We start from the raw sequence: 72,089 nt of genomic DNA, 5'->3' as shown, positions 1-72,089 counted from the left end.
CACATGATCATCTTTTAACTCATAATTTACTTTCCAATAAATAAATTGTTTCCAACTAAACTCGTCAAGAATAATGATGAACGTCGTTAAAGGAAAAAGCTTTCCAACACATATTTCGAGAAAGATATAAGCGAGTTAAACTCAGCTCGAAATATCAAATGTATAAAAGTATATATAGTTATGCGACTTAGTCTCAATAGGAGATAGAATAAAATAGACTTCTGAGTGATAGATGAGTTTAAGTCTCCACATACCTTTTGTTGATGAAGTTCCTCCAAGCTCTCCTCAGTAGATCTTCGTCTTCAATCGATGAACGTCGTGAAGTCTAAAGCTAACCTACACATTTTATCTTAATCTTAGACATAGCTGTAAGTATATTAGAAAACAAGACTTATAATTTCGATCACCTAAACTTGACAAACAAGCTTGAGATAGCAACGCTTGCAAGTTCGACCGAGCAGTGCTCTAACAATCTCCCCCTTTGTCAATTTTATTGACAAAACATACATATGGATTACAAAATAAATACACTTTGTAGCTTCTCATTCAACATGCTTGATTTCCTTGGTTCTTCAACATTCCTTGAATTTTTCGTCATTCCAAGTACTCCAGTGATTCTAAACGTGTTCAACTCAGCATCATAATTTTTAAAAATCCGTAGCCATAACAATAATAAAATAGTTGTTCTCAATTATTGTTATACAGTGTCATAGTATTATTACACAACATCAAAGTTCAATTGTATCACAACTTTGACAATAATACTACGGTGATATGTATCACTCCCCCTTAGTCAACACTTCATCTCACAATGAAAACCACTTCCTCTTACATAATGATCCGTAAACCATATGTATGTAGTGTGAACTACAAAATAATTCTCCCCTTTTTTGTCAATATAAATTGGCAAAGGTACGAAAACTAGCGGCATCATAATGAAATTCTCAAAGAGATTATTCATGACTAAAAGAGAACATATCAACTTTGTTTCGATGATTTCACATAGTCGAAACTTAGTGTATTCATCAAGGAGTTTATAAAGATACAAGATAACTCCTACAATATTCCACAGCCGCACTCCCCACAAAGATTTGGCAATTAAGCACAAGTTCAATTAAGAACTCTCCCCCATAAAATGTGATTCCCGAAAGAACAACAAGAGCGACCTTACTTTTACAAGAAAAGAAGGATTTCTTTGGACATTAACAAATCACATAAAACATGAATTTATATCAAGTAAACTTGAATAAATTAACCACAAGAGAACCTTGATGATGAATTTAGGAAATGCTCAACATAAGAAAACTTACAGAGCCATACAATACTTTCACATAGAAGTGGATCAGGAAAAGTGTTAGAGCATAGCTCGGTTGAACCCACCAAGCGTTGGTATGTCAAGTTTGGTTGTCATATTTTAGTGAATCCAAACTCATTGTAAGAGTCGCTTGATTATGTACTAGAGTCAACTTCGTATAGGTTAGCTTGAAAGTATTAGGATATGAGACATTACAAGTATTGCGAAGACTTGAAGAAGTGAAGAAGTAAGAAGCTACAACGACAACGTCATCCTTCCACTTGAGGTTAGTGATGATATTTGACTTGAAATGTTTCATTCCCTAGCGTATCTTTCAAGTCGTGCATATTGAAAACAGAACTGCGAAGCATGAACACTCTAGATAGACATAGTATTAAGGAATACAATACGAGGTTTATTGCTTAACCATTAAACTTTGTAGATAAGACATCGACATAATAATTTAAATGCTATTGTGATTATGTATGGGTATGAGGTGAGGATTTCATCCTAGGAAACAATGTTTTACATGTGTTTTAAGGAAGTAAGTTCATAAACTTGTTTATGAATCGAAAAGGAAATCGCCAGGCATTATTGGTATTGTTATTCATTGCATATCTTGTGAACAACCAATATGTGTGATTTAGTATAGTCGCTCATGACTTGTTTGTGTTCTTGGTAAAATTATTCACAAAGGTCTGACTTATGTATTGGTATGACTTTTATTAGTGAAACCGATCTTAAGTAATCACCTGAGATGGTATGATCGAGTTTGTGATTTGTGTATGACCGAATCTGGGTAAAAGGGAACCGATCCTAGTAAGAGGTTCAACACATCACAAAGGGGAATCGATCCTTGTATGAGGTGCAACAAGTTTGTAGCATAAAGAGGAACCGATCCTATGGACATGTGCAACACGTTTTTAGGCAAAGGGGAACCGATCCTATGGACATGTACAACACATATAAGCTATATACCATATATATGGGGAACCAATCCTAGTAACTAGTTAGCTAGTGTGATTATGCACAATATTCACATGGAGGTAGAACCGAAACTTGTTTTGGTAGAACCGTTAATACCATGATTCGTGATTGAGTATTCTTGATCAATTACATAGTTCTTGAAAGTCAGATGAACCAATTCTAAACTTGTTTGGAAGTGTGGAAAATCGGTTTCAAGGTTGTAAGTATGTAAGAGGAGTTACCAAGTAAGAATGTCGACACACTTTGAACATAGGCAGTAATGTTTGTCTTTAATTGTTCAAAGTTATTCCTTAATAACTAAAGGAAGAAAATCCCAGGATCGAAACATAAATAAGTTAAGAATCTTTTAATTAAGGTCTTAATTTTATTTTAGGAAAATAAGAATTAGTAATGTGCATTTACTAGTTAAAGATTTTCCAATGAGATTTTCGGTCAATATTTTGGACAGAGCATTTCCAGGAATTATGGAAACCGAATTTAACCTTTAATGAATATCTTGAGAATATTTTCGGTTTTGGAAATTCTTTGGTGTCCAAACTTCCTTGTCCATAAATAATTGAAGTTTACATTTCTAGCAAACTAATCCTTCGTGACAACAAACTTCCTCAGTTGTGTTGTTACTGGTGAAGCAACCTATTCAGAGAGGAGAGTAACCTAATTAGGAGAAATCGCTTACGACCGCTCAGTTTAAAGTCTTCTTTGGGATTGAGAAGCTCTATTAGTACCGTTGGTGGGAAACTAGATAATTGCAGTTTATCTTGTGTTTTCGATTGATTTGATTGAATAACGGTGGTTGAACTTTGATTGCACCTAGTTTGTTTATGCTTGAGAATCTTCTCTTCTGATATAAGATTCACTCAAACTAGATCGAAGTTTCGACAGGGATATTTAGACTGTTGTTAGTGCTAAAGACGACCTTGTGATAATCCATTGTTAACAGACTCCGTTCTGTGCGTGATTGATCACAAGAGATTCAAGTTGTTGTGTGCAGGTGTTTATTGAAGATCTAAGAAGATTTGAAGACAAAGAAGATATTGAAGATTTCTGATTTGGGGTTCATAATCTTTAGTGTGCACAATACTTGTTTCGGTATAAGAGGATCCAACTATAATAGGTTTATCCTTGTGGTAGATTGGATTGATTAGTTGTGTAGATCGGCATCAATATAATTCTTTGTGATTAAAATTATTGATTGCAAAATCTTAACAATTACTTCGGTAGTTGAGAATAAGATAAATCTAAGAACCTGACGAAGGAGTTTATTGAGATAAACAGAAGAGCCTTTGTCGAACTCACATCACTTGGTTGAAGAGAGTTGATACCAAACAGATTTTTTGTTCCTTTACTATTTGGAATACGAACCAAAGGAATTGTTCCATGTACGTGACTTATTCATAGGTCGGAGGCGTGGGAATACAGACAGAACTAGGTGAACTGTAGGTTTAGTTGCTTGGTCTCAACTCTACGGAGTTGGTGTAGTTTTGTGTAGCGGCTTAATCCTGAGAGTATTCAATTCTGGACAAGGTACCGGGGATTTTCTGCTCTGCGGTTTCCTCGTTAACAAAATCTTGCTGTGTCATTTACTTTTATTTTCTGCATTATAATTATTTTATTATAATTAAAGTAAATCACACAAACGCTAATTTCCTATTTACTTGATAAGCATTCCTATTGTGTTTGGTTAAGTCCGAACCCTTTTATCAAGTAAACATACTTTGTTATTGTAATGTCTCGATCTCGTATCCATAGACGATCACACGAAGTGTGAACTGATTTGTTGCATTGTCTCGAATCAGTTCATAGACAATCACTTTCGGAGAAAGGACTTATAGGTAGGGAAAGTTTTAGCTTGAGGTATATTTGGGTACCCTCGCCTTTTCAATTGGTGTCAGAGCAGGCAAACACGAAAAGATCTAACAATCTGTGTTTGGTGCGATCCAACCTATAAGAAATTGAATCAGATGAACGATTCAATTAACGTTTTAAAGATTTTAGATGGTCTGAAAAAAGACTCTGATGAATATCCCCCTGCTCTTGTTAAAATGTTAGATAAAAGGATTGAACAGAACCAGTCATATACTGATGAGATTGGTAATATCATGATTGATAGAAAACTGGTAAAAAACTCCGAAGAGTCTAAATCAAGAGATTCTCAAGAATGCTCAATTCTTTCATCCAGACATCTTAAACAGTCTAAAAAGAGTCAGATCAGGAACTGTTTCCAAAAAGGATGAAATTGTTTAATTCAGAAGATTTGTTTTACAAAATGTCTGATTAACCGTGTTAAGAAACTTTTTAGTAACTTAACAAACCATCGTAAATCTGGTGAACAATGTGTTGGAGCTTTTGCACTTAAATCAACCTCACCATTTCAATGGTTTCTAGATAGTGGATGTAGTAGACATATGACAGGTGATCTTTCTTGGTTCACAAAAACTGAAGACTACAAAGAAGGATCTCCGACCTTTGGAGATGGAAGCAGCTGTCTTATTAGCAAAAAGGGTACTATCAAACTTCCAGGTGTTCCCGAAATCCATGATGTTGTTTATGTTAAAGGAATGAAAGCCAATCTTCTTTCTGTCAGTCAAATTTGTGATAAAGGTCACAAAGTTATCTTCAATATGAAAGGATGTGATATTGAAGATAAGTCCAGAAAAGTAATTTTTCGAGGACGAAAAAGTATGAATAATTGTTATCTCCTTGATATACAATCCAATTTATACTGTAACTTGACTAAGGTTGAGTCAACTTATTTGTGGCATGAACGCTTTGGTCACATCAACTACCGAATGCTTGGTAAGCTCGTTAACAGTGAACTTGTCAAAGGCGTTCCAAAAATTAACACTAAAGTAGAAGGTGTTTGTGGTGCATTCCGAAAAGGTAAGCAAGGAAAAATTCCACACAAACTTTCTCGAGATATAGCCACTCGTGCTCCTCTCGATCTTATACATATGGATCTATTCGGTTCAATCCAACAAGCATCTATTGGAGAGAATAAGTATGCTTTAGTGATGGTAGATGATTATACTCGGTTCACATGGGTTGCTTTTCTGAAACACAAAAATGACACTCTTGAGGAGTTCAAAATCATTGTGAATAAAATTCAAAATGAACAAGGACGCAAGCTTAAGAAGATAAGAAGCGGTCGTGGTACAAAATTCAAGGATACGAAAGTATATGAATATTGTAATAGTCTTGGAATAAGTCATAAATTCTATGCTCCTACTACACCTCAGGCAAATGGAGTAGCTGAGAGAAATAATAGAAATATTCAGGAAATGGCAAGAGTAATGCTTCATAATAAAAACCTACCATTAACCTTCTGGGGGGAAGTTGTATTTACAGCCTGTTATCTTATAAACAGAGTCTATTTAAGATCAAAAACTCTAAATACCCCATATGAATTATGGTATGGAAGAAAACCCAATCTAAGCTATTTAAGGGTTTTCGGAAGCAAATGTTATATTATCAAAAACAGAGAACATAGAGGAAAATTTGATTCCAAAAGTGATGAAGGAATTTTTCTTGGGTATGCTTCTGACAGTCGTGCCTTCAGGGTATACAATCTTAGAACCAAAGTCATGATGGAATCAATTAATGTAGTCATTTATGACATTAACGATTTTTTCCAAGACAATCACACTACAACAGAGCTTCCTCCCTCTGAAACCGTTATCAAATAAAAACAGACTGAAGTCGAACCATCTGTTGTTCCTTTAATTAGTGACACCGATGATAAAGATGATAATGAAAGTATTGTTGAACAACCCAATGCTACCGAAAATATTGTCCAAAAACCCGTTAAATGGGTACATCAAAGACACTCGTCTGAATAAATTATTGGAGATGCCAATGCTAGAGTTATGACTCGAAGAGAACTTCAGAATGTCTGTCACTATCCATGTTTTCTTTTTTCAATAGAGCCAAAAAATGTTGAGGAAGCACTCAGTGAACCTGCTTGGGTAAACTCAATGCACGAGGAACTCAATCAGTTTAAAAGACAAGAAGTATGGGAACTTGTTCCTAAGCCACCAGGAGTAAACATCGTTGGAACAAAGTGGATCTACAAGAACAAATCAGACGAAATTGGGACGATTGTTAGAAATAAAGCTAGGCTCGTTGCTCAAGGATATTCTCAAATATAAGGTATAGATTTTGACGAAACTTTTGCTCTTGTTGCTCATTTAGAATCAATAAGACTATTACTTGCCTATGCTTGTTATCTTAAGATAAAACTTTTTCAAATAGATATTAAATCTGCATTTCTGAATGGGGATTTAAAAGAAGAAGTTTTTGTTGCTCAACCTAAAGGATTTGAAGATCCATTATTCCCAGATTATGTCTTTAAACTTAAGAAGGCCTTGTATGGTCTAAAACAATCTCCAAGAGCTTGGTATGATAAACTGACTTCCTTCTTACTCCAAAAGGGATTCTCTAGAGGTGGTGCTGATAAGACACTTTTCACCAAGTGGAGTGAAAAAAATATACTTGTAGCACAAATATATGTAGATGACATCATCTATGGATCCACCTCAAAGACTCTAACAGATGAATTTCTGAACCTTATGAGTGGAGAATTCGAAATGAGTAATGTTGGAGAATTATCATATTTTCTTGGTTTGCAAATACAACAACAAAAGGACAGTATTCTTCTTTCTCAAGAAAAATATGCAAGGAATTTATTTGAAAAATTCGAACTAAGAGATGCACAACCTATGGCAACTCCAATGCCAACTACTGAATAACTTCAATCAAATCCAGGAGAAAAATCAGTTGATCAGAAACTATACAGATCTATGATAGGGAGCTTGCTATATCTAACTGCAACAAGACCAGACATTGCTTTTAGTGTGGGATGTTGTGCTAGATTTCAAGAAGATCCTAGAGAATCACATCTCAAAGATGTAAAACGGATCATTAGATATGTTAATGGTACAATAGATTATGGTCTTTCATACTCTATGGATACAAACAACAATCTTGTTGCCTATCCAGACGCTGATTGGGTAGGATGTGTAGATGATTGTAAAAGCACCTCTGGTGGTTGTTTCTATGTTGGTCAAAATCTTGTAGCTTGGCATAGCAAGAAACAGAATTCACAGTTCTTATCAACCTGTGAAGCAGAATATATTGTTGTTGGTACATGTTGTACCCAACTATTGTGGATGAAACAAATGCTCATTGACCATGGAATAAATATTTCAACCATGAACATATTATGTGATAACTCAAGTGCTATTCGATTGACTGAAAACCCAGTTGAACATTCTCGTACTAAACACATAGATATCAGATATCACTTTATTAGAGAGTTATATGAGAATAGTGTTATCAAATTAGAGTATGTTCCATCCGAGCGTCAGCTGGCTGATATTCTGACCAAACCCTTAGATAGGGAAACTTTCGAGAATCTAAGGAAATCCATAGGGACTGTCAAGGTACATTAGTACCTTGTACATCCGGTTTTTCAACTTTTGCTTGCAATAGTTAAAAACCGGTTTTCAACCTTTCTCTGGTAAAGGTTGGTTGTTGTTATTCTTTTGTTTTGCACAAGGATGACAACATAATGATATTTCGATATCAATTCTCCCTGGAAGAAGATGCAAACATATTGGAGAAGCGGATGCGAAATTTGAGGTAATAATGTTGTTAGTTAATTGTTTTCCTGTTTAAGAAAAGCCTGATTTTATTTCATATATATATTTTGCTTTTGCTTAACAAAATTTCGGTACAATTGATGATTTATTCCATTATGTGTGTATGGATGTGTGTGTGATTCAATTGATTCTGGTTAAGAAAAACTATTGTTATCTTGCTTTATTGTGTGGTATCAATTGTTTAGGCTTACAAAATTTCGGTGCAATTGGCGGTGCTATAATGTCTATGTTGTTTCAATTGATTCCGGTTGAGGTGAATAATTATGCAAGTTGATTTATTTTGGTTTGTATGAATTATTTATGTCTTAACGAAAGAAAAAAATCTACTGGATGGATTGTTTAGTCCAATTCGATTCCGGATAAGAGAAGCTAAGTTTATCTTAGTTAGACATATCAAAGTGGAGGTTTCGGTTATTCAAGTCTAATTGAATGCCTTAACAAGAAATGCTAGTTAACTAACCTAATACTTGTCTTGTTTAAAATTTAAAGGTCTAAGTTATATGGATAATTAGAACCTGATAAGAAAAATAGAGTTTCTTTATTTTGGTCTTATCGAATGAAGCGATTGTATTTGTACAATCGGTTTAGTAAAGGAACTAAGGTGCTTAGTTGATTTTTTGTTTGCTAAACTAAATTGGAAAAATTGCTTCGGGCAATTATTTCCTTGATAACATTTCAAAACAAATTACTTTGTAGTTTCGGTTTTGATATTGATTATCAAAAATGGTATGTGGAACCCTCGTGCTTAACTCTATAGGTTTGCAAGTCTATTTTGAGATTTGTAAGATTCTTTTCGGTTTGCCTTTTATTTTTTCGTTTCTTTGTCATTTTGTGACAAAAAGGGGGAGAAATATATGGAGTAAACAAGTGATACTGGCATTGATTTTATATTGATTGGTATCACTAAGGAAAAGGACAATTGTGCTTAAACGTATATCTAACGAAAGAGTAAAAGCATAGACTAAGGGGGAGTAACATAACATATTAATTGGTATAACAAAGACGTGCAGATTGATAAAATCTACCTATCTCACCTTTAGGGGGAGTATTAGCTTTGTTATTATAATGTCAACAATGACATTTAAGGATTGAATGTATACATGTTATTGTGTTGTTGAATTCGTGAATCAAGCGTATGTGTAATGAATTCTTGTAATTTGTTTATCCATATGATTGTAAGAGTTTTGTCACTAAAATTAACAAAGGGGGAGATTGTTAGAGCATAGCTCGGTTGAACCCACCAAGCGTTGGTATGTCAAGTTTGGTTGTCATATTTTAGTGAATCAAAACTCATTTTGAGAGTCGCTTGATTATGTACTAGAGTCAACTTCGTATAGGTTAGCTTGAAAGTATTAGGATATGAGACATTACAAGTATTGCGAAGACGTGAAGAAGTAAGAAGCTACAACGACAACATCTTCCTTCCACTTGAGGTTAGTGATATTTGACTTGAACTGTTTCATTCCCTAACATATCTTTCAAGTGTGCATATTGAAAACAGAACTGCGAAGCATGAACACTCTAGATAGACATAGTATTAAGGAATACAATACGAGGTTTATTGCTTAACTATTAAACTTTGTAGATAAGACATCGACATAATCATTTACATTCTATTGTGATTATGTATGGGTATGAGGTGAGGATTTCATCCTAGGAAACAATGTTTTACATGTGTTTTAAGGAAGTAAGTTCATAAACTTTTTTATGGATCGAAAAGGAAATCGCCAGGCATTATTGGTATTGTTATTCATTGCATATCTTGTGAACAACCAATATGTGTGATTTAGTATAACCGCTCATGACTTGTTTGTGTTCTTGTTAAAACTATTCACAAAGGCCTGACTTATGTATTGGTATGACTTTTATTAGTGAAACCGTTCTTAAGTAATCACATGAGATGGTATGATCGAGTTTGTGATTTGTGTATGACCGAATCTGGGTAAAGGGGAACCGATCATAGCAAGAGGTGCAACACATATCAAAGGGGAATTGATCCTTGTATGAGGTGCAACAAGTTTGTAGCAGAAAGGGGAACCGATCCTATGTACATGTGCAACACGTTTTTAGGCAAAGGGGAACCGATCCTATGGACATGTGCAACACATATAAGTTAGATACCATATATATGCGGGGAACCGATCCTAGTACCTAGTCATCTAGTGTGACTATGCACAGTACTGGTGGCTCTCTAAAAGAGTCACAAACTGATACCTGCAAGTGCACAGGGTCTGTTGTAGTGAGTGTGCAAGGCAGGGTCGAACCACAGAGACTTGGGTGTGAATTGAAGTTTCCTAAACTGTTTTCTAAGCTTAACAGAGAACAAAGGCAGTGATAAAGAAACAAAGGCAGGTCCTCCAGCTATGTTCTTGTCCCTTGTTAGTTATCAGTCAGCTTCTAGGCTTTCTGAATAACTAGATGACAGTTGCGGTTCAAAGCCGGATGTTCATCTAAGGGTTGGTCTAGAAAGGAGGCTAAAGGAACTAAGATAATTCTAAACCTTGTAGTAATTGGGGCTCTCACACTGCAACTACTCGCAGAGAAGCTTGCTTAGTGTTTTAACAACCTAAAAGGATGTTCAATCCTAGACAATTCAAGCACAACAAGATCAAAGCATGGATAGGATAAAAACAATTGAAATGTACAACATCATTTAAAGTAAAAACTAACCCTTGAGGCACTGGCTATTCCAGTCCTCTTGGGTGAAGCACTGGCTAGTCCAGGCATAACTTCTAACACACACCCACACATCATATTTATAGTTACAAGATTCAATTAGGGTTCTACACAAGTTTTCCCCAAATCCCCAAAAACAGCAGAAATTAGGGTTATTGATTTACCTAATTTGATGGGATGATTCGTTCCCATGTCTTCGACCCATCCTTCCTCTGCTCTTCCTTCTCCATCTCCTGTTCCAACTGCTCCTCTAGCTCGAGCTATTTTATCAATTTCTCTTCTTTCCTGTCTCTGAAACCCTAGGAGAGAAATTGGTATGATAGCTGGCTAGAAAGAAGGGGGAAATAGGTAGGCATTAGTAGGTGATAACCATGATGGCTTTTGGTGGTGGTTGGCGACGAAGAGATGGTGGTTGTGGTGGTGGTTGAGAAGAGGCAGTGGAGTTGCAGACGGAGAAGAAGATGGGTTCGATGGAGAATATGAGAAGGGGTTGTTTGGTACGGGGTATAGGTGTTTGGTACTCGGGTGTTGAGAGGGTGTAGCAAATGTTGATGCGCAGCAAGGATGAGACGTTGGATGCGAAGATGATGGATCGATCTAACGGCGAGACGGAGGCAGATCTTGAGCGACCGTTGGATTCTAGATACAACAATTCTGACGTTCCAGATGAGAGTTAGGTGCTATGATGTTTGACAGGAGCTTCAGAGTTTGATGCACTGTGATGAAGCGACCGTTGGATGCATCTGTGGATCCAATCTGACGGCTACGAGCTTAGGCAGGCTTTGGGCTTGGTCTTGGACTTAGGTTAGAATTTGGGCTTAGACAATTCTGAGCCCGCTTCTTCTTTAAGAACAAATTCTTCCTTCCAATCCCACTTCTAGTTGGTCCGGCTCTTGCAAACATCATTCTTCGCTGCCTTTCTGCGGGAGTCTTTGTCGTTTCTTTGCTCTTTTCACTCCGTGAGTTAACCAGGCTTTATTTAGTACCTAAAAATGCAAAATTAGTTAAGAAAAGTATTTATTCTTGAAAACAATGAAAATACAGAATATGGGTTAAAATGGAGAATTAGAACACAAAAGATGAGTTAATTGCCAAGAAAAATATATAGAAATATGCACTTTTTAGCACTCATCAAATACCCCCAAACCTGAATTTTACTTGTCCTCAAGTAAAACAAAACTAAGGAAATCCTACCTATACCACTGTCGCTGGTTTCTCGAATGCATTTAGCGTATGCACTAAGCCTTTTAAACCACTAAGTGTCCCTAGTGGACGAGTGAAGTCTCGTGAAGGTTTGCTTAGAACGTACCTACAAAGTTCTAGGACAAAATATAAGCTCATATTCCATGAAATGTGACATGTGCAAGACAGTAGAAGCTCACAGCAAAATGGAGATGTCAATCTAGCAATCAAAGGCACAATCCTAGCACTGATGACAACTAAAGACACGTGATAAGAGTGTAAAGTGTATCTACACATGTTTCTAGAATGACCTGAAGTCATGACTACTAATCACCAAGAGATAGTTTTTAGGATAAGAACCGAATTCTAAGCCAAGCTAGCTGTCCGGCTTTACGAGAATTGTGAATGTTCACCCAATGAGTTGGTGATATTTCAGTTTACCCGCGTTATACATCGATGGCTGCACCCTCCTTGCTTATTACAAGACTATTTACAGCAAAAAGATGACTCTTTACATGACTCTTATTTACATTGATTACTCTCTTTTATTTTTGGAACAAGAGAGAACTATTGTCTTTAACATGACAAAACATGGAATAAATAAATACTTGATATTTTTTTTTTTTTTTTTGATATTTTTTTGATTTTTCTGATTTTTTTTTTGTAAGAAATAGCTTTGATCTTTACAACATAGTGACACTTTTGATACATGAACAAAAAGAAAAACATAATTACATGACTCTTAGCAAGAGGTGGCCCTTATCGAATGCATCCGGTCAAATTCTATGGTTGCTTTTCTTAACGTATCCTCCAACTTCTATCCCAGCCAACCAAAGAACAAGCTAGTCAAGTCTCATTAAGTATTCTAAAGTGATTGGCAATCAAACTTCCTATCAAACACCTTGAAGATCGAGGCTATACATGTATTGGTAGATTGTGCGTGTGCAAGTTTCTTATCACATGTGAATTGTGCTAGAATCAGGGTGCCTAAATATCTAGACTAAGAATCCTTATGTTTACATACATGCACAAGAGTCAACATTTCAAGGTAAATGAGCTCCATTTTTATGATTTTTTATTTTTCAATTTTTTTATTTTCAATTTTTCAATTTTTTCAAAAAGAAGGAGTTCTTGTTTCAATTATGGCATGTGATCGTGGTATATACTCTATACCCCCAAACTTAAACTAAACATTGTCCTCAATGTTTCAAGATATGAACAAAATTATAATACAACATGTGAAGAGGATCATGTTGAGTAGAGAAAAAGGAAAGAGAATACCCGATTTCGGCGAAAGCAAGATTAGAACTCCGTTATTCAAGGCAAGAATCCAACATATGTCAGCCGAGATCATATTGGATTAGCAAAATACATACAAAAAAACAACTTTTTTTTTTTTACTGGATTATATACAAAAATATTTTGGTTTTGTCGGGAGACATTTTGGCAAAATTTGGTTTTGTCGGGAGACATTTGGTTTTTATGGGAAACTTTTGGAAAACTTTGGTTTTTTTAGGGAAAAAGGGGGGTTGCAGTTTGTTTGAGGCCCAAAATTCAGTTTAAAAAGTTGGCCTAGATTTTGGTTTTCAGAGTTACAATTACAGGCCCACAGTAAATTCAAACAAGCCCAAAACAGTTTTAAACAAACTCAAAAACAAATTAATCAAGCCCAAAAACAATTAGAACAAGCCCACAAACTGGGTTCAGAAGCCCAGTTGGGTATTTGGCTGTTGGGCTCTCAGAGAGTAAAAGTACGAGGCCCACTTGGGCTTGGGATTTGTTTTTCAAATTTTAAATTTGGGTCAAACCCAGTGTTCAGAAACAAGCCCAGAAGTTCATTTTCAGTTGGGTTTTGGGCTAGCAGTTTAGCCAAAAGCTTAGGCCCATCGGGGCTTGAAAATGTTTTTCAATTTTTTGTTTGGGTCAAGCCCAGAGTAGAAACAGGCCCAGAAATGAGTTTTAGAAATGGGTTATCAAAATTTTCAGAAACAGAATTTGTTACAAGCCCAGAATAATTACACTTTCAGAATTTCTACTTTTAGTTTAGGCTTACACTTTGAAAAGGGGAGCCCAGTTGGGATCCTTAGTTGCAAAGCCCAGTTGGGCTTGGTTCTCAGCAACAAGCTCATACCAGCAACTCAACAACAGCAGAAGGAAAACAGCAACAGCACCAGAGGCTGGCTGTAGCAATGGCCCAAGCACCGGCAACAGCAGGAACTCAGCAGCAGCAGGGAGAAGAAGAAAGTAGCAGCACAACTGCAGCAACAACAGCAAGAGCACCAGAGGCTCAGCACCAGCAGCAGCAAGTGGCAAGCCCAGCAGCAGCAGCACAGCAGCAGAGGCTGGCAGCAACAACAGGAAGCAGCAGCAGCAGCAACACCTGTTGGCTCAAAAAGAGAAGTAAGTTTCTCTTGAAAAAGAAGCAATGAGGGATCAATACAACAGTGATATGCAAACTAAGATGCAAACTAATATGCAATATGCAAGATGCTAATGCAAGTTACACTAAGATGCAGTTAACCTAAGATGCAATGCAAAACAGTAAGATGCACAGCAAGTTATGCAAAAACAGCAAACTAAGATACAAGAAAAACTTCAACAAAACATCAGCCAAGTCCCCGGCAGCGGCGCCAAAAACTTGGTGGCTCTCTAAAAGAGTCACAGAAATGATACCTGCAAGTGCACAGGGTCTGTTGTAGTGAGTGTGCAAGGCAGGGTCGAACCACAGAGACTTGGGTGTGAATTGAAGTAATGAAGCAAGTGACAGTTAACAAGAAAAATCAGTGGCAGTGAATAAGAACAGTGAAACAAAGACAAACAAACCAAGGCTGTTAGCCAAGGGCAGTGATAAAGAAACAAAGGCAGGAGGTAGAACCGAAACTTGTTTTGGTAGAACTGTTAAACCCATGATTTGTGATTGAGTGTTCTTGATCAATCACATAGTTCCTGAAAGTCAGATGAACCAATTCTAAACTTGTTTGGAAGTGTGGCAAATCGATTTCAAGGTTGTAAGTATGAAAGAGGACTTACAAAGTAAGAATGTCGTCACACTTTGAACAAAGGCAGTAATGTTTATCTTTAATTGTTCAAAGTTATTCCTTAATAACTAAAGAAATAAAATCTCAGGATCGAGACATAAATAAGTTAAGAATATTTTAATTAAGGTTTTAATTTTATTTTAGGAAAATAAGAATTAGTAATGTGCATTTACTAGTTAAATATTTTCCAAAGAGATTTTCGGTCAATATTTTAGACAGAGCATTTCCAGGAATTATGGAAACCGAATTTGTGCTTTAATGAATATCTTGAGAATATTTTCGGTTTTGGAAATTTCTCGGTATCCAAACTTCCTTGTCTATAAATACTTGAAGTTTGCATTTCTAGCAAACTAATCCTTCGTGACAACAAACTTCCTCGGTTGTGTTGTTACTGGTGAAGCCGCCTATTCAGATAGGAGAGTAACCTAATTAGGCGAAATCTCTTACAGCCGCTCAGTTTAAAGTCTTCTTTGGTATTGAGAAGCTCTATTAGTACCATTGGTGGGAAACTAGATAATTGCGGTTTATCTTGTGTTTTCGATTGATTTGATTGACTAACGGTGGTTGAAATTTGATTGCACCTAGTTTGTTTATGCTTGAGAATCTTCTCTTCTAATATAAGATTCACTCAAACTAGATCGAAGTTTCGACGGGGATTTTTAGATTGTTGTTAGTGCTAAAGACGATCTTGTGATAATCCATTGTTAACAGACTCCGTTATGTGCGTGATTGATCACAAGAGATTCAAGTTGTTGTGTGCAGGTGTTTATTGAAGAACTAAGAAGATTTGAAGACAAACAAGATATTGAATATTTCTGATTTGGGGTTCATAATCTTTGGTGTGCACAATACTTGTTTCGGTATAATAGGATCCAACTATAATCGGTTTATCCTTGTGGTAGATTGGATTGATTAGTTGTGTAGATCGGCATCATACAATTCTTTGTGATTAAAAGTATTGATTGCAAAATATTAACAATTACTTCGGTAGTTGAGAATGAGATAGATCTAAGAACCTGACGAAGGAGTTTATTGAGATAAACAGAAGAGCCTTTGTCGAACTCACATCACTTGGTTGAAGAGAGTTGATACCAAACAGATTTGTTGTTCCTTTACTGTTTGGAATACGAACCAGAAGAATTGTTCCAAGTACGTGACTTATTCATAGGTTGGAGGCGTGGGAATACAGACGGAACTAGGTGAACTATAGGTTTAGTTGATTGGTCTCAACTATACGAAGTTGGTGTAATTTTGTGTAGCGGCTTAATCCTGAGAGTATTCAATTCTGGACAAGGTCCAGGGGTTTTTCTGCATTTGCGGATTCCTCGTTAACAAAATCTTGTTATGTCATTTACTTTTATTTTCCGCATTATAATTGTTTTATTATAATTAAAGTAAATCACACAAACGTTAATTTCCTATTTACTTGATAAGCAATCCTATTGTGTTTGGTTAAGTCCGAACCCTTTTATCAAGTAAACATACTTCGTTGTTGTATTTTCTCGATCTCGTATCCATAGACGATCACACGAAGTGTGAACATATGTTTTGCATTGTCTCGACTCAGTCCATAGACAATCACTTTCGGAGAAAGGACTTATAGGTAGGAAAAGTTTTAGCTTGAGGTATATTTGGGTACCCTCGCCTTTTCAGAAAGATCAATACTTCGGAATATTCAAAAGTTCATTCTATCTTTTATCAATATTTGCATAAAGACATAATTGACTTAACATTTGACATATATGAGACAATCATAGATCACGGACTTAAACACACATATCCCATAAAAAAATTGCAATATAAAAAAAACATAAAGATTAATACTGCAAAATCATCTTCCAAATAACTTAGAATTTAAGTAAATAAATCTAAAACATTGCAAGATGAAAATCGTTGGCAATAGCTATGTGTTATCACAGTATTTACTATTCCAAACCCTAGTTATCCTTCGTAAAACACAAGAATAAATTCTCATAAGAAGTTTCCTAGACAAAAAAGAAAACAACTCTAAAACCCCAAAAAAATAAAATAAACTCAATCAGACCTTTGAGCTTGCGATTGACAGCATCCACTGCTTCTTCTGAGAATATATCCTCATTGAGAAGATCTTTAACATATGTATTCATGAGAACAAGGTCAGAGTTAACCTTTTTCAACTCAGTTCGTAACACATTGAGACCCTTCATAGTGTCATCGAGCTGCAGTTTCGCTTCCTCAAAATATCTAAGAAAATCATGAACCACTTCGGTTGAAACTATCTCATCATTCTCTACATCTTGATGAGTATAAGCATAGTAGCATGAGACATCAGAATAATCATCAGGATTTTGATATTTGATATCATCAACTTCTACTAGGGTTCTTTTCTTCTTCCCTTTGGACCCGAAACCAATACATTTATGAAGAAAACCTCTTGCAAAATCACAAGTGCGAGAAGGTGATGACATTCTTGACAAAACCGAAATTACATAGAGTATGCGTACGTGACTCAATAGGATCGGTATTTAAATGGTTTCTTGGGGAATAACTTTAGAGTTTCTAAAAATTGGTTCATAACAGGTCAATATGGATACCCGTACGAAAACCAATATGGTCCCCAAAACAAAGAAACTTAAAAACTGTAAAGTACCTCTTTACAAGGTAAAAAGAACACAACAAAATTTTGCTACGTGAAAATTTTCTTTCACAATTTTTGGCTCAATAAAATTTATATTCTCTTAGGAGAAAAAATTTAAAGCACAAAAGTAGCTCACAACTCAATTGTAAAAATATTTTTCAAAAATTAAAAAGTAGACACTCGAAGTAATTCTCGAAACAAAACAACACTTAGGCAAAGTTATTTGTAGACAATGATTTAGCTATGAACGATAAGAGAATAGCACAACTAATCATAATGCATTTTACCAATAAGTATATCTGATTATTAGCATATCTTACTCAACATGATTTTTCATGAGTAAGAATTCAACCCTTGTGATTAGTTAATACAAGTATGAGCTTTATGCTCATCAAATGAATATTGTTCATGGTTAATCCTCTTTTTCCTTCTAATTTTTGGAGGAAACCCTTTTTGATGTGAAAAAGTATCATAAAACTTACTATCACCAAAGTATGAGACTAAGTTTGAATCCTTACCAGAAGTTTGTTTACATCATGTTGATAAGATTCTTGTATCCTTCAATTATCAGATTAAGTTCGTCCTTTATATCTCCATTGTTGTTTTCACCTACTGGTACCTTTCTCACATCTTGAACATCATTCTTCTCCTTAGGTTGGGAAGAACCTTTCTGAAATCTCCTTGACCTATATGTATTAATGCTAAAATTAGTTCGAACGTTCGATAAGCAGATTGAACTGACTTTCCTTGAACAATTCACAGGGAGAGTACTAAAAACAATAGGTTTAGACATCCGAATATCAGTTACACCTTTGAGTATTAAATCTAGGGTGTGTTGAAGTCGACCAAAATAATTTTCATTCAACCTTAGTTTGCTCTTCCGTTGAACATGTCCTTTTGAATCACAAAAGAGACATACTTTCTGATCACCGGAGTGATTAGAGTGTGTAGGATTAGTAACACCGTAAGAAGATTTCTTCCTTCCGTGAGATGTGTTATTTTCTTGATCGGTGGAAGGACCAAGCACCTCTTTAGAAATAGGAAGGGTTTGCAGTTTAGCTTCTGAAACAGGTTTCATAAGAGAAACATTATTACAAGTAGTCATATTTTCTAAGATCGTTGTTGAATCAAAAGTAATTGGCATGTGGATTCCATAGAGCATCCTTTATATTGAATAGAGAGATTATTCAATAGACGTTATATTTACAGGGCATCTTCCTTGAGTTTAGCCTCGAGTAAGGTTCAGGATGAACATACTACAATATTTTCCTCACGAAAAACCCTTAATTGGGAATCACGATCTTTCACCATACCAAACATCATATTGACCTTGTGTTTCAGCTTATTGATTTCAACTGCCTGGGTTCTAACAAGTTTTAGAATCACTGCACTTTCTTAGGCTGCTTCCTTTTCTATTTCAGAGTCAGACTCGTCAGTAAGATAATCAAGGAAACACTTATCAATACTTGTCTGTTTCATGGGAACATAATGTTCATCTATGTGAGAGACCGAAACGTCTTTCTCTTTAATAGATTCCATAGAAACGGAACTTTTGTTTATGGTGATGCGTTTGTCAGAGATAACACTTCTGTCCATAGAGTTAGATTGCGACAAACACAGACTTATGAGGTCTTAAACGTTTTTGACTGATCTGATACCAATTGAAAAAGCGGGGGTCTAATAGCCACACCCAATATTTCGTTAGGCAATCTGTATGGACTAACTCCAATATAATCCTGAGAGAATCAACTAGACAACCAAACTCAATCAAGAAAATATATCCAAGAGTTATATCTCTGTTTCTCAATGTAATCAGCAAATCAAACAGATAGAATCCGTGAGCCTGATTCTTATGAGAAACAACTTGAACGGTAACAAAGACCAATGTTCAAGTGTCAATCAATTTCAATCAACAACCAAATGTTGGATTTACCAATTGTTTGAACTACGCACAACCTGTGATATTTCAATTAACCAAATATAAAATGCGGAAAAGAAATAACACAGACACCAGAAGTTTTGTTAACGAGGAAACCGCAAATGCAGAAAAACCCCGGGACCTAGTCCATATTTGAACACCACACTGTATTAAGTCGCTACAGACACTAGCCTACTATAAGTTAACTTCGGTCTGGAATGTAGTTGAGCCCTAACCAAGTCTCACACCAATTAAGGTATATTCGTGTTCCTTATGCCTATGAATCCCAGCAGGACTCTACGCACTCGATTCCCTTAACTGATCTCACCCACAACAAAGAGTTGCTACGACCCAAAGTCGAAGACTTTATAAACAAATTTGTCTCCCACAAAAAAGCTTATTTTGATAGATAAATCTGTCTCCCACAGAAATACCTACGATGTTTTATTTCGTCTTTTGATAAATCAAAGTGAACAAGAACCAATTGATAATCCGGTCTTATATTCCCGAAGAACAACCTAGAAATATCAATCACCTCACAATAACTTAACTATATGGTAGTAGAATAAGTTATAGTGGAATCACAAAGAATGAGATGAAGAGCTTTGTGATTACTTTTTTGAAAAAGCGGGGGTGTAACAACCACACCAAATATTTCGCTCAACAATCTGTATGGACTAACTCCAATATACTTTCAAGAGAACCAATTAGACAGTTAGACTCAATCTTGAGAAAAGTATATCCAAGAGTTATATCTCTATTTCTCAATTCAATCTGCAATTAAAACAAATAGGAATTTGCGAGCCCATTGAATATAAGAAATAACTTGGACGGTATCAAAAACCAATATCCAAGTGTCAATCAATTTAATCAACAACCAAAGGTTGGATTCAAAATTGATTGAACTTACGCATAACCTGTGATATTTCAATTATATAAACAAATATAATGCGGAAAAGAAATAACACAAACACCAGAAATTTTGTTAACGAGGATACCGCAAATGCAGAAAAACCCCGGGACCTAGTCCAGATTTGAACACCATACTGTATTAAGCCGCTACAGACACTAGCCTACTCCAAGTTAACTTCAGACTGGAATGTAGTTGAGCCCTAACCAATCTCATACTGATCAAGGTACAGTCGCGTTCCTTACGCCTCTAGAACCACGCCGGATTCTGCGCACTTGATTCCCTTAGTTGATCTCACCCACAACTAAGACCCAAAGTCGAAGACTTGATAAACCAATCTGTCTCTCACAGAAAAGTCTATTGAATAGATAAATTTGTCTCCCACAGATATACCTATGAGTTTTGTTCCGTCTTTTGATATATCAAGGTGAACAGGAACCAATTGATACACCGAACTAATATTCCCTAAGAACAACCTAGTAATATCAATCACCTCACAATAATCTTAATCGTATGGTAGCGAAACAAGATATTGTGGAATCACAAACGATGAGACGAAGATGTTTGTGACTACTTTTTATCTTGCATATCGGAGTTTAAATCTCGAGCAAATCTTAGAAAAGATAGTACTCAACATGATAGAAAACAGCAAGATCATAACACACAACTACAGAGAAATTAGTTGGGTCTGGCTTCACAATCCCAATGAAGTCTTCAAGCCGTTAACCTACAGGGTTTTCGAAAAACCTAAGGTTAAAGGAGAATCAACTCTAGTCGCAACTAGTATCACACAAAAGGTGTGGGGATTAGGTTTCCCATTTGCTAGAGTTCTCCCTTATATATTCTTCAAATCATAGTTTGCAATAAATGCTACCTTGGTAACAAAGCATTCAATATTCACCGTTAGATGAAAACCTGATTAGACTCAAGCTAATATTTTTCAACCGTTAGATCGAACTTAGCTTGTTACACACAAATGAAAAGTTACTTCATTTAGAATGAGTAACCGTACCTAAACGTGTACACCTTGTTGGCTCAACAATTGTTAACCGAAGTTATCAATATGAACACTTTCATATCAACCTTATTCATCTTAACCATAACTTGTTCAAATGACTCAAACGAAACTAGTTCTAGAGTTGTTGAATTGTTTATATTCTCATAGAAGTATACAAGATACAATTGAAGCAAAATCGATTTTGATTCACTCGAATCAATTCATGAACATTATAGCCACGGTTTGCAAAAGATTGCATTCCTTATTATATAAATGTATTAGTTCATGAACAAACCGATTTTAGAACATAACTTACTCAAGCATGCAAACGGGTACGCATACCTAAGTGGCCGGGCTAAGTTTGGGTTTGCCAATATGCGAACGGGTACGCATACCTTCCAAACTCAGTTGAATTTTTGAAACTTGAAATTCACGCCAGTAGGCATGCCAGTATGCATACTAGGTTCCCGTACTTTCATTAACCAACTAGTACGCATACGGGTATGCATACCATGGTTCCGGACTTGGAATAACTTGCGACAGTTAGCATATTAGTACGCATATTGTGCTATATCCAATCATGGTTATTTGTTATAAACCCTCATTTCAATCGTTGAAACATTCTTGGAAGACGACAATAACTGTCTCACACAAACTATCAGCTTCAAAGCAATTTTCAAGTGATTGAATGATCAATACGAAACATTCCGAGTCTATATCAAATGACTGTCTCACACAAATCATGTAAGATGTTACAAGGCGATTTTCACATGATCATCTTTTGGCTTTCGTCAAGAATATAAGATGAACTTGGTTAAAGCAAAAGCTTACCAACACATATTTCTAGAAATATGTAAGCGAGTTAAACTCAACTAGGAATATCAAATGTGTATAATTGAAGTCTATATAGCTATACGACTTTTGTCTCAAATAGGAGATATAGTAGATAGACTTTTGAGTGATAGATGAGTTAAAGTCTCCACATACCTTTTGTTGATGAAGTTCCACAAGCTCCCCTTAGTAGTTCTTCGTCTTCAATCGATGAACGCCGTGAAGTCTAATGCTCAACTACACTTACTATCCTAATCCGATACTTAGCTATACGTAGATTAGATATCAAGACTTATAGTTTTGGCAACTAAACTTGACAAACAATCTTGAGATAGCAACGCTTGCGAGTTCGACCGAGCAGTGCTATAACAATCTCCCCCTTTGTCAATTTTAGCGACAAAACAATCAATACATATAGATTACAAAATAAATAAACTTCACTGGGATTGTGAAGCCAGACCCAAATATTTTCTCTGTAGTTACATGTTCTGATCTTGCTGTTTTCTATCGCATTGAGTACTATCTTCTCTAAGATTTGCTCGAGATTTAATCTCCGATAGGCAAGATAAAAAGTAGTCACAAACATCTTCGTTTCATCTTTTGTGATTCCACAATATCTTGTTTCGCTACCATACAAATAAGATTATTGTGAGGTGATTGATATTTCTAGGCTGTTCTTCGGGAATATAAGTCTGGTATATCAATTGGTTCCTGTTCACCTTGATTTATCAAAAGGCGGAACAAAACTCATAGGTTTATACGTTGGATACAGATTTATCTATTCAATAGAATTTTATGTGTGAGACAAATTGGTTTATCAAGTTTTCGACTTTGGGTCATAGCAACTCTTAGTTGTGGGTGAGATCAGCTTAAGGAATCAAGTGCATGGAGTTCTGCTGGGATTCAGATACGTAAGAAGCGCAACTGTACCTTAATCTGTGTGAGATTGTTTAGGGATCAACTACATTCCAGTCCGATGTTAACTTGGAGTAGGCTAGTGTCTGTAGTGGATTAGTACAGTGTGGTGCTTAAATCTGGACTAGGTCCCGGGGTTTTTCTGCATTTGCGATTTCCTCGTTAATAAAATTTCTGGTGTCTGTATTATTTCTTTTCCGCATTATATTTTGTTATATAATAGAAATATCACAGGTAGTGCGTTAAGTTCAATCAGTTCTTGAATCCGGCCTTTGGGTTGTTGATTGAATTGATTGACACTTGGATATTGGTTTGTGATGTCGTCCAAGTTATTTCTCTTATTCAATGGGGCTCGCAAATTCTTATTTTTTTGATTGCGGATTGAAATGAGAAATAGAGATATAACTTTTTGATATACTTTTCTTAAGATTAAGTCTGACTGTCTAGTTTATTCTCTTGAAAGTATATTGGAGTTAGTGCATACAGATTACTAAGCGAAATATTGGATGTGGTTGTTTGACCCAGCTTTTTTATACTCTTATCTTTGGAAATTAACTTCTTTGGAGAAGAGATAAGTTTACATACCTCAGACGACTTCTGAACAAGTTTGAGCTATTTTGCTAATCGATCTGCTCTTCGTTGAAGTTTATTGACATATCTTATCTTATGTTTGTACTTTAAACAATTGGAGAGTTCGTGACCCTTAAGAGTACAATAAAAACATGTCAATATAGAGGATGGTTCAGACGCCATAGCTGTGCACGCTGCTAGACAAACGGCAGAACCTGAAAATTTAGAAATAAAATTTCCAGTAGACAATGAGAAATCCATTTTATCCTCTAAAGTGGTTGAAGTTTCTCCCGGAAGAATATCGAGGTTGATGTACGTATTGCTACAATTATCAAAATCAATATTTTCACAGAGGGGTGCAATACTTGATTTTCCGTCTTCATTAAAATCATAGTGATCAAACATTTCGTCAAGAGTTGCAGCAAGACCTTTGTTTCCAGTGTATTTTCTACGATTCGACACTCATTTGAAAAAAGGACCAAAACCTTTACACTTGAAGCACTGTGGCATATCCTAGTCATCAGTATCGTCAGTATCCCTGTTTTTAGGAGGAACACGATTATGAGGTTTAACTGATGACTTAGGTTTATCTCTAGTGAACCGTTTACTTCTCTTCAAAAGAAGATCTCTAAACTGTCTTGTGATCAAAGAGACTGACTTGTCAATATCTTCATCTGATGAGTTAGTCTCAGAAGGATCATCTTTAGAGATGCCAACACTTTTACTTTTATCAAGTAATTTAGTGTTCTTTTGTGCTTTGAAAGCAATATCCTTTCCAGATTTGGATACATGCTCATGATCAAAGATCTTTAACTTCCCAACAAGAGTATTTCTGGAAAGAGTATCAAGGTTATTTCCTTCAAAAATGGCATGTTTTTTAGAATGGTATCTAGATGGCAATGATATGAGAATTTTCATCACAATGACATTGTTCAGCAAAAGATGCATTAACAATTTCAGACACCTTGTGATTAAACTCATCAAATAAATCTTCATCTGTCATACAAAGGTTTTGCCAATAAGAATTTAGGTTTTGAAGCCTAGCTTCTTTTTCACAGGTATTCCCTTCAAATACGGTTTTTAAGATATCTCACGCATTTTTGGACCGAGTGCACGTAGTCACATGGTGCTGAAGATCTGGGGTAATGGCATGGATGATTGCATTCAATCTGTCAGAATTTTGCTTTGTGGCAAGAATCTCGACAGCATCATAATCACCGATATCCTTTGGCCTTCTGTAACAACCGGAGAATTATATCCATTAACAACATAAACCCAGGATTGAAAATCACACGCTTGAAGAAAAGCACACATAGAAATTTTTCACCATAAGTAATACGAGCCATCGAAGACTGGCGGTACGCTTATAGAGATAGCACTTCTGTCCATAGAGTCGAATCGCTACAAACACAGACTTATGAGGTCTTAAACGTGTTTTCCTTCTCTGATACCAATTGAAAAAGCGGGGGTCTAACAACCACACCCAATATTACGCTCAGCAATCTGTATGGACTAACTCCAATATACTTCAAGAGAATCAACTAGACAGTCAGACTCAATCTTGAGAAAAGTGTATCAAAGAGTTATATCTCTATTTCTCAATTCAATATGCGATTGAATATAAGAAATAACTTGGACGGTATCAAAAACCAATATCCAAGTGTCAATCAATTTAATCAACAACTAAAGGTTGGATTCACAATTGATTGAACTTACGCACAACCTGTGATATTTCAATTATATAAACAAATATAATGCGGAAAAAAAATAACACAGACACAAGAAATTTTATTAACGAGGAAACCGAAAATGCAGAAAAACCCCGGGACCTAGTCCAGATTTGAACACCACACTGTATTAAGCCGCTACAGACACTAGCCTACTCCAAGTTAACTTCAGACTGGAATGTAGTTGAGCCCTAACCAATGTCACACTGATCAAGGTACAATCGCGTTCCTTACACCTCTAGAACCACTCCGGATTCTGCGCACTTGATTCCCTTAGTTGATCTCACCCACAACTAAGAGTTTCTACGACCCAAAGTCAAAGACTTGATAAACCAATCTATCTCAGACAGAAAAGTCTATTGAATAGATAAATATTTCTCCCACATATATATCTATGAGTTTTGTTCCGTCTTTTGATAAATCAAGGTGCACAGGAACCAATTGATACACCAGACTTATATTCCCAAAGAACAGCCTAGTAATATCAATCACCTCGCAATAATCTTAATCGTACGGTAACGAAACAAGATATTGTGGAATCACAAACGATGAGACGAAGATGTTTGTGACTACTTTTTATCTTGCCTCCCAATGAGGTCTTCAAGTCGTTAACGTACAAGGTTTTGGAAAAACCTAAGGTTAAAGGAGAATCGACTCTAGTCGCAACTAGTATCACACAGGAGGTTTGGGGATTAGGTTTCCCAGTTGCTAGAGTTCTCCCTTCTATATTCTTCAAATCAGGGTTTGCAATCAATGTTACCTTGGTAACAAAGCATTCAATATTCACCGTTAGATGAAAACCTGATTAGACTTAAGCTAATATCTTTTAAACGTTAGATCGAACTTAGCTTGTTGCACACAAATGAAAAGTGACTTCATTTAGATATGAGTAACCGTACCTAAACGTGTACACCTTGTTGGCTCAATAATAGTTAACCGAAGTTAGCCATATGAACACTTTTATATCAACCTTATTCATCTTAACCATAACTAGTTCAGATGACTTAAATGAAACTAGTACTAGAGTTGTTCAATTGTTTATATTCTCATAGAAGTATACAAGAGACAATTGAAGAAAAATCGATTTTGATTCACTCAAATCAATTCATGAACATTATAGCCACGGTTTGCATAAGATTGCATTCCTTATTATATAAATGTATTAGTTCTTGAACAAACCGATTTTAGAACATAACCTACTCAAGTATGCAAACGGGTACGCATACCTAAGTGGCCGGACTAAGTTTGAGTTTGCCAGTATACGGGTACGCGTACCTTCCAAACTCAGTTGAATTTCCGGAGCTTGAAACTCACGCCTGTACGCATACCGATATGCATACTAAGTTCTTGTACTTTCAATAACCAACTAATACGCATACATGTATGCATACTATGGTTCCCGGACTTGGAATAACTTGCGACAGTTAGCATATTAGTATGCATACTGTGCTATATCCAATCATGGTTATTTGTTATAAACTCTCATTTAAATCGTTGAAACATTCTTGGAAGACGACAATAACTGTCTCACACAAACTATCAGCTTCAAAGCAATTTTCAAGTGATTGAATGATCAATACGAAACATTTCGAGTGTACATCAAATGACTGTCTCACACAAATCATGTAAGATGTTACAAGGCGATTTTCACATGATCATCTTTTGACTTTTGTCAAGAATATAAGATGAACTTGGTTAAAGCGAAAGCTTACCGACACATATTTCGAGAAATATGTAAGCGAGTTAAACTCAACTCGAAATATCAAATTTGTATAATTGAAGTCTATATAGCTATACGAATTTTGTCTCAAATATGAGATAGAGTAGATAGACTTTTGAGTGATAGATGAGTTCAAGTCTCCACATACCTTTTGTTGATGAAGTTTCACAAGCTCCCCTTAGTAGTTTTTCGTCTTCAATCGATGAACGCCGTGAAGTCTAATACTCAACTACACTTACTATCCTAATCCCAGACTTAGCTATAAGTAGACTAGAAATCAAGACTCATAGTTTTGGCAACTAAACTTGATAAAAAAGCTTGAGATGGAAAAAGTAAGATAAGAACACGCAATTACAAAGAAAATAGTTGGGTCTGGCTTCAGAATCCCGATAAAGTCTTTAAGCAGTTAAACTATAATGGTTTTAGGAAAAACCTTGGTTAAAGGAGAATCGACTCTAGTCGCAACTAGTATCTAACAGGAGGTGTGGGGATTTGGTTTCCTAGTTGCTAGAGTTCTCCCTTATATAGTCTCCAAATCAGGGTTTGATACCTTTGAAACAAAGCAATCGATATTCACCGTTAGATGAAATCCTGATTTAAGATTCAAGCTAAGTTTGCTTAAAACCAAAGCAATATCTCTCCACCGTTAGATGGTATTGTCTTGTTCACACAAATGAAATGTACCTTCATTTAGATACAGGTAACCGTACCTAAACGTGTTTATTGAGTTGGCTCAATAACAGTTAATCGAAGTTAGCCATATAAACACTTTTGTACTAACCACATTCATATAATACTTTCTAGATCAAATGATAATCAAATGAATTGTGTTACTCATAGAGTTGTTCAATTGTTTATATTCTCATAGAAGTATACAAGACACAATTGAAGCAAAATCGGATTGATTCAAAAGAATCAGTTCATGAACACTTTAAGCCACAGTTTGGAAAGATTGCATTCCTTAATATATACATGTATTTTTTCATGAGTATGAAATCATAATTAACTGATTTGATAACTTAACCACATAAGTTTACAAACGGGTACGCAAACCTAAGTTCCAGGCTTTGATATTTTCCGACAGTTCGTAAACGGGTACGCATACTGTCGCTCCAGACCGAATTCAGGAGAAACAGTTCGCAAACGAGTATGCAAACTTGGTTCCAATACTTTGATAGTTAAAATCGTTCGCATACGGGTATGCATACTTGGTTCCCGGATCTGAATCATTCTTATAACAGTTTGCATACTGGTATGCATACTGTGTTATATCCAAACAATGGTTAGTTGTTCTAAACTCCCATTTCAATCATTGAAACATCCTTAGAAGACGACAATGGCTGTCTCACACAAACCATTAGCTTATAAGTAATTTTCAAGTGATCGAATGATCAATATGAAACCTTCCGAGTCTACATCAAATGATTGTCTCACACAAATCATGTAAGATGTTACAAGGCGATTTTCACATGATCATCTTTTGACTTTTGTCAAGAATATAAGATGAACTTGGTTAAAGCGAAAGCTTACCGACACATATTTCGAGAAATATGTAAGCGAGTTAAACTCATCTCGAAATATCAAATGTGTATAATTGAAGTCTATATAGGTATACGAATTTTGTCTCAAATATGAGATAGAGTAGATAGACTTTTGAGTGATAGATGAGTTCAAGTCTCCACATACCTTTTGTTGATGAAGTTTCACAAGCTCCCCTTAGTAGTTTTTCGTCTTCAATCGATGAACGCCGTGAAGTCTAATACTCAACTACACTTACTATCCTAATCCCAGACTTAGCTATAAGTAGACTAAAAATCAAGACTCATAGTTTTGGCAACTAAACTTGACAAAAAATCTTGAGATAGAAAAAGTAAGATCAGAACACGCAATTACAAAGAAAATAGTTGGGTCTGGCTTCAGAATCCCGATAAAGTCTTTAAGCCGTTAAACTATAATGGTTTTAGGAAAAACCTTGGTTAAAGGAGAATCGACTCTAGTCGCAACTAGTATCTAACAGGAGGTGTGGGGATTTGGTTTCCCAGTTGCTAGAGTTCTCCCTTATATAGTCTCCAAATCAGGGTTTGATACCTTTGAAACAAAGCAATCAATATTCACCGTTAGATGAAATCCTGATTTAAGATTCAAGCTAAGTTTGCTTAAAACCAAAGCAATATCTCTCCACCGTTAGATGGTATTGTCTTGTTCACACAAATGAAATGTACCTTCATTTAGATACAGGTAACCGTACCTAAACGTGTTTATTGAGTTGGCTCAATAACAGTTAATCGAAGTTAGCCATATAAACACTTTTGTATTAACCACATTCATATAACACTTTCTAGATCAAATGATAATCAAATGAATCTAATTGTGTTACTCATAGAGTTGTTCAATTGTTTATATTCTCATAGAAGTATACAAGACACAATTGAAGCAAAATCGGATTGATTCAAAAGAATCAGTTCATGAACACTTTAAGCCACAGTTTGGAAAGATTGCATTCCTTAATATATACATGTATATTTCATGAGTATGAAATCATACTTAACCGATTTTAGAACTTAATCACATAAGTTTACAAACGGGTACGCAAACCTAAGTTCCAGACTTTGATATTTTCCGACAGTTCGCAAACGGGTACGCATACTGTCGCTCCAGACCGAATTCAGGAGAAACAGTTCGCAAACGAGTATGCAAACTTGGTTCCAATACTTTGACAGGTAAAATTGTTCGCATACGGTTATGCATACTTGGTTCCCGGATCTGAATCATTCTTATAACAGTTTGCATACTGGTATGCATACTGTGTTATATCCAAACAATGGTTAGTTGTTCTAAACTCCCATTTCAATCATTGAAACATCCTTAGAAGACGACAATGGCTGTCTCACATAAACCATTAGCTTATAAGTAATTTTCAAGTGATCGAATGATCAATACGAAACCTTCCGAGTCTACATCATATCACTGGCAGTTAATTCAGGATTCTTTGCAGATATATTGTGGCTCAAATTAGGATTATTCTTCTTTGCATGTAATTGTATATATTACTTAGAATAGTTAGTCAAATAGTATATATCATTAGTTCTATATTTTGTTGCCTGTTATAGGTTGTACAATGATCTTATTTATACAGAATGTAATGAATAGAGAAGGTATTCAACCATTTAGCATTTAGATTGTCATGGCATCAGAACCAGCAATCAGTTTCTGATTTTTTTTCTTTGGGCTGTCTTTTCGTCTCGTCTTGGTTTTGGGTTGATTTTCAACAATTTTGGTTTTATTTTTTAGAGATGTCTATCGAACATTTTTCTGGAAAATCCTCGGAGACATTTGCAATCAGGCTTACAGGTAAGAACTATATTGCCTGGGAGTTTCAGTTCAGAATGTTCTTGAAAGGGAAGACACTTTGGAATCATATCGACGGCAGTTCTTCAAAGCCTACAGACGTTGAGGAACTTGCGCAATGGGAAACCAAAGATGCTCGCATCATTTCTTGGATTTTAGCAACTATTGAGCCACGTATGGTCAATAATCTGCGTTCTTTTCATACATCAAAACAAATGTGGGATTACCTGAGACGTATTTATCACCAAGAAAATATTGCGCGACGCTTTCAACTTGAACTTGAAATCAGTCAATTCAGTCAAGGTAATCTTTCCATTGAGCAATATTATTCTGATTTTATTAACCTATGGAGCGAGTATTCTGGTATTATTTATTCTAAGGTCTCTCAAGAGACGTTGGAAGGTCTTCAGGCAGTGCATGAGGAAACCCAGCGGGATCAATTCTTGATGAAATTGAGACCAGAGTTTGAGACTGCGCGAGCTGGATTGTTGAACAGAAATCCGGTTCCCTCATTAGATATATGTGTTGGTGAATTATTGCGTGAGGAACAAAGGATGGCTACACAAGCTGCTATAAGTGGGCAGAAAGAAACGGCTGATTTGGTCAATCTGGCCTATGCTGCTCAAGGGAGGAATCATGGGAAAGGGCAATCACAATGCTATAGTTGCAAAGAATTTGGGCATATTGCACGCAATTGCAATAAGAAATTCTGCAACTATTGCAAACAACAAGGCCACATTATCAAAGAGTGTCCTACACGTCCAGAAAATAGAAAAGCCCAAGCATTTCAAGCTGTTGCTTCATCCTCTACTGTTAGTCAGTCAACAATTACTCCAGAAATGATACAACAAATGATTCTTTCAGCTTTCTCTGCGCTTGGACTTCAAGGTAATAGTAAGTCAATTACCTTTCCTTGGATTGTTGATTCTGGAGCGTCCAATCATATGACTGGCTCATATGATTTATTACACAATGTACGGGAATATACTGGTACACAAAATATTGAAATTTCTAATGGCAGTAAACTTCCAATTACAGCTGTTGGAGATATTACACCCTCTTTTCGTCATGTATTTATTTCCCCTGGATTATCTACTGGCCTTATTTCAGTTGGTCAAATGGTGGATAATAACTCTGATGTGCACTTTTCTCGTAATGGTTGTGTTGTACAGGATCAGGTGTCGGGGAAGGTGATCGCGAAGTGGCCTAAAGTGGGCAGAATTTTTCCGCTGCAATTTTCGATTCCTAGAACTTTGTCTTTAGCTTCTATTTTAGTTGAGAATAAGGCTTCCATTTGGCATAAACGCTTGGGTCATCCGAATAATGAGATTTTATCAACATTAATGAATCGTGGTTTTCTTGGTAACAAAGATAAAAGTTTCAATTTTGATTGTTCTACCTGTAAGTTGGGGAAGAGTAAAGTTTTACCTTTTCCTACATCTGGTAGTCATGCTACTACATGTTTTGAGATTATACATTCTGATGTTTGGGGTATTACTCCTGTTATCTCACATGCTCAATATAAATATTTTGTTACGTTTATTGATGACTACAGCCGTTTTACATGGATTTATTTCCTGCGCACCAAGGCTGAAGTATTCACTGTGTTTCAAGCTTTTCTAGCCTATATTGAAACACAATTCTCTACATGTATTAAAATTTTGCGATCTGATAATGGAGGTGAATACATGTCACATTAATTTCAGGGATTCTTGCAACAGAAAGGTATTATATCTCAGAGATCTTGTCCTAATACACCTCAACAAAACGGGGTGGCTGAACGTAAGAACCGTCACTTGTTGGATATGGTTCGAACATTGCTTTTGGAGTCCTCTGTTCCAGCAAAGTTTTGGGTGGAAGCTTTATCTATGGATGTATATTTAATCAATCGCTTACCCTCTCAACAATTGAGGTTTGACTCTCCTTATTATCGCCTCTTCAGCACATATCCTCGGTACGACAGGTTGCACACTTTTGGGTGTGTTTGTTTCGTTCATCTGCCTTCTCATGAGCGTCACAAACTTATGGCTCAATCTGTAAAATGTGTTTTTATGGGATGTGCTATGATAGTGTTGCTAATCGCATGCGTATTTCTAGAAATGTGATTTTCTTTGAAAATGAGTATTTTTTTCAGCAGCATGTCTCTCATCTTGATAATGTTTGTATTCCTACTTTTGAGCATATCGATGATCCGTCACCACTCATTGAGCGTTTTAAACGCAATCATGTTTATCAGCGAAGACGGCCCCTTTCTTCACAAATCTTTCCCGACCCTGATCCGGTGATTGCTCCAGTGGCTCTCCGCAGGTCACATCGTACCACTCAGCCCCCCACTCGGTATGGTTTCTCTGCCACTTTAGCTAACACTGAAATTCCCACATGTGATTCTAAAGCAGCTAAACTTGCATGTTGGACGAAAGCCAGGCAAGAAGAGCTTCTTGCTCTTCAAGAGAATCATACTTGGGATATTGTCCCATGTCCTGCGGGTGTAAAACCCATTGGATGTAAATGGGTATATTCCATTAAGCTACACTCTGATGGGTCTCTTGACAGATATAAAGCAAGGTTGGTGGCACTTGGTAATCGGCAACAGCATGGAGTTGACTACGAAGAAACATTTGCACCTGTCGCAAAAATGACTACTGTAAGACTTATTCTTGCTATTGCAGCCTCTCAAGGTTGGCCATTGAGTCAAATGGACGTTAAGAATGCTTTCTTACATGGGGATCTTAAGGAAGAAATCTATATGACTCCACCACCTGGATTCTTCTCCACTCCATCGACAGATGTTTGTAAGCTCAAACGATCACTTTATGGCTTGAAACAGGCACCACGAGCCTGGTTTGACAAGTTTCGCACTACACTTATCAACTTCTCCTTTGTCCAGAGTCAGTATGATTCTTCTCTGTTCCTTTGCAAAACTTTAAATGGCATTGTTTTACTCTTGATTTATGTTGATGATATCGTTATTACGGGTACAGACTCTACTTTGATTTCCAAACTTAAAGAGCATCTTTGTCAGTCCTTTCATATGAAGGATTTAGGTCCTTTGCAATATTTTTTGGGTCTTGAAGTTCAGTCGACAGACACTGGTCTTTTTTTACACCAATATAAATATACTCGAGATCTTATTTCTTTGGCTGGACTACAAGATGGTCGCTCAGTTGACACTCCTTTAGAGGTAAATGTCAAATATCGTCGGGATGATGGTGATTTTCTTTCTGATCCTTCTTTGTATCGTAGATTGGTGGGAAGCCTCAATTATTTGACGATTACAAGGCCAGATATTTCATTTGCTGTTCAACAAGTTAGTCAATTTATGCAAGCACCTACACACATCCATCTAGCTGCTGTTCGTCGCATTATTCGCTATTTGCAAGGCACTTCTGATAAAGGTCTCTTCTTTCCTGTGGGTACTTCCATTCGTTTAGATGCATATAGTGATGCAGACTGGGCTGGTTGTTCAGATACTCGACGTTCTATTACCGGTTGGTGTATGTTTCTTGGTGACTCTCTTGTATCATGGAAGAGCAAAAAGCAGCAACGAATATCTAAATCTTCAACTGAGTCTGAGTATCGTGCTATGTCCTCTGCATGCTCAGAAATTATTTGGCTTCGTGGTCTCTTGGGTGAACTTGGCTTCTCTCAAGCCGAGCCTACTCAACTTCATGCAGATAATACCAGTGCTATCCAAATTGTCGCAAATACAGTATTTCATGAACGTACAAAACACATTGAAGTGGATTGTCATTCTATTTGTGATGCATATGATAGTCGTGTTATTTCACTTCCTCATATCAATACTTCTCTTCAAACAGCTGATGTTTTCACGAAGGCTCTTTCAAGAAAACGTCATCAGTTCTTGGTTGACAAATTGATGCTTCACAATCATCCAACATCAATTTGAGGGGGGATATCACTGGCAGTTAATTCAGGATTCTTTGCAGATATATTGTGGCTCAAATTAGGATTATTCTTATTTGCATGTAATTGTATATATTACTTAGAATAGTTAGCCAAATAGTATATAACATTAGTTCTATATTTTGTTGCCTGTTATAGGCTGTACAATGATCTTATTTATACAGAATGAAATGAATAGAGAAGGTATTCTGCCATTTAGCATTTAGATTGTCACATCAAATGATTGTCTCACACAAATCATGTAAGATGTTACAAGGCGATTTTCACATGATCATCTTTTGACTTTTGTCAAGAATATAAGATGAACTTGGTTAAAGCGAAAGCTTACCGACACATATTTCGAGAAATATGTAAGCGAGTTAAACTCAGCTCGAAATATCAAATGTGTATAATTGAAGTCTATATAGCTATACGAATTTTGTCTCAAATATGAGATAGAGTAGATAGACTTTTGAGTGATAGATGAGTTCAAGTCTCCACATACCTTTTGTTGATGAAGTTTCACAAGCTCCCCTTAGTAGTTTTTCGTCTTCAATCGATGAACGCCGTGAAGTCTAATACTCAACTACACTTACTATCCTAATCCCAGACTTAGCTATAAGTAGACTAAAAATCAAGACTCATAGTTTTGGCAACTAAACTTGACAAAAAAGCTTGAGATAGAACAAGTAAGATCAGAACACACAATTACAAAGAAAATAGTTGGGTCTGGCTTCAGAATCCCGATAAAGTCTTTAAGCAGTTAAACTATAATGGTTTTAGGAAAAACCTTTGTTAAAGGAGAATCGACTCTAGTCGCAACTAGTATCTAACAGGAGGTGTGGGGATTTGGTTTCCCAGTTGCTAGAGTTCTCCCTTATATAGTCTCCAAATCAGGGTTTGATACCTTTGAAACAAAGCAATCAATATTCACCGTTAGATGAAATCCTGATTTAAGATTCAAGCTAAGTATGCTTAAAACCAAAGCAATATCTCTCCACCGTTAGATGGTATTGTCTTGTTCACACAAATGAAATGTACCTTCATTTAGATACAGGTAACCGTACCTAAACGTGTTTATTGAGTTGGCTCAATAACAGTTAATCGAAGTTAGCCATATAAACACTTTTGTATTAACCACATTCATATAACACTTTCTAGATCAAATGATAATCAAATGAATCTAATTGTGTTACTCATAGAGTTGTTCAATTGTTTATATTCTCATAGAAGTATACAAGACACAATTGAAGCAAAATCGGATTGATTCAAAAGAATCAATTCATGAACACTTTAAGCCACAGTTTGGAAAGATTGCATTCCTTAATATATACATGTATTTTTTCATGAGTATGAAATCATACTTAACCGATTTTAGAACTTAACCACATAAGTTTACAAACGGGTACGCAAACCTAAGTTCCAGACTTTGATATTTTCCGACAGTTCGCAAACGGGTACGCATACTGTCGCTCCAGACCGAATTCAGGAGAAACAGTTCGCAAACGAGTATGCAAACTTGGTTCCAATACTTTGACAGTTAAAATCGTTCGCATACGGGTATGCATACTTGGTTCCCGGATCTGAATCATTCTTACAACAGTTTGCATACTGGTATGCATACTGTGTTATATCCAGACAATGGTTAATTGTTCTAAACTCCCATTTCAATCATCGAAACATCCTTAGAAGACGACAATGGCTGTCTCACACAAACCATTAGCTTGTAAGTAATTTTCAAGTGATCGAATGATCAATACGAAACCTTCCGAGTCTACATCAAATGATTGTCTCACACAAATCATGTAAGATGTTACAAGGCGATTTTCACATGATCATCTTTTGACTCATAATTTAGTTCCAACAAATAAATTTTTTCCAACTAAACTTGTCAAGAATAATGATGAACGTAGTTAAAGCAAAAATCTCTCCAACACATATTTCGAGAAAGATATAAGCGAGTTAAACTCAGCTCGAAATATCAAATGTATAAAAGTCTATATAGTTATACGACTTAATCTCAATAGGAGATAGAATAGAATAGACTTCTGAGTTTAAGTCTCCACATACCTTTTGTTGATGAAGTTCCTCCAAGATATCCTCAGTAGATCTTCGTCTTCAATCGATGAACGCCGTGAAGTCTAAAGCTCAACTACACATTTTATCATAATCCGATACGTAGCTATAAGTAGACTAGAAATCAAGACTTATAGTTTTGATCACCTAAACTTGACAAACAAGCTTAAATAACAACGCTTGCGAGTTGTCATCCAAGAGAGACTTCTGTGCATTAGTTGAATTACAGTTGGAATATTTATAAAATTCGAAATATGCATTTATTGCATATCTTTTGTATTTTCGGGTTTGGTAATTTCTTGTTATCCAAATTACCTTGGTCATTATAAATAATGAAGTTTGTCATTCTTGCAAACTCATCCCAGAACACACAGAGCTTCATGTTTGCGTGAGAAATCCTGTTAGTAGTATTTTTGTAATACTCTTTGGATATGAGAGTATCCTAGTTAGGTGAAATCTCTTACGTGCACTTCCTTTAAAGACTTCTTGGGGATCAAGAAGCTTCTAGTAATATCGTTGGTGGGAAACTAGGTCATATTCTTATTTAATTTTCAATTATTGATTTGATTGACTAATGATGCGTTAAATCTTGATAAATATAGTTGTTTATTTTGTAATCCTTCTCTTATGATATAAGGTCGCTCGACCTAGTTCAAGGATCAACGATTTCAGATCTGCTTTACTGCATCTAAATCTGAAGATAGGGCTTGTGATCATCCATTGTTAACAGACTCTGTTCTATGCATGATCGATAATAAGAGGAGTCAATTTGTGTAGGTACTTTAAAGACTAAATATTTGAAGATTTATTTTTAGTATTCCGATCTTTGTAATAACTTCATGTACACTTGATTGATTGGGATCCGACAAGCTTGTTTATCTCGATATACCTTTTATAGCTTGTTGTATAGATCGATAATCTATTGATAAGGTATTTCTCTTTGAGATCTACTATGATAGTTCTGTGAACTAAGATTGATTATTTCGGTAGTCTTGGTCTTAGTTGATCTAACCGGTATAAAGGAGTTTATATTAACTAAACGAAGAACCTTCAAAACTTAACTTATCTCTAGTTAACTTGTTGACCTGCGAGACTGATAGAGATGTTACTGAAATACGTTATTTCTTTACTGTTTCGGAATACAATCCAAAGGAGTTGAGTGACACAAGTCTTCGCAGCAGGTGAAGCGTCTTAAGATAGTGGACTCTATTTTAGGATTCACGCGCATAAACCAAATTCGTATAGTAGGTGCAGGGATACTTAACGAACTGAGTAACTCGGAGTTGGTTTACCTGGTCTCAACTATACGAATTTGTAGGTAGTCTTTATATAACAGTTTAATTCTGAAAGTATTCAAACTTGAACTAGGTCATAGGATTTTTCTGCATTTGCAGTTTCCTCGTTAACAAAACTTTGTGTCGCGTGATTTACTTTACTTCAGTGTTATATAGCTTTGTCATTATAATTAAAGTAAATATACTTGTACATTAATCAAACACTTGGTTTGATCCCATAGTTTGGTTGGTTTCGAACTGATACTATATAGCAAGTGTACATCTTGTGGTTGTAATCTTCTTGACAGTTCCTATCTATATTAGATCACATAAGGGGTGTCTTGAATAAGTTGATATAGAAAAGATTGCGGTGTACTTGGTACCTTCGTCATTTCAAACCTAATAATTAAAACTTCATGAGGGAACTGGTGATGATTCCCACGAGACAAAATCTCTTATTCTAAAGGGATTTGATTCGAAGTTATTATATTGGATCAAAAATTGAAATCATGTCAGAGATTTTCCTGACTTTGTTCGTATCAACAACCAATTCAAAATACTTCAACTTTTTTGTTTCTAATAAGGTTCGAGTTAAATAGCAATGATTCAAAACACTTCTTTTTACACACATTATTTTGAAAACCCAAAAGCTCAACCATATGGATTTGCAAAGTACCAGATTTTCAATTTGATTTGAAGGTATAATAAGTGAACTATCATCAGATTCTCTAGATGATTAATTGGGGATGTTATCACTTGATACTTTCTTTTACCAACCAATGACGTTTGACACTAAAATGTTAAATATATTGAAATCTCGAAAATAAGCCTAGTTGATGGCCGATAATTTTTAGATCTATATATGATCTTTTTTTTATCTTATTGTTATTTCTTCTTAAGAGTTAACATTATTTACATATTTAAGGATAATAATCCAATATTTGAAAATATCCTGGTTTTGTCTAAGTATTTCAAATTCTTGATGATCCAATGGTCGGTTCTTCCAGGATAAAATTCTAAGTATGTGCTGAGACTAGAATAGTTGAATGGTTAGATTGCTAAAAAATGGACTTTGGATGATTTAGCCAAGCTTGGGTTTGGGTTTTGCGTGCTGGAACGGGCCGGAAATTAGGATGTTACACATAAAGTGGATAAAGATGAACCATTTTTTAGGGACCATAGTATTTTTTTGGGGGCCATGATCTTATTAGGCCAACCTCCCTATACTTATAAGGGGTGTCCTAAAGTTAGGTAAGTACACATTTACCCTTTACTTTAATTTAATTTAAATTAAAACTAATCTAATAACTATATAAATCTAATCATATATATCTAATCTAAATGAATCTATTAACCAAAGTCAAAATCAAAAATAGGGAGGAATCGAAATTTTTTGATTTTGAAAAAAAATTATCCTCATCTTCTTCTCTCTTTGTTTGACGTTCCTCGTTCGATTGAAAAATGAATATTACCCGTCAAAATAAGTTGAAAATGGAAGTTGTAGAGAGAAGTTCGGGTAGGAATTATGTGAAAAACTTTGTCGAACTAACCGAACCCAATGGGAATGATGAACATGAAGAACAGTTTGGCTATTTCGCAAAAAAAAATTCCCAACCGAACCTTAGTTCGGTTATGTCGCAAAAAACATTTCCCAACCGAACCCTAATAGTTCGGTTAGTAGCAAAAAACATTTCCCAACCGAACCCTAATAGTTCGGTCTGTTGCAAAAACATTTCCCAACCGAACCTTAGTTCGGTTAGTAGCAAAAACATTTCCCAACCGAACCCTAATAGTTCGGTTAGGTGCAAAAAACATTTCCCAACCGAACTTTAGTTCGGTTACGTCGCAAAAAATGTTTCTTAACCGAACTTTAAGTTCGGTTTGATCGTAAAAAGTTTTAAATTTTTTTATAACCGAACTATTTAATGGTCACACCAAATATAGAGTCCGGTTTGATCGCAAGGAAAAATTTCAATTTTTTGTAACCGAACTTCTTACTGGTAATTAATTATTACTAATCATACTAATCATTAATCATTACGTTCGTTTTTGGTCATAAATTTGGGTAACCAACTTAATCGCAAACAAAATTAAAATTTTTCGCAAAGAAAATTTTCAATTTTTTGTAATAAAACTTCTTAATGGTAACTAATCATTACTAATCATACTAATCACTAATCATTACTAATCATACTAATCATTAACTAATAACTAATTAATCATTAAACTAATACATTTAATTAAGGAGGATAAGTTTGGTATTAAGAAAAACATTTAGATAAGGAGTGATTTAGGATTACTTATAATGTCTTGCCTAAAATAGAATCATAGTCCCCACAAAAAAACCATGCTCCCAAAAAATGGTTCATAAAGATGAGGAACCTACTCCCTACTCCCTACTCATAGTGGCTAGTGTTATCTAGTGGGACGCTGATCATATTGGAATTGCATAACTAGACTGTTTTTTTGGGATAAGGTAAGCGAATATGCTAACCGATGAACTGGGTGCTTGCTCTGGGATGCACTATTCTTACTGTCACTAGCCAACTGGCAGTGCTTACATTAGTGTATAAAGGAAAAGTTTAGATCCAAAATTATATATGGATGTAAAATCAAGGAGCTCGACTCCATGTTGTTATATTAGAAAGGTATAGAAATGTCACTACAGTACATCCCACAGAGATGTTAGCAGGTGAATTCTTTGTAATTAGAAACATTGGCAATTTATTATCAAAGATGTTTGTGTCAAATTGCTGTGTGCTTCCTCCTTGGCAATCCTACTCAAGTATTATCGTGATTCACAATATGATGTTCACAAATTAGAGCATGTGCAGTTGTACTATGCTAAATAATACGAAAATTTATATGTATGCCGAGTGGATAATGGCTGATAGGGTGTCAATGAAGAGTGTTCTTAACTACTCTTGTTGGTGGAACGGCTGACAAAAATGTATTTTAAATGAATCAATCAATCACTTGTGAATCTAATCGGTTGGGTGAATCTTATCATTCTATTACGGAAAATGGGTCATTTGTCTAAATATTTTTAAATCACGGTTTAAATGGACGGGTAAAAAATAGTTTGGGTGAAATAGCCAAAATTTTTTTTTTGTAAGAATGAAACTGGTTTCATCCTATCTTAAATTTAAAAAATAGCAAGGATGAAACTGGATACATCCTGTTTAAATTAAAAATAAGAAAAATAATTGAAAATAGGCACGATGAAATTGGTTACATCCTGCCTATTTTTATACTTTTGGCCATTTAAACAGTATCAAAATCCAACTGTCCATTTCACCCAGGAATTATTGATTCTGGTCTTTTTAACCAATTTTGTGTTTATATTATTAAGTATATCGTGTCATTGCCAACTTAAAGTTCCGTTAACCAGTGAGCGAGCACTCCACAGTCCACACTCCTTCATCTTGTAGGACTCATGGAGGTTTTTTTTTTTACACATCCCCCAAGTGTCCACGCCATGACATGCTACTAGGGGTTTAGTGATCATGATTTGCACCACAAGTAGACATTTAAATTTGTTATTTAACAACTTCTTTAATCTGGACAGTAGTCGGTAAACTTTCTTCCATTTCTTATTCTTTTGTGACCTAGTAGCATTTGGCCGTGCTTCCATTTTCTTTACTTTCGAGCGCAACCTTAATCATGAAAACATACAAGGGATTGAACTGTGGTGTTTTTCTGTACTGCCGACAGAGGCCGACAGAGATTAACTAGTAAATATATTTCTAATCACCTCCAATTTATATAACAAAGGCTAAAATAAGATAAATCTTGTGGTTTGAGACTTCGAGTAACTCAATTTCCATCCGACGTCTAATATATGAGTCAGGTTTGGGGCTCAATAGCATTTTTTCTTTCTTTCTTGAAACATATCGATAACACTTTTCATAATTTATATGGGTTGATATCAGGATTAGCAAAGGATACTATTTGAGCGATCCGAAGGTCAAGATTGCTCAATATTTTCATACCCATGGTATCAGTGTCACTAAAACAATATCCCCCTATATAAGTCGAGGCATTTTTGATCGTAATAAATTATTTAATATTTATCATTTTTTTTCTTCCGATGAACCAATTTGATTTTCTTAAATCTCTTAAATTAATATGTAACACCGTTGTTGTTAGGAGCTTTTCAAAGTGGTTAATCGCATATAACTTTATCAAAACCAAAAAAAAATAACAACCATAAAATGCACAACGTGGTGGAGCCGAATGTTTGAAGATCAAAATACGGCCTTACAACCAAAAATATTTTTATGTGATTCAAAATGTGGACTACGACCTGAAATCCGATTATCGTGAACCAAAGTGTGTAACATAATTTAAAATTTGGCATTGATTACCGAGATCCTGTTAGATAACTTAAAATCTAGATTGCGGTATAATATCTGTCTCGTGATTCGAAATCTACATCATAACTCAAAGCTGCCACCATACTACAAAATATATGTCTCCTGATTAAAAAAATCAACTACACAAATATATCATCGTGACCTAATATTTGCCACATGACTAAAAAGTCGTGACTCAAAACTTGTTTAGTGATTTAAGTCTGTCTTGTGAGTCAAAACATGTCTTATGATCAAAATATGTGTAATTTTCGTTGTGATTCAAAGCAAGCAACGTAATAAAATTTATCGAGTAATCCTAAATCAACGATGTGGACAAAAATTGAGCCCAAATTTGTGCACATTTCGTTCATCCCGATAGGATGGAATTAATAGGCAGAAACCGCCAAAAAGTTAGTTAAAGCAATTCTTTAAAGAGTAATTATAGATTAATTTTTTATTTCATAATCAAAATAATTTCCATTTACAGTGCTTATAAGTTCCATGTATCTCTTTTTTCGTCTTTTCCAAATTTTAATTGTATTATCTCTGCTTATTTTCAAATCTTCATCCCAGTTTTTCTTCTTCTTAGTTTTGAAGTGATCAAAAGTAGAAGAAGTAAACAAGAATAACGAAAGAATAAGATGTATATTAACAATATATTGATCATAGATTAAAATTATCGAGAACCACTGATTGTCTGCAAAAAAAAATTGGACTGAAAAGGTTATATTAAGAGAAGAAAAAAGAAATTCGAAGCTCAAAGAGCAATCAAGGGAGATTACATGTGTATAACAGTCTCCCAATGATGCGAAATTTGGTTACAACTGATGAATCTAAAAACATGCAGATCACAACACCACCAAACAATGGTTTGCTTAATCAAAAATCTGAGTTCATCAACACCCTTAGGTCTAGAACATAGTATTATACTGTTACGCTCGTTCCATATATTCCAGATGATAGCATAAAGAAGAATACTCCATGCTTTTTTTACATCTTCCTATAAGATTGTTGCAACCTCAAGCATGAAAAAAATGTAAGACAATCTCGGGCATAGGCCAAGAAATGTGACTTGCTTCAATGAAGAGATCCTATAGTTCAAAAGGGAAACTACAATGCAACAACATGTTATCTGTAGTTTTATGTCATGGCCCTAGTGCATCCCCTTGTCTAAAAACGAGTGTGAGAAGCAGAAGTAGTTAAAATTAGTTAAAGTTAATTAGTTAGAGTAACTAATCGTATTTATTTCAGCGTTTAATTTAATGAACTGTTAACCTTGGACGTGGATGATGTAACCACGTGTAAGGATGTCTTCTCTTGGGTTTTGTTTTTAGGATTTCATAGTTGTTATTTAAGACAAATTAGTTGTAAACAGAGGCATGAATAGAGAGAAATTGAATCTGGCTTCACTCTGTTGAGTGTAGAGTTATCTAAGCTTCTGTGTTCCATCATTATCATCACATTTACTCCATCGTCTTGTCAAGATCAAACTGGTACTTGACAATTGGTATCAGCCAGTCGATTATCTACTTCAACAATGACTGGTGCTTTGAAAGATGTGGATGCTAGAACTCTATAAATCTCTCACATGCTGAAGACACTCACGGATCTACATACTAAAGAATCTGCAGCTCGTCTGGAAGCAACAAAGGTACAACAAGATTCATTAAACACCTTGGTTGCTTTATCTCAGGAATCTAAAGTACAGTTTACTAATCTTTTCACCCACCTAGCCAAAGCTTTTCCTGACCCCGAGACAACACCATTCTATGGCCGTTCTGCTCACTCAGACAACAACCATTTTGCCGGTACAAGTAAAGATAATTTCTTAAAAACCCCCAAAATGTGATTTCCCAAAATTTGGAGGAGACAATCCTAGGGCTTGGATCCGCAAGTGTGACAGATTTTTCCAACTCAAAGATGTTCCAGTACAGCAACAACTTGAATTTGCAGTTATTCATTTGGAAGGCAAAGCGGATTCATGGTTTTAAGATTTTCAAACTGGTAAACCCACACTTTCTTGGTATGAATTCTCTTCTGCCATTTGTGAACGTTTTGAAGACTTAGCTAATGAGAATTTTGTAGAATGTTTTAATAAACTGTCCCAAATGCATTCAGTAGATGCTTACTTTGAAAAGTTTGAACCTCTTAAGGCCTTAATGCTTCTTAATAATCCTAACCTTAAGGAAGATTACTTAATCATGAGATTTTTGAGTGGACTAAAGGAGGCCATTCATGTCTCAGTTGAGATGCACAAACCAACCACATTGTCTCAGGAATTTTATTTAGCACGCTTACAGGAGAATTCTCTTGCTTTACAACTCCAACAACTCCCTAAACCCCAATCTTACAGATCACCCATCACAACCAATTATTTCAACAAGTTTTATCCTACACCACAGAAAACACCACCTTTTACTTCCCTCCCCACTCCAACTACTGGTACTACTACTACTACTCTACATATCACCACCCAAACCAGTAAGTCCTTGTATGTTCCACCTCCAATTCGACGCCTATCTAGAGAACAACAAGACAAGAGACGAGCTCAAGGCCTCTGTTATATCTGTGATGACAAGTACACTCCATGACATAGGTGCAAGCCTCGACACTTGTTCATGTTTATTAATGAAGAAGAACCTGAGGAGACTCCACGATCATCAACAACTACTAACCTCCCAGACTATTTAATATAATCAGACACGGAGATATCTTTACATGCTCTTACTGGTACAATTAGTGGTGAAACTATTCACATTCCTGGGTTTGTAAAGAACCACTCAGTCACCATCTTGATAGACACAAGGAGCACCCATAACTTCATTGATTCTGCCTTAGCCCATCAGTTGGCCTGTGGCATCCACCCAACAACTCACATGCTTGTCACAGTGGCTAATGGTGCCAGAACCACCAGCACTGACATGTGTCGTAATCTACATTGGACAATGCAAGATCATCACTTTTATGGTGATTTAAGGCTACTTCCTTTAGGTGGTTGTGACATAGTCTTAGGAGCAGATTGGCTGAGCAACTTGGGAGATGTCACCTTCAATCTAGCCAAACTCACAATTTCTTTTCTTCATCATGATGCACTCATTACTCTGCAGGGGACCACTTCCAAACCATCCCTCATGATGATGAGTAGCAATGCAGTTAAAAAGTTTATAAAAAAAACACCCCATCAATGGTGGGCCAATTCTTTCACATCACTGCAACACCTACTGCCTCAGACATCCCTACTGAAGTTCAACAACTTCTGGATGAATTTCAAGATATTTTCTCTGATCCCACTCAGCTTCCACCTCAAAGAGTTTTGGACCATCAAATCCAATTGAAGCCAAATTCACAACCAGTTTCCTTAAGGCCTTATAAATGCCCCTACATTCACAAATCGGTTGTTGAAAAAAATGCTCCAAAATGATATTATTCAAGAAAGTCACAGTCCCTTTGCTTCTCCTATAATTCTAGTGAAGAAAAAATACAATACTTGGAGGTTTTGTGTGGATTATAGGAAGCTCAATGATATCACCATCAAAGATAAGTTTCTTATTCCAATTATTGATGAATTACTAGATGAATTGCGTGGTGCCACTATATTTACTAAGTTAGATTTAAGATCAGGCTACTATCAAATAAGAATTCATGTGCCTGACATCTACAAAACTGCTTTTAGAACCTACCAATGGCCATTATGAGTTTAAGGTCATGCCATTTGGGATAACTAATGCTCCTGCTACATTTCGCATTGATGAACACTATTTTTGGTCCATATCTCAGAAAATTTGTTTTAGTTTTCTTTGATGACATTCTCATTTATAGTTTCAACCTACACGAGCATATTCAACACCTTTCTTTAGTTCTTGCATCACTCAGGAAACACCAATTGTTTGCAAAATTTTCAAAGTGTTGTTTTGCACAAACTTCATTACAATACTTGGGCCACATCATTACTACTCAGGGTGTAGCAGCTGACCCTGAAAAGTTACAGTGCATGCAATCTTTGCCCATTCCAACTAATCTAAAGCAACTTAGAAGGTTTCTAGGCCTTACATGGTATTATAGAAAATTTATCAAGGGCTATGAAACATCTGCAAGCCATTAACAGACTTACTTAAGAAGAATTCCTTCCATTGGTCTCCATTGGCATTAGAAGCTTTCAATGCACTCAAAATGTCAATATGCACTACCTAAGGGTGCACACGGTATGGTTCGGCTCGGTTCTTACCGAGGCCGAGTACCTGTACCTCCCTAACCTCGGTACCAAATTTTTGGACCAGTACCTGTACCTTGTACCTCGGTTCCGGTACCATTCGGTACACCTGCGGTACCAGGTACGGTTCCGGTACTAGTTTCGGTTCCAAACAAAAAAAAAATCTAATCGTTTACTAAGGGGACTGAAAGCATAAGGTCAAGCCAAATCAAAAAACAGAGGACAACAGAGACTTCAGGAACTCAAAAGAAAGAAATGATGGCTTAAGAACAGTTTGGCAGATCAAATAAGCAATACCAAAATATTGCAGTTTTGGAATAAAATTCATCTTGAGTTTCCTTGATCAAGCATATATCTATTTTTAAATGTAAACCTAAGGAGATGGACTCCATGTTAGTTAACATCAGCAGGGTCTGTAATCTAATTAATAGTAGCGTGTGCTGGTATGAAGACGATTATGAAGAGATGTAGCTTTGGTTCAAAACCGCGGTGAACATCCTAAACAACAATGAAGGGGACTCTGCTAACTTAAACAACAGATCAACAATCGGGTATTATTAGATGAATTTCCAGAACAACAATAATCCAATGGCTATTATTAGTTTACTACCCCTAAATATAATGGCTATAATTTTTCGGTACATTCGGTCCGGGACGGTACGTGACCTATATAAGACCGTGTACCTGTACCTGCTTAGGCCCGATTCCTATTTTTTGGACCGGTACTTGTACCCCCTTCCTCGGTTCGGTACAAAAAGGGGTACGGTTCCACCGGTTCCGGGACGGTCCGGCTCGGTTCCTGTGCACCCTTAGCACTACCCTGTATTGGCACTTCCTGATTTTTCTAAGCCTTTTGTGGTGGAATCTGATGCTTGTTATTCTGGTGTGGGAGCTGTGCTTATGCAAGAAGGGAGAGCTATAATATTCTTTAGAAAACCTCTGGGTCCTAAAGCCTTGGGCCTGTCCACCTATGAGAAAGAGTTGCTTGTCGTGGTAATGGCAGTTACAATATGGAGACATTATCTTCTGGGACACCACTTTTTCATAAATACATATCAACAGAGTATTAGGTACTTTATGGACCAGAAAATTACAATTGTCCTTCAACAAAAATGGCTTGTGAAATTGCTAGGATATGACTATACAATCCAGTACAAAAAAGGTTTTAAAAATAAATCAGCTGATGCCTTATCAATATTACATTCTGACACTTTCAATGCTCACTGCCATGCTTTGTCTATGTTAACACCTGGTTGGGCACAAGATATCATCAACAGTTATGATCAAGACACCCCAACAACTACATTACTTCCTCAGCTCTTGGTTAATCCTACTTCTGTCACACATTTTACACTTCATGAAGGCATCTTGAGGTACAAAGGAAGACTATACGCGGGGGAAGCATACAACACCAGAACCAAAATCTTGGAGTTCGTCCATTCATCTGCTATAGGTGGCCACTCTGGCATTCATGGCAGCTGTCAAAGAGCAAAGAGTTATTTCTACTAGAACGGAAAGAAGAAGGATACTACACTTTTTTCAGCAACTGTGACATATGCCAAAGAAATAAAACTGAGAAATCACAACCAGTAGGCCTTCTCCATCCCCTCCTAATTCCCTCTCAAGCATGGTGGCACATCTCAATGGACTTCGTAGAGGGTTTACCCAAATCCAACAAGAAAGATGTTATTATGGTGATTGTGGACAGATTCACCAAATATGCACATTTCATCTCCTTGAGCCACCTCTATACTACTGTCACTGTTGCTCAAGAGTTTCTACATCACATCTCCAAGCTCCATGGCCTTCCTGCCTCCATATATAATTTATGACAGGGACAAGGTTTTTACTAGTGCATTTTGGCAAGAGCTCTTCAAGAATTTAGGTACTAGATTACATCTTAGTACTGCCTACCACCCTCAAACAGATAAATAGACTGAGAGGGTTAACTCATGCTTGGAAGGCTATTTGAGGTGCATGACAATCCATAAGCCCATGCAATAGACCAACTGGCTCTCACTAGCTAAATGGTGGTATAAATCCAACTACCACCATAATATTAAGATGCCACCTTTCACAACCATTTATGGTTATTCTCCCCCACATTTAGCTTTCCCTTGTGAAGTCACATCATCAGTAACTGCTGCGGAAGACTACTTGAAGGACAAGGATGCTATCCTGAGCATTTTGAAAGAATATCCCCATCAATCCTAGGAGAGGATGAAGCTATTTGCTGATAAAAAAGGGTAGATAGGTCATTTGAGGTAGGGGACTATGTTTACTTAAAGCTCCAACCTTACAAGCAGTCCTCTATGGCGGTGCGCAGGAACTTCAAGCTGTCTGCCAGGTACTTTGGCCCCTTCAAGGTGCTCAAAAGAGTTGGTGCAGTAGCATACCAGTTAGAGCTCCCTGCTCAAGCCAAAATACACAATGTATTTCATGTGTCCCAGCTCAAGCAAAAGATAGGAGCTACAACCACCACATTACATAACTTACCACCAGTGGATGACGAGGGTGAAATTGTTTTGGTCCCAGTGGCTGTATTGGGTTATCGACAGGACTTACCCAAAGGTACCTCCGTCCTTCAAGCTTTCCTTCAATGGTCACACACATCCCCGGGAGACGCAACATGGGAGGACATCACCAATGTGCAGGCAGACTTTCCAAAATTTCGTCTTTGAGGACAAAGATAGTCTGGAGAACGGGGTACTTGTCATGGCCCTAGTGCCTACCCTTGTCTAAAAACGGGTGTGGGAAGCAGAGTAGTTAAAATTAGTTAAAGTTAATTAGATAGAGTAACTAATCGTATATATTTCAGAGTTTAATTTAATGAACTGTTAACCTTGGACGTCGCTGAAGTAACCACGTGTAAGGCTGCCCTCTCTTAGGATTTTGTTTTTAGGGTTTCATAGCTGCTATTTAAGACAACATCAGTTGTAAACAGAGGCATGAATAGAGAGAAATTGAATCTGGATGCACTATGTTGAGTGTAGAGTTATCTAATCTTCTGTGTTCCATCATTATCATCACATTTACTCCATCGTCTTGTCAAGATCAAACTGGTACTTGATATTTTTAACAACTGAATTGCATATTGGACATTCATCTCTATCGATGTTGATTCCTCTACTGCATAACATAGTTCTTGTCGGTAGAGAATCGCGGAAAGTCGCCCAAAGAATCAACCTGACTTTGTTGGTTTATTTTAATCTTAGTTTGTTTAAGGAATAATTTGCTGTGTTAGTTAACAACGAATTGATCACAAATTAAAGTTACCAAACTTAAAATTTTCTCCTGCTAAACTTCTCAGATTGTGTTCCATCATATTGTCTGAGGATAATATTCAATAACAATCAGATTAAAACAAGAATTTTATAGGATTTTTGTGACATAATTAACCAAATTTTATAGGATTTTTGTGACACCGCTAACCAAGCCCAAACCCTAACTATGAAAAAAGAAACCTAATATATCAACACATGGGCAACGAGAATACAAAAGAGAATGAGATCGAGAAAAATGGAAAAGATGTTTGAATGTAATCAACGATATGTGCAGAGCTCATTTGGGTTTTGAGAAAGACGAATGAAAGAAATAAAATAACGTGAAAAACACAGGTGGTTTTGATATGTCGTCAGCCAATTAGGATTGCCGAAATGTGCACCTCACAAATTTGGACTCACAAAAATTAGTAAGGAGCCTAAAATTTATTACATGACCAGAATTTGCACCGAAACTAAAAATCTACCTCGTTAACTTGCCATGTAACCTTCACTTGGTACCGTGACACAAAATTTGTCGTGTGACTTTAAAATTACTCTTGACCAAAAAATTGCACCGTGATCCAAACTTTTTCCATGGCTCTAATCAGCACTGTCATTCGAAGTCTATCTTGGAAAACCCAAATATTGTCTCACTATTTAGTATCTTTTGTCATGACCGGCCCTGAAAGTACATCATAACTCAAAACTGCTACCATAATACAAAATATATGTTTCCTGACTGAAAAATCAACAATATAACTCAAACTACACCATCGTGATCTTATACATACCACATGAATAAAAAGTCTCGTGAGTCAAAACTTGTTTATTAAAATTTATATAATTGTCATCGTGATTCAAAGTAACAACATAACCAAATTTGTCGAGTAATCCTAAATCAATAATATGTACAAAAAAATATTAAGAACCTTAAAATTTGTGATGGGACCAAAATTTGCGTTGAGACCGAAAAGGCACCTCGTTATCTTGCACTATAACTCTCACATAGTACCGTGACTCAAAATTTATCGCGTGACTTACAGATTACCATGGAACTGAAAAATTACGCGGTGATCCAGAATTTTTCCAATTGCTCCAAATCAGCATTGTGATCCAAAGTCTACCTGGGATGACCCCAAAAATGTCTCATGATTTAATTTCTTCATCGTGACCCAAATTAGCCGCATTGTGGCCTAAAAAATAGCTTCATAGCCTTCTTGACCTAAAATTTACAATATGACCCTAAATTTACAGTTGTAACCAAAACATTTCACGGGGGAGAGCTATAATTTCAAGAAAGAAGGGCAAAAACCTCGTGAGTCGAGACATGACTTTTTATATAAGGGCCAACTATCATGCACCTAATTACTTTCAATTTCGAATTCGACTTGCGAACCTATAAACTACGTACAAAATCTGTACACTATAGGGTGAGAAATTGACCACGAGTCTACTTGGTGACCCTAGGACTAACATGTGATTCCAATTATGCACTGTGACCAAAAACCTGCTTCATCACAATTTTTTGTGCTCTTTAACCCTAGATTTATCTGTGTAACCCAAGATTAACATTTACCAATCCAAAATATTTTTCGTGATCAAAATTTTTCCATAGTGGCTCAAAAATTTTCTTCGCAACCTAGAATATGTCTTGTGAACCTAAATTATCACTATGATCCAAAAGTTTCTGAGTGGCTCAAAGTTTGTCATGAGACTCAAATTGAACACCTTGATCCAAAATCTCAAATGTGATCCCAAAATATGTGATACTGTAACCTAAAAATTGGCACCATGCCTAACAATGCGGCCATCATTTCGACCGTAACCATAAATCTACTGGTGTGAACCAAAATATTTTCCGTAAACCAAAATTGGTAAATAAACTAAAACCTATATCGGCGTCAAAGAGTAAGAAACTGTTTATACACACCCATAAGTTAATTTTGACTTCTGGAAGCAAAAAAATCAGAAGTTAGTTTGGGTACGTAATTTCAGAATGATTTCTGGAAGCAAAAAAAACTAACTTTTTATGAAGCAAAATGTTTTACACTGCTGCTTCTGGTATCCAAATCCAAATGCACTATAAGCAAAAATTAACCTTGTGATTAAAAAAACTATATTAGGGCTCAGCTTCTAGCTTGTGACTAGTATAGTCGATTTTGGCCGTCTGGTCTTGGTCCATGGACGAGACAACTCTCTCAATTTCGTAGAGATGAGATCTATCAGAGAAATTCGTCGAGACCACCGAGATCTCACCGCATGAGTCGAGGAGTTATATAAGAATCTCATTTGATTTAAAAATAAAATTAGAACTAGTCCTGAATGACTCAATTTTTTTTCTACCGTTGTGTGGAATTGAGAATCGTATTACCGGTCAACTCCCTTAAATACTTTTATCTCAAAAAGATAAAAAACAAAGAAAAATTAAATAATTTTATTTACGACCAAATGCACGCAAATATCGTTTTTCCTTATTCTTCTTCCATCTCTTCTTCCGTTAATCCCATATATTGGTTTGACAAAAAATATATATGGATTCTCTTCTACCAGGTACTATACCAGAACTTGTACCTATTTGTAAAGGTTAATCCATTTTTTGGATCTAATCTATTTCGAATGAATGCTTAGTCAGGCCTACTTGACGGATCTCTATAACAACTTTGGAAGTATTGCATTGTTGATGATGGCGGTCTTCCAAAAGTTCATTCCATAGCAGGTATGCATTGCATTGCTGCTGCAAAGAAATGTTACAGCAGCGCCAAAACATTTGGGGTATTACCCAACATGGCCTTTACAATACTGTCTTGTCCTTCCATAAAGCCAACAAATAATTAGGCGGATACGGTGAACTTTCGGCTGAAATATCATACAGCTAACCGAAGTACTTGGTGTCGTGTATCTTATCTGGCATGACACGCCACGTGGGTTAGTAAGTCGGTTTCATTTTCCACCCTCCTACAGTATTGGGTGAACATAACCTCCACCTAAAACACACCAAACATAGTTATAAATCTAGACGGTACTTTCACCCACTGGAATAATTGGGTGAATAAATCTGTACTTATCTTAAATGTTCAGACAAACCGAATAGTAATTTAAAATCTTCTTTTATTTTAGATATTTTTGAGGTCTACATTGCATCATCAATCATTGATATATTCACTTGCCCACTTGTTCGAAAAATTACGATCGCCAGTGTGTCGTACATACGTAAATATGGATCTCAGGAAAGGGTATTCTCGTCACAAAATTACAAAAACAGCGAGGCAACATCTTTAACTCCACCGTTCGTGTACACGTGTCGTGCATAAGCGAGTCCTTTATTTACCCTCATAACAATAGTTAATAACATAAGAATCCTGATATTTGAAGAGACAAGATCCATCACTAGAAGGTAATGAACCGTTAGATGAATAGGACCCACAACATTGGTTGGCGCCAGAGAGGGGTAGTGTTTGAGACTGCGAAAAGCATCGGACTCGAAATGAATATTACATCTAGTTAAATATATTCTCTCCGGACTTGAAAAAGTTTTATACATAATAAGGTCGAAAACCCCATTTCTAGTCATTCTTTCTCTTTCTCCTAGTACTCCTACTGAAACAGTGGGAAAAACTATTCGACCTGTTTTCTTCATAAAAACTAGATCGAGAGTTTTGGAGAAGAGAAAGAAAAATAATAATTAGGGTTTTGATTCTGTCTGGTTTATTTGAAGGAAGTTAAAGATCTAGAGATATGAGAGAGATTATTAGTATTCACATTGGTCAAGCTGGTATTCAGGTTGGAAATTCTTGTTGGGAGCTTTATTGTCTTGAACATGGAATTCAGCCCGATGGTATCATGCCTAGGTACGTTTTTCCACAAGTTTTGTTCAATTTGTTGCACCTTTTATGGTAATGGATTTTTTCTTTGATTTTGTTAAATATAGATCGAGTTTGTGTATGATCTTGTATGTTTTTTTGTTTCGTCTGTTCCTGTTCGCGGTGGCTCTGGTTTCGTATTAGAAACCTCATAAGATCTGTCGGTTGTTATTTTAGTATATTTCTGTGTTTTGATTTGCATCTTAAAAGCGAATATGTTTCATTTTTGTGCATTTGTTATGAGTTATTGGAAATAAAATTTGAGGAAATATTCTGTAGGTATGATTATGTGTGGACAGATCCGCATAATGACCTATATTTACTAGCAAATGACAAACAGAGTCGAATTACAGAGCAATATAAAGATGAAAAAGTCTCAGAATTGCATCTCTTGGTTATTTGATATAATTTTGTTTGGATCTGATTTCTCAAGTTGGGTGTTTCAAACTCTTACATAATTTTGTTTTCTGTAAATCAAATGGTTTTACAGTTTTGTGTTGTAATGAATTGAATGATAACAACAAACTTTACTGAGTTACTGTGAAGTATTTTTATTTTAATTGTTTTTTACTGCTTCAATCTGGAGTTGTGAGTTACTGTGAAGTATTTTTATTTTAATTGTTTTTTACTGCTTCAATCTGGAGTTGTGCATTTTTAATTATGTTAGGACAAAGAAAAATCACAGTTTTGTTCCTTTTGTTTCCTCTGGATTTGGAGTAGTTATTCTGGCTTAATTATGTCATTTCACACGGTGTTTGCTTCTGGATCTCAAATGTTGTGGAAGTGGTGAACTGTATATTAGTATATTACATAAAATTGCATCTTTTTAAGTATGATACACATTTGGTTTATTCTGTCATGGGTCACATCTTTATCATGCTACTCTTTCTTCCTTGTTTGCAATGATCAAATGGCTTGAAAATAGTCACACTATCGTTATTACTGTGCAAACATAATGTACGAGTGCAATTAGTACCAGGGGACTTTGATTGTTTCTATCTCAAAGGTTCATGTCACGTTTCTTATTAATTTAAGTCATTCTGCTTAGACTGTAATATTGTTGGGGACTTGGGGTGATTCGTCTTGCTTCATACTTCATACTTACCTACACTACAATGTAAACGTTTTATTCATGACATCTCTCTGCTGAGGTGTGGAAACAGATTATTAGCGCGGCATCTATATTTTAGCGTGGTTTGTCTTATTTTTTCTTGCAAGTTACGGAAATAGCAATCAAAGATAAAAGATATGTGTAATCTAAATGTGATCTGGATTTCTTTTTTGTAGTGATAACTCGGTAGGAGTAGCGCACGATGCTTTTAACACCTTCTTCAGTGAGACTGGTGCTGGCAAACACGTTCCTAGAGCTATCTTTGTCGATCTAGAACCCACAGTCATCGATGAGGTTAGGACTGGAACTTATAGACAACTTTTCCATCCCGAGCAACTAATTTCTGGTAAAGAAGATGCTGCTAATAACTTCGCAAGAGGACATTATACAGGTAAACTACCTTCTTTGAATTAAAAATTATAATTCAGCCGTTGTTCCATGTGTTTTACATATTGATCTTAAATTACCTTGGGATTGGCATCTGCAGTTGGAAAGGAAATTGTGGACCTTTGCCTTGATAGAGTTAGGAAACTAGCAGACAACTGCACTGGCTTGCAAGGATTTTTGGTATTTAGTGCTGTAGGTGGTGGTACTGGTTCTGGTTTGGGATCTCTACTGTTAGAGCGCTTGTCCGTAGATTATGGAAAGAAGTCTAAGCTTGGTTTCACCATCTATCCCTCTCCTCAGGTACTTTATCATGATTACTTGAAATGGGCTTGTTCCTCTAGTATGAGTGTCTTCTCTTCACCATTTGTTTTTCCTATGCACATACGTTAATTTCTGGCGAACAATATTGTACTGCAGGTCTCTACTGCAGTTGTGGAACCATACAACAGTGTACTGTCTACTCATTCCCTCCTTGAACACACAGATGTGGCAGTACTGTTGGACAATGAAGCTATTTATGATATTTGCCGTAGATCCCTTGACATCGAGAGGCCAACATACACAAATTTGAACCGTTTGATATCTCAAGTCATATCATCTTTGACTACTTCCTTGAGGTTTGACGGAGCCATTAATGTGGATGTTACCGAATTCCAGACTAATCTTGTACCATACCCTAGGATCCACTTCATGCTCTCGTCGTACGCTCCTGTCATCTCCACAGAGAAGGCATACCATGAGCAGCTATCAGTTCCCGAGATCACAAGTGCAGTGTTTGAGCCTTCAAGCATGATGGCCAAGTGCGATCCAAGGCATGGAAAATACATGGCTTGCTGTTTGATGTACCGCGGTGACGTTGTTCCAAAGGACGTTAATGCTGCTGTGGCTACTATCAAGACCAAACGGACTGTTCAATTTGTTGACTGGTGAGTAAAATCCCGACATAAATAGCTATTCAGATTTCAGACAACTAATATGGTTTTATTTGATTCACATGCGTTTGACTGAGGTGAAGAGAATTTCCAATTCTCCTTACCCGATGGATTAGATGTCCAATACTGTTATGGGATTAGCATCCACACACATAAGATATTATGGCTTTGTTCTCCCGTATTACAAGGGGGTGTGTGTTAAAGGCTAGTGCAGGATAGGTGGAGAGTTTGGAGGTGAGCCATGTAACCTTGATATTACACCAACAGTATGGTGCACATATATCTCTTGGACCGAATTGGAGATCTGCATCTTTTTTTTTGATAAAGATGTAGAAGAGTTAACATGTAGCTGCACCTGGAATTTAAGTTTCTTATTGAATTTTGGCTGGTTGTGAATACCACTCTTAGGTGTCCATATTTCTTACACAGCTGTAACATTAGCCTTATTATTGGTCGTAAATGCTGTAGTATTAGGTTTAGGTTTTTGAATGTGTTCTCTGAATCATTCTAGACGAATGAACATAGAGTACAGATTCAAGAAGCAAGCTGTTTGAGGTTGACCTCAAAATAGTTGCTCCTAGTAGTGCTGGTAACAGCATATTACAGGAAGGCAACTGTCTTTTGATACCAATTTATCTCTGTTACTGCTCTCATTGTTGATCTGCATAGGATGTGATGTAATACGCATGTGTTTCAGGTGCCCAACTGGTTTCAAGTGTGGTATCAACTATCAGCCCCCAACTGTGGTACCAGGTGGCGATCTAGCTAAGGTGCAACGTGCAGTATGCATGATCAGCAACAACACTGCAGTTGCAGAGGTGTTCTCACGTATCGATCACAAATTTGATCTCATGTATGCCAAACGTGCATTCGTTCACTGGTATGTTGGTGAAGGTATGGAAGAAGGTGAATTCTCTGAAGCTAGAGAGGATCTTGCTGCACTTGAGAAAGATTATGAGGAAGTTGGTGCCGAGGGTGTGGACGAAGAAGGTGATGATGAAGATTATTGATAATGCCTTCCTTCAGAACAAAATTGTTCAGCTCATCTGGAATCTTAATCCTGTACTTCAGTTGTTTTCTCTCTTCTCAGTTGTGTCAATGTGTAATCAAATCATCATTAGATTCATCTCCTGTAACTTCTGAATTGCTCTTGTTGTGATCGTATAGTTTGTCTTTTGCTTATGATATTATCTGGAGATAATGTTGATTCTTTTCTTCTCATTCTCAAGGAATTCAAGTTGGTATTGTTAATTAGTACTCCATTATGGTGTCGTTTCCTAATAATTTTGTGCAGCATTGAGATACTCAGACTGCAGGTGCCTATGTAGCAATGTAAGATGACACATAATTCTACAGAATGGTAATTAAAGCTTCGGTGGTAGCTATATGAGATTTATCCCAGAAAACTAAGTCATTTTTAAGGTCTGTGCAGGTCAAAATATCAGAGAGTTCTATATTCGTTCCTACTCCCTTGCGTAGTACTAGTAGTAGCATATATTCGAGGATAAACAGTTTATCATAAATTAGCTTTCCTAGACTCATTTGGTGCCGGAGTAATGAAGTACCACAATTAAGATCGTGCTTTTAGCTTTCAGAAAGCATCCTATTAACTTTCCTGTCAGGTTGCGTTCCATACAAAATCACTTGAAAATGTAATACATTCAGCTCGATTAGGGAATACTCCTGAAATAACCAATTCTTATACATATCAGGTAGAAATTCTTGAATTAAAAGAAGTCTCCATTTCTTACAAAGCCTACACTTGACACAGCCTCATTCTTTAATATGGGTAATCCCCTGAAATTTCTTAACTTTTGCCAGCATTTTGCTTCTGTCTTTATTTTCCTGCCCAGACCATCTACTAACTGGATTTGCCAATCATAATGATGATATAACTCGATTTAGGTGCACAAGTCCTTGCTTGCAACATTCTCTGAAAAGTCTGACCACCCCCTTGCAAAGTAAAAAAAAGTTAAATTGAATGACCGCGACTATAAAGAAACTTCACTTCTCACCAACTGTACAATATCAATGGAAAAAAGAGGATATATCCCCAAGGTATCTTTCACGACTACAGGAAATTCGACTAATTTTAGCCAAAGTAATTAGAAGCTGTAGAAAAGGAAACTGAAAATAAGACGGCCAAAATATAATAGCAGCAGCTTCCATCAGAAGAGAGCAACATGAAGGTGCATGATGAGATTAGGCTTCAAAATTCGGCAGAACCAGGAGTCCGAGGGAAAGGTATTGCATCTCTAATATTCTCTATACCAGTTGCAAACTGCACAAGCCTTTCAAAGCCCAAGCCAAAGCCAGCATGAGGGACTGTACCAAAACGTCGCAGATCAAGATACCACGAGTAGCTTTCCTTATTCAGTGTTTCCTTTAACTCATCCATACGAAGTTCAAGAAGGTCAAGACGCTCTTCACGTTGGCTACCCCCCATAAGTTCACCAACCCGGGGAACCAATAGATCCATGGCTGCCACAGTTTTCCCATCATCATTTTGCCTCATATAGAACGCCTTAATATCCTTCGGATAGTCCCTGATTATTACAGGGGTGCCAGAAAAGGCATCTTCAGTGATATACCGTTCATGCTCACTCTGCAGATCACATCCCCATTTTACAGGAAACTCAAATTTCTTCTTGGCTTTCAAAAGAAGTTCAACGGCATCAGTGTAAGTCAACTGGACAAAGTCTTTCTCAGCTACATTATTCAACCTATCAATAATTCCTTTCTCGATCCATGAATTGAAAAAATCCATGTCTTCTCTGCAGTTATCAAGAACATACCTTACTACATACTGGAGATATGCAGTTGCACATGCCATGTCGTCATCTAAATCAGCAAAAGCAAGTTCCGGCTCAATCATCCAGAATTCAGCTAAATGCCTAGATGTATTAGAATTCTCTGCTCGAAAGGTTGGACCAAATGTGTATACATCAGTAAGAGCAGAAGCATACGTTTCCGCATTAAGCTGCCCCGAAACTGTCAGAAATGCTGGTTTTCCAAAGAAATCTTTCGACCAATCAATCGAACTATCTCCAGTCTTAGGAATCGAATTCGCTGACGACTTAATTCCATCTCCAATCAAAGTAGTCACACAGAACTGTTCACCAGCTCCTTCACAATCTGAAGCTGTAATAATCGGCGTCGAAACCCAAACAAACCCATTTTCTTGAAAAAACTTGTGAGTGCCATATGCCAAAGCATTTCTAACTCTAGCAACAGCACCAAATGTATTCGTTCGCGGGCGTAAATGAGCTTTAGTTCTCAAGAATTCTTTGCTTACCCTTTTCTTCTGAATGGGATAGGAAGGATCACTCTTCCCAATTGTGTTGACTTTTGCCACTTTCAATTCAATTTTCTGCTTAGATCCCTGACTAGCAACAATAACCCCCTCTACAGAAACAGATGCACCAGTTGTAATGAAACCAGATTCCAACTGATCATAACCTTCTGCATCTGAATTTATCACACATTGCATATTGGATAAACATGAACCATCATTAACCTCAAAAAATGTAATACTACTTTGAACTCTAAGTGTTCTAACCCAACCCTTAACAACAATATTCTGACCTAATCGATCCATACCTTGTTCAGAACCACCTTTAATTTCAGAAATACTTAAACGTTTACGAAATTCTCTAACCTTTTTAGTGTTTGTCTCTTCTTTATCAACCAATTCCAATTCCTCAACATTTGCTCCAGTAGAAGAACTGCAGAAGAACCTCCCACATCTTCTTCTGCTACTGCCTGTGTATCTGGGGACATCAATTTTGTTGCTGGTAAGAGTAGGAGAGACAAGGCAAATACGGCGAAGGTATTTATTGTTGTTGTAAGAAGAAGAGGAGAAGGAATGAAAAGATAATGGTGGGAAGTAGAGATTTGTAGTGGAAGATAGTGTTTGTAAACATGATAATTTGATTTTAGGGTTCCTCCCAACAGCAGCCAACATCTTCTTTCGCTGCTTCTTCAACTCCACTAATTGGGTTTTAGGGATGGTGGTGAGGAACTGAGCGAGGAGGATAACCTTAATACCCCGGTGAGGTGTGAAAGAAGTGTAAAAATAAATAAATATTTGTGGTAGATAAATAAACTACCATGATTCTGCATATCCACTGCCAAATCCCCCAATTCGGAGGGTTTAATGTTTGGTTTCATTGTATTCACAGCCTACCGCTGCTGCTAGCTTATCTCCGGTAATCCATCTCTGTAAGCCTGTCTTATTTGATTTATCTCATTTTTGTGATTTGTAGGTTGTTAGTATGTGTGTTCAGTTTGAGGTTATAAGCACGTTTTTCTGTTAAGTACAAATCAATTTGAGAGGTAGGCAATTTTGTTTCAAAAATGGAAGAAACAAGGGATTCTTCACCCAGTAGTAAAGATTTTATTAGTGGTTTACCAGATTGTCTCCTTCATAACATATTATCTTTCCTTGACATGAAATTAGCAGTTCAAACCAGTATTTTGTCAACAAGATGGAGGTATATTTGGACCTCTCTTCCCATTATAACGGTCAAATGTAATCTGTCTGATCCATATGAAGTGAGATTTGCCAATCTCGATGAATTTATGGGTTTTGAGGATAAGGTATTTATGCTTCCAGATGATTCTGCTATACGAAGGCTTCATCTTGTTTGGTACCGTAAAATTCATGAAATCAACAGGGAAATACATAGTCGTCTTAATACTTGGCTAATGGGTTGTCTAAGGTGAAATGTTCAAGAGATAAGCCTGTGCATGCAGTATGATTTGTTTGCAGAAGTTAAGTTTCCTTAGAGTCTTTTTACTTGTAAGACGTTGACAATATTAGAATTAGAATTATATGTGGGTGGGTCTGACGAGCCTGATGTTATTCTACGTGATGTTATTCACTTACCTTTGCTTAAAATCATGAAGCTTTCTCACCTTTGCATTTCGGATGAAAAGAAAACTGCTAAGCTATTCGCTAATTGTCCAGCTCTTGAATCGTTAACCATATCAAGATGTAACATGAATCTTAATAATGTTTATGCTCCTAAGCTTAAATGTTTCATATATGAAAACAACGGTTACGAGTCAGATGAAGTTGGTATTATCAGGTTATGTGCTCCAAACCTCACATCCTTAGGTTTTAGAAGTTGCCTAACACATAAGCTTGACTATTCAGCTCTAAATATCAATTCTCCTCTAGTCACTCCCAAAATAACAATGGGGGTTGAAGAAGATGAAGAAATAGAAGACTCTGCAGATGAAGCATATAGAGACCAACCTACAGAGGAGAAAGAATTATATGCTCAAAAACATGTTGAAATTGCTACCACTTTCTACTGTGAAAAATCTGACATTGTCACGTTGGCTCATTAAGGTATGTATTTATGTTTGGTTCCTCTCAATTCATGACCAATATTTATTCAATATGCTTGAAATCTTTCTCACTAAAAGTAAATGTTAAAGCCAAGTCCTTTATAAGAAACCTGAAATTAGACAATATGGGCTCTTTATCCTGTTCTTGTCCAATACTGTTTAGGTCGTACATGCTCCAATTTATAGATTCTTGGTATGTGCACATAAAACACCATGTGAGACATTAACGGACACTTCGGTGTAGTTGCACATAGTAATGTTAGGTATTCTGTGTATATCTCGCACATAAGTTAATGTGTTGCATGTATACGCACAACATTTGGGTTCAGAAAACATACTGTGACTAGGCAAAAAGTATTTAACTGAGACAAGTAATATTATTGTTTATGTTCGTGTCTGCTCGGCTCTGAAGGCACAAAAAGGCCACTGCTGCCGTATTTTTCATTTTTATTTTAATGATTCGTATTCTAATGGTATCATCATCTTAATATATCTGTTACTATTTACCTTTTTCTGTGTCGTTAAGGTTGTCTCTGAAGCTCCTAACTTAGTAGATTATGAGTCCCTGCAATTATCCAGCGTACAAAGTTTAACACTGCGGCCATTTCTTTCAAAAGACTGCTTTCGTACAATAACATACTTGCTCAACATTTCTCCTAATTTAGAATCTCTGGAAGTGATAATAAATAAGGTAATTACCTAACTCTCTTTGGTTATATTTAGCTTCATCTTTATATGATTCCTTTATAAGTTCAGCTCTCGTGACGAATAAACATTTCCTACTAACACTTGCTTATTTTAATTATGAAGAGTCCCTTTAACGATGAGCCAGAGTTGTATCCATTCTGTGACGAGGTCAGTAACTAAAACTCCATTATTTTGTCGATGTTTTCTTTTTTCTTCGAAGCAGTTTTCATACTCTAAATGGTTACTACTTCTAACTAAATTGTTTTTATGGTTATTGTCTAGATAAATATTGACTCGCCAGATACAGGTGACGACTGGGAAACAGGATTATCATTACCATGTATGTTGCATCACCTCAAAGTTGTTGAGATTTGTAATGTCGAAGGACGTTGAACTTAAGTTCTTGGAAATTTTGTTGAGGTACACAATGGTCTTAGAGAAAGTAGTTCTCTACTGTTATTGGGAAAGTCCTGGTAATATGTCACGACGGTTTCACACTTTTTGTGAGAAGCTAATAGCATTTCCAAGAGCGTCTTCAAGTGTTCCATTCATGTGCTTCTAGAGTATTATTTAGTGATGTTATGTTCTCACTTTTTCCTTTGTTCTAAAAGCAGGAATGTGACGGTTCAGTATGCAATATGTATGCATCTAGTAGAATTCATTTTCATGAATATGGGGTTTATTCATCTTTCCATGTGTGCCTTTTATGTGCTATGCAACCTTACTACTACTATTCTTCAGCTCACAGTCCGGGTGTTTGGAATCTTTACTCACAAATTTGCCGCATACTGTATTATTTGTCTTCTGTTGCAAACTGCTTCTTACAGTAAAGACCAACTTGTTTGAAAAAGAGTGTTTCCTTCATGTATGAGACTCTGTACAACTATTACTTGTTACGACTTGTGTCTTCTTTTGCAGATTTATCATGCTACTGCTCATCTCAGGTCTCTCTCTCTCTCCCTCTCTCTCTCTCTCTCTCTCTCTCTCTCTCTCATTTTGACATTCATTTAGGTTTTTCAGAATGTGCTGCTCTGGCTAGTGCACTTTTGTTTCTTTCTCGAAAAAGGCGTAGTATCATCTCATCAGTTACTTGCCATAGGATAGTAATAGTTTTGTATCTGCCTTTTCTGATCTCTCACGAACATCTGAACTCTTCTCAAGAACTCAAGTTCAGAGGTTTAACTAGTTCTTTTTGCCAGCAATTTAGGTTGGACTATTACACACCACTACCATATTTCATAAAAACAAATGTGATACTGCAAAAGTCTCCGCATTCATGATGAGATTAAAGTGAGGTTTTCTTCTTATTATCTATGATGTTAGCAAGTCACTTATTCAAAGCATGGCTTTTTATAGTTTTTACGTTTTTCATTGCCTAAAGTTGCCATTAATGCATTTGGTTAGTGGACTGGAAATTCTGTGGTCTTGTGACAGATAGTCTTTCTGAAACATAAAACTATTATCTGTAAGCAAAGAAATCACCTATAGTTTTCTGTGATGATGACAAGGTGTTAGAAGTAAAACAGGGTGCCGTGAGGTAGAGGCCATTCAAGCTTTGGAGGTCATTCATTCCTCCTGTTGATTAACTGGTGCCTGTTGGATTCAAGGAGTATAAAACCATTAGGTGACGCTAGAGTCCCAGTTTATTTTGGATTTAGTTCAACCAGTACACATAGATGACGACCTAAAAGCTAGAACCATGATCCCTCTACGGAGCATCCAACACAAGCCACTTTTTTGGCTCCCAGGCAAGGTACAAAATGTCAGTTTTTATTGATGTTTCATTAACCTAACCTAGAAATATTCTGGAGAATCACAGAGTCAAATCCACACTTTGCTACCTGGAGAACAAGAAGATGGTCCAGTATCTATAGGAACAAGAAGTGGCTGATTGATCAGCGGTTGGGGTTGCATTTTTCCTTTTCATGTACGGGTGATGTATGATGAATGGTCATCTACATAGCTATGTGAGGCTCACCAGGGTCTAATTATGCTCTGTGGTGAAGTAAACATGGTGAAGGGGTCATCCTCATACCGTTGGATAATTGCAAGAGGATGTCAAATCAGCCATATAAATACCAACACATAGATAGTAGATACAGACTGACACTGATAGTTACGCTAAGCTCCCAACCGAAGAAAAAAATGTTGGATTGAGCTAACCCAAGTGCATTGTGTTGAATTGGTGATATATCATTTTCCATCGTATGTGTTAATGTGTGATTGAATTTATAGAAGTGTCGTTATCAGATTGTCTGTGCTATAGGTGTAAGCACGAAAGGCGAGACGGATACTGATTAAGAAATGAAGAAGGAATGATCAAGCAAACCTCTTGGTAAACAATTTCTTAATCCGACTCGAGAAATGTGTTAATAAAATTTCAGTTAAAAGTAAAAAATATGCATCATCTAAACTTTATTCATTCTTACTTTTAATGGACACCAATTCCAGATACCATCTCCTCTCATAATTCTGAGGGATCTCTTAAGAAAACAACTAAAAAGAGGCAAATAAAATTAAGAAGGACGAGTGCGATAGAGGATATGACCATCAACATGATCATATGCATATGCATCTCATAGGGGACAAAACAATTGACATAGAGGGGGGAGATCCCACAAACCATCAATAGGATCATGATAACTCTCCAAGTATTCGTGAACATCATTCATGGCATAGAGTGATGCTGATATTTGTCTCTCTACCTTAATCCTATCAAACTCTGTAATCTCTGATGTTGACTGAGTTTGATGGTGGTGGTTATTGCTATTGACAATACTCGCCAGGGGATAATGATCTGACATAACATTCTTATTTGGAAGTTGCTCAAATGCATCTTGACAGAAGGAAGAATAGCGATGATCTGCTAACCCATGTCCAAAGAACCAAGAAGGATCAGATTGTGTTGTTGATGATGAAGAACCCGCCAACAATTCGAATTCCTCGTGAACACTGCTTAAGTCTGGTCTATATCCACCATCATCGGATATCTGCGATGACATTAGTCTCTCTTCTTTGTGCTCGTCAGCTTTGGGTGATGAATTTTGACCACTACTATCACTACTGCTAGTACTAGTACAAGACGGGGCAGCAATATTAGCGGTAGATGTTGTTGTCGTTGCAGTGGTAATAGTACTACTGGCGTAAGATGATGACGGTGATAACGATAAAGCTGACGACGATGATGAACTGTTACTAGTATCGTTATTAAGAAGGGGGTGTTGCTTTCCACTCTTTCTCTGATTTAGCAAATTCCGAATTCGAAAAGCGAGAGGAGAATTAGTTGAGACATGAGTGATGAAATTTGTACGAGTATTTGATCCTCGAAGAAGGCAAGCAGCTTCATCGTAAGCTCGTGCAGCTTCTTCGGCTGTTTCAAATGTTCCAAGCCACATCCTTATCTTCTGTGTTGTATCTTTGATTTCTGCCACCCATCTTCCAGAAGGCCTTTGCCTAACCCCAACAAACTTTGTATTACTACTGCTATTACCACCACTCCTATTCCTAATCGCTTTGAATTTATTGTTTCCTTTATTGACTGAAGTGGAATTATTATTTTGATCTCTTTGTTGTTTTTTTGGTTGGTGGTATTGAGGATCCATTGAGAACCTTTTGTTGTTGTTTAAACTGGAAGAAAAAAGATGGTATGAATCAGAGGCAAATAATGAAGTTTCATGAATTGGTTCATTCAAGAGAGAATGAGTTAAGGTTTAAATGGAAAAAGAGGGAAATTAATATATGTGATGAGTTTGGACAATAAGGCGCTCCACAACTAGAGGGATGAATTGTTTATGATAAGAAGAAGAAGAATAAGAAAAGATTTAAACAAGAAAAAAGAGAGAATCAAGAGAAAGTATATATTTTGTTTATAAGAATTTATGGTTAGTGGAGAGCTCGTCTTTAGCTACTTGTTTGTATGTATATGATGAGAATCTATGGGTTTAAGTTTAAACTTTAACGTTAGATTGACTGAGTTTCCTATAATAATAATCTATCTATATAAGATAGGTGAAAAGGACATAATTTCAGTCATTTTATGTAACTTTTTTTTGTACTTCCCGGGTACTTAAATAATAGGGTGGTTTCTATAAATAAATGTTTGAAAAAAATAAGTTGATTTTCTAATTGGAAAAGTCAAATGTTATTTTAATTTTTTGGGACCACTTTTCTCTTAACTTCTTTTGATGACAAATATTTATGGACAATTTTATTTTAATTCTTTTGCTGGCAAATGTCATGAGGACCATTTCACTTCTTTTATTGACAAGTGTCATGAGAACCACTTTCAATGATTGATTCTCTTAATTTCCTTAATTTTCTCTAAAATCAAAACCAACATCTTAAAAAAGAACGGAGGGAGTATAAAAAAAGAGTTACTTATTTCTTTTTGGTTATGTCATTTTTGAGAACTATGTAATTCCTATGTTATGTCATTCTTGTTTGAATGTTGAACAGCCAGAGCCTAGAGCTTAGACAAGATAAGGTATACATTCTTCATGACAAGCATGTCTTCTGCATGTTCTTTCTTTGTTTATGTGACATGTCTAACTTGTATTGGATCACAACGCAATTTACATAAAACATTTAATTAGATGGTTCAGTAGAGGTCATGTAACAGTACCTGCCAATCAGTGGAAATTTACTCGGTGGGAAGAGAAATATGCATGTAGCATGATCCACACCTACGGTGTATTACATACTCCCCCGTCCCATTGGATAAATTAGGTGTGCACGTACCCTATCCATACCCGTCAACCCTACCCTACCCGCCAGTTTTTTAACCGTATTCTATCCTATTCACTATTTGGCAGGTAGGGTGGCGAGTAAAGATTTTCTTAACCGCCTATTTATACTATTGATCTCTGCCGTTGGTCGTTTAATCTCTGTCGTTGATCTTTATACTATTGATCTCTGCCGTTGGTTTTCGTTTAATCTCTGCCGTTGGTTTTCGTTTTCCTCAACCTAAAAAGTAAAAACTAAAAACTGAATTCATTTCTCAAACCAGAAGACTCTCTACGCAGAGAAACTCCCCGAACGCAGAAGCATAATCAAATCTGTTAACAGATCTCGTTTAGGACCCTTTAATCGGTTGATTCAATGTAAGATCTAACTTCAAAGTTGATTTTGTTTCATTTTTTTTTGTGTGTTAAATTGATTGAAAAATCATAGGATTTCATGCATGTTGCAGGATACGAGGAATCTGAGTTTGCAAAGCTAATGAAGGGTTTAGTGAGTGGTTCTTCCTCCTAATTTAAAATCCAAACTAATTTTCAAAGGTATGAGTAAAACCCAGATTCTTTTTTTTACTTTTTTTCCCAGTTTACCTCTTATATCACAGATTTTTAATGTTTATTTGAATCTTTTGATGCAGAGGGGTCAAATTGGAAACCTTGCACATATTGAGCAAGAAGATAGAGAGAATGGGTATGGTTCTAACAATCCAATCCCAGTATCAGGTTTAGGGAGTAGTACGAATTCTCAAACAACCAAAAGAACAACAACAACTACTAATAAGAAGCTTAAAAAAGAAACCCCACCTTCAGTTGGAGCACCTGTCAAGGTAAAAAATTTCATCTTTGCATGTCATCAAACTCTTTGTAATTAGTCTCATTAAGGATTTAGATTTCATAAACAGATATTTTATTAGTGATTTTGATAATGAATCGACAGGTGAAGAAAGAAAAAATCGGAGAAAGAATTGCAGCATTGCAACAACTAGTCTCACCATTTGGAAAGGTATAATCAATTTTTATTTTTTTCAATTTCAGTAAAAGATAATAGGAATTTTGTTTCATTTTTTATTTTTTTCAATTTCAGTAAAAGATAATACGAGGAATCTGAGTTTGCAAAGCTAACGAAGGGTTTAGTGAGTGGTTCTTCCTCCTAATTTGAAATCCAAACTAATTTTCAGGTGAAAATTCACTAAACCCAGATTTCTATTTCTGATCCTTGCAATTATTGCTTTATTTAAAACAATGAGTTTTGTGTAGCGTTTATAAAACCTAATTCACCTTCTACTTTTCTGATCTTTTTCACAGCAGTTAAGATCTAGGATACCAACACTGCTGCTCAATTTCAGGTGATTCAATGTCCCCAGTTGTTAAAAAGGTTAGAGCACATCTTGTGGAAATTACTTGTCATTTGGAAATTACTTGTCATTTGGAAATTACTTCAAAACTCAATCTATCTGATTGTCGAATTTAATCCTTCTCAGAGTACATCTTTGATGGCAAATTACGAGTTTTTATTTCCTTTTTGTGGCTAGTCTATTGCAAAATATAGTGTTGGTGGAAAATTTACTCACCAAAAAAAGACAACAAAAATGGTTCGAAGTTTGATATACTGACTTGGTGGAAAAGCAATGCTGCAAGATTTGATATTCTATCACTTATAGCAAGAGATATACTTGTTATTCCCGTCTGTCATTATTCCTGTGTATGCTTGCACATGGTTTTGTTTGGCCATAATATGTTAAGGTTATAAGATAATGTCCTGCTTATTCAGCACTTTTAAATTTAGGATAACATTATTTCTGAAATATAAAGCAACGTAAAGCACATGGTTACCAAGTCGTTAGCATGTACCACTATGATCATGTATGGGTTTCTGCCTTTTCTAGCTCTCCATACTGATACCGGATCATGTAACGGTGTCATTGTTACAATGTGGAATACAGTGCTCTGAGTTGCATGTTAGTTCTAAACCTATCAAAGGAGCAGTTTCTTCTTCTTCTTGTTCTGTACTTTTTTTTTGAAGTATAGTTGCTATCTCGAACTCATAGAATTTAGCAATTTCCTAGCCTCTTATTTTGTCTTTCAAACATTAACAGATACATAACTTGTTGTGATATTATTACTTGATGTTGGTATTATGACTGAACTTTGCATCAAATCATTCACTATTATGACTGAATCTAACAAGAGATAACTTGTATGCAGATTTATTTGGTGATCTTAGTACTTATTCCATCATCGTAGATGATGATTGAAGAAGAAGGTCAATATGAAGAGCTTTTGGTGATGATATTGTTATATGAAGAACAAGGTCACGTGAAGAACATGGAATTGGGCTGGGATTCATCGTCTATTTCAAAAAGAATAGAACTCTTTTCTTGAGAATACTTTTGTTCGTACATTTTTTATGGTTATACTTTTGTTTCTTGAGAATAGAACTTGTTCAGAGTCTGAACTTCAGACTTCAGAAAGTCATGGAAAAAAAAACGGTTATACCCGCCACCCTACCCTACCCGACCCGCCAGAGAATGGGTTGGGTAGGATCTTACCCGTTTAATGGCGGGTAGGGTAGCGGGTAAATTTTTTCTTAACCGCCAGTAAACGGGTAGGGTGGCGGGTATAGGCCATATCCTACCCACCCTACCCGTTGTGCAGCCCTAGGAAAAATCACACATTTTTTTTTTTGCAATTAATAGCCTCTTTTACGAAAATCTAGAAGTAATTATCCAATATTATACTCCCCTATCCCAAATTAGATGAGCTAGTTGGTTTTAAATTTTGTCCCAAAATAGATGAGCTATTTCACTAATCAAGGGGTATTTCTAAAACTACCCTTTTAATTGATTATTGTTATTATAAGAAATATGTATAATTTGATAGCCGTGTTTATATTCGTTGTGTAGGTGTTTTAAAATGCTTTTCAACGGTATAAAGATTACGAAAAACCGTGGTATAGTTTAAGAGATAAACCATTTCTAAATTTTACTAGTTATTATCCATAAAGGTATAATTGTAAAAAATACTTAAATATACTCTCATTTTCTCCTTGCCTTAAAAATTATGCAAACTACAACTAGCTTATCTAATTTGGGACGGAGGGAGTAGATGGAAAAACCCATACATTTCTTTGTATTTTAATGCGCCTGAAAAAATGGGGCGAAGAGATTTGTTGACGCCGTTCTGAAATCGAATCAACAATTATTGGAGTCACTAGTAGCGTGTTTGGATGGCGGGAAGAAAATTTTGTTCCCAAAAATTATATTTCCTGAAGATAAAAAATCCTAAACCCATCAGGGTTTTAAATTCCCTTAATTCTGGGAATCAGATTCTTATCCCATGTGTTCATATTTACCGAACATGAGAATGAGATTATATTTTCAGAAAAATGATTCCCTTCCCTCTAGCCAAACATGACGTAATGGTTATTATAGAAAAAAAAATTTGTGCACTATTTGTACCATCGATATTTATGTTAGCATAACCGGCGTGCCCCTATTTTAACGTCTCGTAGGTTGCAATAATCATTTTTGTCGTTGGATTTTTCTTATACTTTTCGTTTTAAGTTCTTACAATTAGCATTATCTATGGGTCGATTCTAAAAATATCAAAAGAACTCTTGAAAGCCGTCACTAGAAAAGAAAAAATCCTTGGTTCCAGAATAGGGAATCAAAGCTGGGAGAACACTAAGAACCTCGTTCAAGAAGAGACTATTTGAAAATTTTACGAACTTTAATCTTATGAATCATTTGTTGATTAAAACATGCTATTATTTTCGTATCAGTTAAGTGATAATCTTTAGGTTTTTCGGGATCAAAATTTTCACATTTTCACCAAAATTTTAGACGAACAATATTATCAAAAGATCATTATGCTTCAAATTACTATATTTTATTCTTTACAATTTCTATGCTTCAAGGAAATCGACTACTTTTACTAATTATAATATCTTTATTTTGCTGGTTGGTGCAAAAGCATTTAAATACGTGTGATAATTTCTTGAAATTAAAATTTTACTTTGTAAAACCAATATGCAATAGAGTATCGAAGTAATAACAATATGTGGGTTTTAAAGGGAAAAAACATCAGTTCATCATATCTTAGTTCCGGTTTAAAATTCAAAACTATCACTAAAATTGATACAGACAAAGTATTTTAATGTTAAAAATTCTTTTATGTAAGACTCACAATTTCAGTGAAAAACGCACGTCTAAGGAATATTGCATGAACATATATATATATGGCGCTTAGTCTTGCAGATGTTTATAACTAAACCGCGGTACTTCCTTCCTTTTGCAAGCATATTAGGCGAATGGACATGATTACTTACTCACGCTATCACGTTAATTAGGGTACCAAGTGTTGGTCTTCGAAAATACATAATATGTTCCTGTAGATGAAAAATGAGAGGGAAAGGAAAAAAAAAGAAAACATGAAAGTGAGACCTAAGGAATCAAGCAGGGTGGCCCATTGTCTCAGTTCTTTTCATTCTGGTGGTTGAAGTCTTATCACTTTTGATCAAGAACACTTGGTTTCTGGATTCAAAACTGCTCATATGCCTTTCAAATCAAACATTTGCGATTCGCAGATGACCTAATTGTGTTCTTAGAAGGGTGAAAATCTAAAAACTATTCTTCTTGGTTTTGAGCTTGTGTCTGGTTTGAAAGTAAATTTCAAGAAAGTGCACTTCTACTTGTTAGTAATGCAGTCAATGCTGTTGAAAGTGCTGTCACCTTTGGTTGCCTTTGAATTTTTTGCCAATGAAATATCTTGGGATACCTTTTGGCAGTAAATCAAAGGTCGTGGGGGTTTCAGATGTGATCATTCAAAAGTTCCAGAAAAAACTGTGTTTGTGGCTGAGGAAATATTTTTCTAAGGGTGGCAAATTAATGTTGATTCAGAACGTGATTTCAAGTTTGCCTATACAATACCTTTCTCTATTTCAGATTCTAGCTTCTGTGGAAAAGCAAATGGAACTATCATGTGGCAGTTTTTATGGGGCACTATAAACCAAAAAATAAAAAAGGGACATGTTAGTTTCAAAAATCTCTGCTTACCTAAAGAAAGTGGTGGAGTAGGTATAAGGTAGTCAATATCATTGTATCGGCCGATATTATAGGTTTTTATCGTGTATCGGGAAAAACCTATACGATATTTAAAATATCGGTGATACAAGAATTGAACGATAAAAACTCTCGTATCGACCGATACAAATCGATATATCGGGTTCAGCGATACACTGATAATATCGGTATCTGAAAATTTGTAATCATCTTCTTGGTTTATATCCTTGAAAACATAATCCGATTAGTAAAGAAATTTCCAACTATTTCATTTTTTATTAATGATGGTGGAATGAGATTAGATTTTACTGTGATTTTGATCTTAAGAATTAATGCATTATATGCTACCTAGTTTTTTAGATTGAAACATTTATGAATATTTGAGTCTTAATGATGTATCACCGATAAAAATCGATATAATTTTTTGTATATGTGTATCAAACCCGACCGAATACGATACCGATACCGATACACGATATTAACTACTTTGAGTAGG

At 36.1% G+C, this 72,089-nt stretch overlaps 4 protein-coding genes and 1 long non-coding RNA gene across 7 annotated transcripts; 3 read left to right on the top strand and 2 right to left on the bottom strand.

Moving 5' to 3' along the window:
- Positions 1–52,970: 52,970 nt before the first annotated feature.
- LOC113310326 (tubulin alpha-3 chain) lies at positions 52,971–57,019 on the top strand. The gene is made up of 5 exons (XM_026558951.1): positions 52,971–53,316; positions 54,616–54,830; positions 54,927–55,126; positions 55,244–55,752; positions 56,456–57,019. The coding sequence occupies exons 1-5, from the start codon at positions 53,204–53,206 to the stop codon at positions 56,766–56,768; spliced, it is 1,350 nt and encodes a 449-aa protein (XP_026414736.1). The 5' UTR covers positions 52,971–53,203; the 3' UTR covers positions 56,769–57,019.
- A 383-nt stretch (positions 57,020–57,402) lies between these two features.
- Positions 57,403–59,782, bottom strand: LOC113308146 (asparagine--tRNA ligase, chloroplastic/mitochondrial-like). Its single transcript, XM_026556628.1, has one exon. It carries the CDS (start codon positions 59,720–59,722, stop codon positions 57,968–57,970), a length of 1,755 nt encoding a protein of 584 aa, XP_026412413.1. The 5' UTR covers positions 59,723–59,782; the 3' UTR covers positions 57,403–57,967.
- An 11-nt stretch (positions 59,783–59,793) lies between these two features.
- Positions 59,794–62,610, top strand: LOC113308147. Of its 3 annotated transcripts, none has more exons than XR_003339527.1 (5): positions 59,794–59,966; positions 60,221–61,114; positions 61,640–61,804; positions 61,924–61,968; positions 62,083–62,610. XR_003339527.1 is itself a non-coding variant. In XM_026556629.1 (5 exons), the coding sequence occupies exons 2-5, from the start codon at positions 60,998–61,000 to the stop codon at positions 62,191–62,193; spliced, it is 438 nt and encodes a 145-aa protein (XP_026412414.1). In that variant the 5' UTR covers positions 59,805–59,966; positions 60,917–60,997; the 3' UTR covers positions 62,194–62,610. The 3 variants fall into 3 exon arrangements, 1 of the variants encoding a protein (XP_026412414.1); XR_003339526.1 differs by having other exon boundaries at positions 60,218–61,114; XM_026556629.1 differs by having other exon boundaries at positions 59,805–59,966; positions 60,917–61,114.
- Positions 62,611–64,184: 1,574 nt separating this feature from the next.
- On the bottom strand, positions 64,185–65,829 carry LOC113309416 (ethylene-responsive transcription factor ERN1-like). The gene has a single exon (XM_026557848.1). The coding sequence runs from the start codon at positions 65,400–65,402 to the stop codon at positions 64,377–64,379; it is 1,026 nt and encodes a 341-aa protein (XP_026413633.1). The 5' UTR covers positions 65,403–65,829; the 3' UTR covers positions 64,185–64,376.
- Positions 65,830–67,231: 1,402 nt separating this feature from the next.
- On the top strand, positions 67,232–67,651 carry LOC113310642. The gene is made up of 3 exons (XR_003341292.1): positions 67,232–67,360; positions 67,471–67,536; positions 67,618–67,651. It is a non-coding gene; the product is annotated as an uncharacterized LOC113310642 (long non-coding RNA).
- Positions 67,652–72,089: the final 4,438 nt, after the last annotated feature.

This window comes from Papaver somniferum, chromosome 9, assembly GCF_003573695.1.
Source record: "Papaver somniferum cultivar HN1 chromosome 9, ASM357369v1, whole genome shotgun sequence".
Lineage (NCBI taxonomy): Eukaryota > Viridiplantae > Streptophyta > Magnoliopsida > Ranunculales > Papaveraceae > Papaver > Papaver somniferum.
This window is presented reverse-complemented; position numbering and strand designations above follow the sequence as displayed.

Coding starts and splice junctions, on each gene's coding strand:
- LOC113309416 (XM_026557848.1), bottom strand. CDS start 65,402: ATGGATCCTCAATACCACCAACCAAAAAAACAACAAAGAGATCAAAAT.
- LOC113308146 (XM_026556628.1), bottom strand. CDS start 59,722: ATGTTGGCTGCTGTTGGGAGGAACCCTAAAATCAAATTATCATGTTTA.
- LOC113310326 (XM_026558951.1), top strand. CDS start 53,204: ATGAGAGAGATTATTAGTATTCACATTGGTCAAGCTGGTATTCAGGTT. Junction 55,127..55,243: donor CCATCTATCCCTCTCCTCAG/GTACTTTATCAT, acceptor ATTGTACTGCAG/GTCTCTACTGCAGTTGTGGA. Junction 55,753..56,455: donor ACTGTTCAATTTGTTGACTG/GTGAGTAAAATC, acceptor CATGTGTTTCAG/GTGCCCAACTGGTTTCAAGT.
- LOC113308147 (XM_026556629.1), top strand. CDS start 60,998: ATGAAGCATATAGAGACCAACCTACAGAGGAGAAAGAATTATATGCTC. Junction 61,805..61,923: donor TGGAAGTGATAATAAATAAG/GTAATTACCTAA, acceptor TTAATTATGAAG/AGTCCCTTTAACGATGAGCC. Junction 61,969..62,082: donor TGTATCCATTCTGTGACGAG/GTCAGTAACTAA, acceptor GTTATTGTCTAG/ATAAATATTGACTCGCCAGA.